This window comes from Bufo bufo, chromosome 4 (assembly GCF_905171765.1).
Source record: "Bufo bufo chromosome 4, aBufBuf1.1, whole genome shotgun sequence".
In the NCBI taxonomy this organism is placed as follows: domain Eukaryota; kingdom Metazoa; phylum Chordata; class Amphibia; order Anura; family Bufonidae; genus Bufo; species Bufo bufo.
Genome location: NC_053392.1, coordinates 179,460,754 through 179,532,842, shown reverse-complemented (window position 1 = coordinate 179,532,842; position 72,089 = coordinate 179,460,754). Strand labels below are relative to the sequence as shown.

Sequence of the window (72,089 nt, the reverse complement as noted above, 5' to 3'; positions counted from 1 at the left end):
GGCCCCAATTTGGTTGAAGAGGTCCGGGATCAGAGGAAGGGGATAGGGATCGCGAATCGTGATACGGTTCAGCTCCCTAAAATCTAGGCAAGGTCTCAGAGAGCCATCTTTTTTTTTAACAAAAAAAAACCCAGCGGCAACAGGTGATTTTGAGGGACGAATATGCCCCTTATCGAGACTCTCGGAGATATACGTTTGCATTGCGATTCTTTCCGGTTGTGAGAGATTGTAGAGGCGAGCTTTTGGCAGCTTGGCGCCGGGAATGAGGTTAATGGGACAGTCAAACTCCCGGTGAGGAGGTAGCTCCTGAACACCGCTCTCGGAAAACACGTCCGAGAAATCAGAGAGAAATGATGGCACAGTTTTAGTAGACACCTCTGCAAAAGTCGCTGTAAGACAATTCTCTCTACAAAAGTCACTCCACTCATTTATTTGTCTTCCTTGCCAATCAATAGTGGGGTTATGTCTAGTGAGCCAGGGTAACCCCAAAACTAGAGGAGAAGGCAATCCGTTAAGGACAAAACAAGATATATCCTCCACATGAGTGTCACCTACAGCTAACCGGATATTGTGAACAATGCCCTTCAGAGATCTCTGTGAGAGTGGAGCAGAGTCAATAGCAAAAACAGGTATATCCTTTTCTAATGTGCAAACCTGAAAACCATGCATGGCTACAAATTGAGTGTCAATAAGATTGACGGCCGCTCCACTATCAACAAAAATCTCACAAGAAATGACTTTGCTCTCTAGCGCCACCCTGGCAGACAGGAGAAAACGGGAACTGCAGGTCAGAGGAAAAGCATCAATTCCTACATCAACTTTGCCCAAAGTAGCAGATGAAGCAGAGTTTGATGATTTACCTTTTGAGGTTTTTCTCTTATTATCGCTCTTAGTACAGTTCAAGAATCTCCTAGACGGACAAACATTTGCCAAATGACCTATGCCCCCACAACAAAAACACACCATACTCTGAGGACTAAATCCTCTTTTATCAGGGGCAAGTCGACCTAGCTGCATGGGCTCCTCCTCAGAGGGGAGCGAGACAGGATGAGGCCCCTGCACACTGAATGAGTCCGCACCACTGCCCCTAGACTGACAATGGCTGGACAGAGAGGTCTCGTCTCTTTCTCTTAGACGCCTGTCAAGGCGTACCGCCAATGACATGGCAGACACTAAGGACGTTGGTCTCTCATGGAAAGCAAACGCATCTTTCAATCTCTCTGAGAGACCATGACAGAACTGACTCCGGAGTGCAGCATCATTCCAAACTGAATCAGCTGCCCATCTTCGAAATTCAGAACAATAAAGCTCCGCAGACAGTTTGCTCTGGCATAAAAAACGTAAGTTAGATTCGGCCAGAGCAACACGATCCGGGTCATCATATATCTGCCCCAGGGCCACAAAAAATCCTTCCACGGATCGAAGGGAGGGATCCCCTGATGGCAGCGAAAAAGCCCAAGTCTGAGCATTACCCCTGAGCAGGGAGATGACAATCCTCACCCTCTGCTCCTGATTACCAGAGGAATGTGGACACAAGCAAAAATGGAGTTTGCATGCCTCTCTGAAGTGAACAAAACTCTCACTGCCCCCGGAGAACGTTTCCGGAAGTGAGACCTTTGGCTCGCAACAGACTCCATGGGCCGGAGCAGAGCCCAATGCTTGAAGCTGAGTCATAGATTGACGGAGATCCGCTACCTCCAAAGAAAGACCCTGCATGCGGTCAACCAGGCCAGAAAGCGGATCCATGTCAAAAAAGACGGTTTTGGTGGATTATAATGTCACGGCTGTATGTGAGCAACAAGAGCATGCACAGAAAATAGAGCAACTGACCGGACCCAAACTAGGGAGGATAAAGGGTGACCCCTGTCAGACCCTCAAAAGCTCTCCCTATGCTGCTAAGCCCATGCCCGAATCCAAATGGTGGAAGGAGGCATGCCCGCGTACCTAAGACTGATGACCACTGTAACCCCTACAATAGTGGAAGGGGCACGGCCACCGGTGCCCTGCTCAGTATATGGAGGGAACCGTGGTCGCCTCGGATCCAGTCAGAAAACACACAGATACACAGCAATGTCTGCACACTTAGCTGAAGGGCTGCAGCCGCAGTGAAGACGGATCCAAAGACAGGCTGGCAATAACCGGAGTACTTGCTGCAGCAGAACACAGGTCTAGTGAAAGGATAGCATACGAGGGAAGATACTCAAGCAAGAGCTACAACCCAAATGAGAAATATAATCCACGCCATACAATAGGAGGAGGGGTGATATAAAGAGAGGGAAATCAAACGCATGAGGAACAGCTGGGAGGAAGGAAACCAAAAGTAAACAGAGCAGTGAGAACTCCTCCCAGCTCTAGTAGTGACATCATCACAGGGGTGGAGAAACAGAGCTGTGAGAACGTCCCAAAGCTCTGGTAGTGACATTTAGGGGTCATTATTTCAGAAGACTTAAAGGTAGGCAGACAATGTCATAGAGCAGCAGGAAATGCTAGCAGAATGCTTGGGTGTATAGGGAGAGGCGCAGCATCCCACTACGTGTGTGTGGGCACTGCTTAAAAGCACTTTTTATCTTGTCAACAGTATTAGGTTGTAATGTTTGATTTTGTATTTATGTATCTGCAAAATCCCTGTTACCAGGCAGATTAGGTGTAATTTATACATCCCGCCACTAGATGGGGATAAAGTTCAGCTCTTATATATACCTAGTGAGGCAGTTGGAAAATGTAGTTAGAGATGTGAGCAGATCTGAGGAAGTCAGATCAGATTAGTTGGAGAAAATGTAGAGTGAAGACTCCATGACACAGATTAGTGAGTGGAGCCAACTTCGCTAGGAGGTGATACTCAGATGTTAGGCGCAGAAGAGCGTTTTCCTTCTGTGGCCGGACTATAGACTTGCATCCCTGACCAGTAGGAGAAGAGTTTGCCTCCCTGGAAAAGAAACAAGCTTTCCTAAAGAATCATCGGTGATAAGAGCCCTTGCTGAGGGCCACAGACACCTTTGCATGGTGGAGGATTTATAGCTTCTGGCAGCCACACCATACTTCTGAGAGACAGTTGAGTTTTCCTGTCTAAATATTCAGCTTGTAGGGAAAGAACAAGGAATAGGATCCAGTACATCAATAGGAACCAGGTACACCCAACCCACTGCTCCCAAAAATAAAAACCTGAACAGCCTAGAAACAGTGGATTTTCAGAATCAACTCTGTACCATCAAGAAACTGCATTTTTGTACTGCTGCAACCAAAAACATCCAAAGTAAAAGTTGTGAGTTGCATCTTACCACTGTCTACCTCATTATTACCATTATTGGTTGTACCACCATTAACGGTACTGGTGTCACGACAAAAAACCATCAAGGGACTCAGCCGCAACAAGCACCCTAAGCACCCCTAACATCAAGGGCACCTCAACCACCATCTTGGCTGATGCTTCCCTACACAGAGCGTGCCCCGGAGGATTTCGTGCTGTCCACCTCAACACTGTGCTGCCAGCCCAGGGAGGCTTTCTGCTAACCGTGAGTAAAACTGATGAACTGTGTGTTATTATTTGGCCCCTCATCGGTCCACCGTGCACCTCACGTGTTGCCCCTGCGCTACTGGCTGGCTGCAGAGGCATTACCAGTAGAAAGAGGGAGGTGCTCATGCCGCTCTACAGAGCACTAGTGAGACCTTATTTGGAGTATTGTGCGCAGTACTGGAGACCAGATCTCCAGAAGGATATTGATACTTTGGAGAGAGTTCAGAGAAGAGCTACTAAACTAGTACATGGATTGCAGGACAAAACTTACCAGGAAAGATTAAAGGACCTTAACATGTATAGCTTGGAAGAAAGACGAGACAGAGGGGATATGATAGAAACTTTTAAATACATAAAGGGAATCAACACGGCAAAAGAGGAGAGAATATTTAAAAGAAGAAAAACTGCTACAAGAGGACATAGTTTTAAATTAGAGGGGCAAAGGTTTAAAAGTAATATCAGGAAGTATTATTTTACTGAGAGAGTAGTGGATGCATGGAATAGCCTTCCTGCAGAAGTGGTAGCTGCAAATATAAGGCCATCCTTCATATAAGATAGGGCCAGGGGCTATTCATAGTATTCAGTATATTGGGCAGTAAATGGTTCTTATCTGCCAACACATTATATGTTTCTAAGCAAGATATTCCAAAAAGCATCCCCATTGTCAACTTGAAACCAATAATTGACGATCACGGCATGCTGGGGGTTGGTGGTCGCCTAAACAAGGCTAAGTTAGAGATTTCAGAAAGGAATCCCCTCATTATTCCTGCCAATCACAATGTTACTACACTGCTGATGTCATTGGCATTATCATGGAAGAATCAAGCACCAAGGCAGACATTTCACTGGGGGTGCTTTAAGATCCGCAGGTCTTTGGATAGTGAGAGCAAAAAGACAGGTTGCTCATATAATTCACCATTGCATTAAATGTTGCATGGCAAGGGGAAAACTGCAGCATCAACAAATGTTTGATTTGCCAGTTGATAGGACAAGCACCGAACCACTGTTTACTTACGTTGGTCTGGATGTCTTTGACCCATGGACAGTCACTGAACAGCAGACAGCAAACGATGGGCAGTGTTGTTTACATGCTTAAGTGTACATGCTATACACATTGAAGTAATAGAATCCATGAACGCTTCTAGTTTCATCAATGCTTTAAGACGATTTCTCGCCATCAGAGGACCAGTAAAGCAAATGATATCTGACTGTGGAACCAACTTCATAGGTGCCTGCCAAGAATTGCAAATCAACTCTAAGCCAGTTCAAGACTACTTGGCCAACAATGGTTGTACATGGATCTTTAACCCCCATCTTGCCTCTCATATGGGCAGTCCATGGGAAAGAATGATAGGCATCACCCTCAAAATATTGGACTGTATGCTAATGGACTCAAACTTCTCAAGGCTAACCCATGAGACTTTGACCACCTTCCTAGCTGAGGTATCTGCTATAGTCAATGCAAGGCCTCTTGTACCTGTATCTATGGACCCAGAATTCCCTGCCATTCTCACTCCAGCAACTCTTCTCACTCAGAAGTTTGGATCTGTTCCTAATCCACCTGAAGATTCTTCTTCTGGTAACCTATATCAGAAACGGTGGAAACACGTTCAACATCTGGCCAACTGTTTCTGGAGCAGGTGGAAAAAGGAGTACTTAACACTTCTTTAAGGACGTAGGAAGTGGCAGCAGGTCAAGCCAAACTTACAAACAGAAGATCTTGTTCTCTTGAAAGACCAAAAGGTGGAAAGAAATTCCTGGCCTATGGGTCTCATCTCAAAAATCTTCGCCAGTGAAGATGGCATGGTTTGTCAGGTGAACAAGGAAAACATAGCAGAGCTGGAGAGGGTTCAGAGGAGAGCAACTAAAGTAATAACTGGAATGGGGCAACTACAGTACCCTGAAAGATTATCAACATTAGGGTTACTATGTAAAAATATATAAGTGGGCAGTACAGAGATCTCTCCCATCTATTTATCCCCAGGACTGTGACGGTGACGAGGGGACATCCTCTGCGTCTGGAGGAAAGAAGGTTTGTACACAAACATAGAAAAGGATTCTTTACGGTAAGAGCAGTGAGACTATGGAACTCTCTGCCTGAATAAAAGAATTCAACAGGGGCCTGGATGAATTTCTGAAGTGTAATAATATTACAGGCTATAGCTACTAGAGAGGGGTCGTTGAACCAGAGAGTTATCTGGTGCCTGATTGGAATCGGGAAGGAATTTTTTCCACCTTAAGTGGGGAAAATTTGCTTGTACCTCACAATTTATTTTTTTGCCTTCCTCTGGATCAACTTGCAGAAGAACAGGCCTTATATACTATGTTACTATGTTACTAACTGCCAGTTCCCTGACTGTGTATCACCATGGAATTTATCAGCATACTGCCTTCTTCCTCTGAATGCACTGTAATCTGAGTGGTGGCTGATCAATTCTCAAAGATGGCACATTTTGTACATCTGCTGGGTCTTTATCTGCCAGTCAACTGGCGAAACAGTTTGTGGAACACATCTTCTGACTACATGGATTGTCCTTGCACATCATTTCTGATCATTTTGTATTAATCAGATCCTGGGCAGTTATCTATGACATTTCGCTTATGCACATAATGATGAATGGGCTGCATTACTCATCTGGGCAGAATATTTTACAATAATCATTCTAGTAAGGGTCCATTCACACGTCCGTGTGTGTTTTGCGGATCCACGTAGCCGTGGATACGCAAAACACGGACGTCGGTGATGTGCGTTCCGCATTTTGCAGACCGCACATCGCCGCCATTCTCATAGAAAATGCCTTTTCTTGTCCGCAATTGCGGACAAGAATAGGACATGTTCTATTTTTTTCAGGATCGGAATTGCGGTCCCGCAATTCCGGATCTGGGCAGCACGTCGTGCTGCCCCATAGAAATGAATGGGTCCGCAATTATTATTGCGGACGTGTGAATGGACCCTAAATCTTACATTAAGACCCTACCCTTTCTTCATTGTATATGGCTGCCAACCAAAGGTTTGGTCTGTGACTATCTCCTCTGGAATCCCAACAGCTGATTCTACTACCACTAGCTTCACTCAGATCTGGCAAGAAACTAAAGGCCGTTGACACTGCCTGATGTTCAGGCAGTAATAATTTGCCTGTGTAAAGGTGCCGCTGATTACCCAGTGAACGAGAAAAACACAGACGCTTAAATCATAGGGGGTTTATGAATCTGAAATATGCTTAAATTAGGTGTATTTTAGGTGCAGATGGCAGCGCAAAGGTTAGTTGCGTAATTATCTGCGACTTTTCACGCTGGTGTTGGATGCGCCGAAGTTATGGAGAGACCTGCACCTCTTTATAACTTTGGCGGATCCACCGCCAACTACGGGGCTTTATTAAGACCAGCAGGAGGACTTTCTTCATGGTGGACTGAAAGGACTATGGTCCAGAGGACAGATCTTGGGCACCGGCTGAGAACATTAATGCCCCTGTTCTGCTAAAGAAATTCCTGCAGCAATCCGGATCAAAGAAGAGAGGGAGTAAGGGGGCGGAATATGTTGCTCCACTCAACTGTCCATGGTCTCAGCCTCCCGGCAGCCCAAGCCTGCCACCTGCTCTCCTCCTCTCCCTTGTGAGCCTGTCCTCCAGCAGAACTCTGGTCTTGCTCGCAGGCTGAGACCTGATAGGCTACACTTGTTGCACCCATAAGGTGCTTGTGCACGCCCTCTTAAAGGACCAGCTTGCATGTATCCCAATCTTCATCAGCCAAACTGTGGATATTTAAGGCACCTTCCCCAGTAATACAATTCCTAGCTTGCAAGTTCCTTGCAAAGTTGTTGTTGCTGTTGTCTGCCTGGGCACCAACCTCTGCCCGTTTTCTGACTCTGCCTGCGAACCACACTGGGACTAGCAACATCCAGATCCCTGTATGGGGTTTAAAGGGTGAATACCAGGGAACCTCCAGCCCTTAGGCCTAGCCTGAGATCAAACCAACTGGTTAGTACAGTGGTTCCACACTCACTACATAGAAACATAGAATGTGTTGGCAGATAAGAACCATTTGGCCCATCTAGTCTGCCCAATATACTAAATACTATGGATAGCCCCTGGCTTTATCTTATATGAAGGATGGCCTTATGCCTATCCCATGCATGCTTAAACTCCTCCACTGTATTTGCAGCTGCCACTTCTGCAGGAAGGCTATTCCATGCATCCACTACTCTCTCAGTAAAGTAATACTTCCTGATATTACTTTTAAACCTTTGCCCCTCTAATTTAAAACCTATGTCCTCTTGTAGCAGTTTTTCTTCTTTTAAATATTCTTTCCTCTTTTACCTTGTTGATTCCCTTTATGTATTTAAAAGTTTCTATCATATCCCCTCTGTCTCGTCTTTCTTCCAAGCTATATATGTTAAGGTCCTTTAATCTTTCCTGGTAAGTTTTATCCTGCAATCCATGTACCAGTTTAGTAGCTCTTCTCTGAACTCTCTCCAAAGTATCAATATCCTTCTGGAGATATGGTCTCCAGTACTGAGCACAATACTCCAAATGAGGTCTCACTAGTGCTCTGTAGAGCGGCATGAGCACCTCCCTCTTTCTACTGGTAATTCCTCTCCCTATACACCCAAGCATTCTGCTAGCATTTCCTGCTGCTCTGTGACATTGTCTGCCTACCTTTAAGTCTTCTGAAATAATGATCCCTAAATCCCTTTCCTCAGATACTGAGGTTAGGACTGTATCACTGATTTTATATTCTGCTCTTGGGTTTTTACGTCCCAGGTGCATTATCTTGCACTTATCAACATTAAATTTTAGTTGCCAGATTTTTGACCATTCCTCTAGTTTTCCTAAGTCCTTTTCCATTTGGTGTATTCCTCCAGGAACATCAACCCTGTTACAAATCTTTGTGTCATCAGCAAAAAGACACACCTTACCATTGAGGCCTTCTGCAATTTCGCTGACAAAGATATTAAACAATATGGGTCCCAGAACAGATCCCTGAGGTACCCCACTGGTAACAAGACCTTGGTCTGAATATACTCCATTGACTACAACCCTCTGTTGCCTGTCCCTCAGCCACTGCCTAATCCATTCAACAATATGGGAATCCAAGCCCAATGACTGCACTTTATTGATAAGCCTTCTATGCGGGACAGTATCAAAAGCCTTACTAAAGTCTAGATAAGCGATGTCTACTGCACCTCCTCCATCTATTATTTTAGTCACCCAATCAAAAAAATCAATAAGATTAGTTTGACATGATTTCCCTGAAGTAAACCCATGCTGTTTTTCATCTTTCAATCCATGGGATTTTAGATGTTTCACAATCCTCTCCTTAAGTATGGTTTCCATTAATTTCCCCACTATTGATGTCAGGCTTACTGACCTATAGTTGCCCGATTCCTCCCTACTACCTTTCTTGTGAATGGGCACAACATTTGCTAATTTCCAATCTTCTGGGACGACTCCTGTTGCCAGTGATTGGTTAAATAAATCTGTTAATGGTTTTGCTAGTTCACCGCTGAGCTCTTTTAATAGCTTTGGGTGTATCCCATCAGGCCCCTGTGACTTATTTTTATTAATTTTAGACAGTTGACTTAGAACCTCTTCCTCTGTAAAGACACATGCGTCAAAAGATTCATTAGTCTTCTTTCCCAACTGAGGTCCTTCTCCTTCATTTTCCTTTGTAAAACTGAACAGAAGTATTCATTGAGGCAGTCAGCTAGTTCTTTATCTTCTTCCATATACTTCCTTCTTTAGTTTTTAATTTGGTAATTCCTTGTTTTAGTTTCCTACCATAGCAATCGGACTAGTATGCAACAAATTAACAACATGGGCAGCATGGTGACTCAGTGGTTGGCACTGGTGCCTTGCAGCGCTGGGGTCCTAGGTTCGAATCCGACCAAGGACAACATCTGCATGGAGTTTGTATGTTTTCCCCGTGTTTGTGTGGGTTTCCTCCGGGTACTTTGGTTTCCTCCCACACTCCAAAGATATACTGATAGGGACCTTAGATTGTGAGCCCCATTGGGGACAGTTGGATGATAATGTCTGTAAAGCGCTGTGGAATATAGTAGCGCTATATAAGTGCATAAAATAAATAAACAATAAACTCACCAATAGATGGCAGCAAACAGGATGAAGATGGCAATAAATAAGGAGTCCTGCAATGGAACAGACAGCATGCAGTTAGAGTGTACAGGTATGTGCAATAAATGTAGGTAGAAGGAATAAACCCAAGCAAAAACTGAACTTAAACTGCTAAATTTAACAAAACAATAGAAGATGAAGACGAAAACAGCAAACACAAAGCTAGGCCCACAAGTACAACAACAATACAGACAAAAATAAGTCTGTGAAACCACAAATCCCAGAATGCACTGAAACAAGGCCAATGGACTATGATGTACAGTCAGGTCCATAAATATTGGGACACCGACACAATGGTGACATTTTTGGCTCTATACACCACCACAATAGATTTGAAATGAAACGAACAAGATGTGCTTTAACTGCAGACTGTCAGCTTTAATTTAAGGGTATTTACATCCAAATCAGATAAACAGTGTAGGTTTTACAACAGCTTGCATATGTGCCTCCCACTATTTAAGGAACCAAAAGTAATGGGACAATTGGCTTCTCAGCTGTTCCATGGCCCTGTGTGTGTTATTCCCTCATTATCCCAATTACAATGAGCAGATAAAAGGTCCAAAGTTTATTTCAAGTGTGCTATTTGCATTTGGAATCTGTTGCTGTCAACTCTCAAGATGAGATCCAAAGAGCTGTCACTATCAGCGAAGCAAGCCATCATTAGGCTTAAACAAAACAAACCCATCAGAGAGATAGCAAAAACATTAGGCGTGTTCAAAACAACTGTTTGGAACATTCCTAAAAAGAAGGAACGCACCGGTGAGCTCAGCAACACCAAGAGACCCGGAAAACCTCGTAAAACAACTGTGGTGGATGACCGAAGAATTATTTCCCTGGTGAAGAAAACACCCTTCACAACAGTTGGCCAGATCAAGAACACTCTCCAGAAGGTAGGTGTATGTGTGTCAAAGTCAACAATCAAGAGAAGACTTCACCAGAGTGAATACAGAGGGTTCACCACAAGATGTAAACCATTGGTGAGCCTCAAAAACAGGAAGGCCAGATTAGAGTTTGCCAAATTACATCTAAAAAAGCCTTCACAGTTCTGGAACAACATCCTATGGACAGATGAGACTAAGATCAACTTGTACCAGAGTAATGGGAAGAGAAGAGTATGGAGAAGGAAAGGAACTGCTCATGATCCTAAGCATACCACCTCATCAGTGAATCATGGTGGTGGTAGTGTCATGGCGTGGGCATGTATGGCTGCCAATGGAACTGGTTCTCTTTTATTTATTGATGATGTGACTGCTGACAAAAGCAGCAGGATGAATTCTGAAGTGTTTCGGGCAATATTATCTGCTCATATTCAGCCAAATGCTTCAGAACTCATTGGACGGCGCTTCACAGTGCAGATGGACAATGACCCAAAGCGTACTGCAAAAGCAACCAAAGAGTTTTTTAAGGGAAAGAAGTGGAATGTTATGCAATGGCCAAGTCAATCACCTGACCTGAATCCGATTGAGCATGCATTTCACTTGCTAAGACAAAACTGAAGGGAGAATGCCCGAAAAACAAGCAGGAACTGAAGACAGTTGCAGTAGAGGCCTGGCAGAGCATCACCAGGGATGAAACCCAGCATCTGGTGATGTCTATGCGTTTCAGACTACAGGCTGTAATTAACTGCAAAGGATTTGCAGCCAAGTATTAAAAAGTGAAAGTTTGATTTATGATTATTATTCTGTCCCATTACTTTTGGTTCCTTAACAAGTGGGAGGCACATATGCAAACTGTTGTAATTCCTACACCGTTCACCTGATTTAGATGTAAATACCCTCAAATTAAAGCTGACAGTCTACAGTTAAAGCACATCTTGTTCGTTTCATTTCAAGTCCAGTGTGGTGGTGTATAGAGCCAAAAATGTTAGAATTGTGTCGATGTCCCAATATTTATGGACCTGACTGTAAGACACTAGCAAAGAGCTTTCACTATTTCCAGGAAAGAGGCACAGAAATTGAATATATTTAAAGGTATACCAATTAAAAACACCTTCCGGCAAGCACCAGAGTAAACAAGCTGATAAAAGATAATTGTTGCTCGTAACAGCAATCTGACTGGTTGATATGGACAACTCCTCTACTTTTGTTTGAATCAGTTTTGAAAAATCTTCACCAATGCCCTCACACAAATATCATCATACTAAAGGGAGACAGACATTAAAAAAAATAAGGTTTAGAAAGGGTTAAAATAGACAGAATCACTTCCCTCCACCAATCCTCCATTTTGACACTGCATTTTCCCCTGCTGCCCACCTCTTGTCCAGGCTAAAAATGCTGGAAATGCCAGCAAAATACCAGTCAGCCAATCACTGGCTGAGGCAGGTCACTGCTAAGGCCAGTGATAACTAGGTGGGCATCTCCTGGCATTTCCAGCATGTGGAGCCAGGTCAGGAAGTGGAGAGAAGCATGGACAGGAACAACATAGAAACTGCATTAGTGAAGGAATGGTGGAGAGGCGTAATGATTTTTTTTTATTATGTCCCTGGATAACCTCTCTAATGACGACCAATGCAGAACATAGTGTCACATATTCTGGACTGGTCACCAAAAGTTCTAGCAGAAACTTTTTTTTAGGTATTTAACTGAAGGAATACGTCTACAGAACCCTACCACTACCAACATAGGATATTAAAGAAATAATCTAATTGTAATAAAACAAAAAATGGTAAGAAATATATTATGGCCATCAAGCATAGCATATGTTTTACTGTCACAGATAGCAAAGCTTTGGCAAATAGTTATGTAGAAAACATTAATTTGGGCTTTGAGAGCTCACATTAAAATACACTGCTCAAAAAAATAAAGGGAACACAAAAATAACACATCCTAGATCTGAATTAATTAAATATTCTTCTGAAATACTTTGTTTTTTACACAGTTGAATGTGCTGACAACAAAATCACACAAAAATAAAAAAATGGAAATCAAATTTTTCAACCCATGGAGGTCTGGATTTGGAGTCACACTCAAAATTAAAGTGGAAAAACACACTACAGGCTGATCCAACTTTGATGTAATGTCCTTAAAACAAGTCAAAATGAGGCTCAGTAGTGTGTGTGTGGCCTCCACGTGCCTGTATGACCTCCCTACAACGCCTGTGCATGCTCCTGATGAGGTGGCGGACGGTCTCCTGAGGGATCTCCTCCCAGACCTGGACTAAAGCATCTGCCAACTCCTGGACAGTCTGTGGTGCAACGTGACGTTGGTGGATAGAGAGAGACATGATGTCCCAGATGTGCTCAATTGGATTCAGGTCTGGGGAACGGGCGGGCCAGTCCATAGCATCAATGCCTTTGTCTTGCAGGAACTGCTGACACACTCCAGCCACATGAGGTCTAGCATTGTCTTGCATTAGGAGGAACCCAGGGCCAACCGCACCAGCTTATGGTCTCACAAGGGGTCTGAGGATCTCATCTCGGTACCTAATGGCAGTCAGGCTACCTCTGGCAAGCACATGGAGGGCTGTGTGGCCCTCCAAAGAAATGCCACCCCACACCATTACTGACCCAATGCCAAACCGGTCATGCTGGAGGATGTTGCAGGCAGCAGAACGTTCTCCACGGCGTCTCCAGACTCTGTCACGTCTGTCACATGTGCTCAGTGTGAACCTGCTTTCATTTGTGAAGAGCCCAGGGTGCCAGTGGCGAATTTGCCAATCTTGGTGTTCTCTGGCAAATGCCAAACGTCCTGCACGGTGTTGGGCTGTACGCACAACCCCCACCTGTGGACGTCAGGCCCTCATATCACCCTCATGGAGTCTGTTTCTGACCGTTTGAGCAGACACATGCACATTTGTGGCCTGCTGGAGGTCATTTTGCAGGGTTCTGGCAGTGCTCCTCCTGTTTCTCCTTGCACAAAGGCAGAGGTAGTGGTCCTGCTGCTGGGTTGTTGCCCTCCTACGGCCTTCTCCACGTCTCCTGATGTACTGGCCTGTCTCCTGGTAGCGCCTCAATGCTCTGGACACTACGCTGACAGACACAGCAAACCTTCTTGCCACAGCTCGCATTGATGTGCCATCCTGGATAAGCTGCACTACCTGAGCCACTTGTGTGGGTTGTAGACTCCGTCTCATGATACCACTAGAGTGAAAGCACCGCCAGCATTCAAAAGTGACCAAAACATCAGCCAGGAAGCATAGGAACTGAGAAGGGGTCTGGGGTCACCACCTGCAGAACCACTCCTTTATTGGGGGTGTCTTGCTAATTGCCTATAATTTCCACCTGTTGTCTATCCCATTTGCACAACAGCATGTGAAATTGATTGTCACTGAGTGTTGCTTCCTAAGTGGACAGTTTGATTTCACAGAAGTGTGATTGACTTGGAGTTACATTGTGTTGTTTAAGTGTTCCCTTTATTTTTTTGAGCAGTGTACTTTTCAACTCCACATACAACCACTGCATTAGGTCCTTGATCTACAATAGAATCTTGTGTAATAGAACATAACATTAGTTTAAACGGGTTTTCCAGGCTCAATGATGACCTATCCTAATACATTAATATCCAATCGTTGAGGGTCCAAAACGCTGCACTCCACCGACCAGCGGTTCCCTGCAACCCCAGTACTGAAACTAACACTGGGAATAGAACAGAAAGCACGGCTCCATTCACAGTGTAGTGGCCATGCTGGGTTACTACAGCTCAGCTCCTGGAAGCTGGACTGCAGTAAGCCAACAAGGTCACTACACTTTGAATGGTGTTGTGCCTTCTGTTCCATTTACAGTGCTAGTTCCAGTGCTGATGGCTGAAGGGAGCAGTTGATCAGTGTGTGTATGTAGTGTCAGAGAATAGGTCATCAATCTCAGGGACCTGGAAACCCCCTTTAAAGCAGATCTGTTCGGGGTAGAATGCTGTTAGTAAACGATATACAGTATAAAGGTATAGCCAAAATGGCTTTTGGGTTAATCTGTCCACAAAAGATTACCTATTGTTTTAGCACAATACTGTAATGTTTCAATCCACCGTGTAACAAAGGAAGGAATGTAAGAATAACAGAAATTAAGTCTAGTGACCTTGAGCAGAGACTTACACATTGAGTGTCAAATGGTGCTGCCCATGACAACCGTAAAACAGGACTAGGCTCAACCTTAATCTGACAGCGTTGGAATGTGGGAAGGCATTCTCAGCTTTGAATGCAGAGACTGTACCTGGTTTCCTCTGAGCTGCACTTGCAAAGCAATTACAACAATGTCTGAGCAAATGGAAATTGCATGGAAACTGCTTGATCTTCATGATTCCATCTCGCTTTCCAAATCTGAAAGACAAGTCAGAAGAACAGGGGGGCTGAAGCAATGGCAGCTGGAGAGATGTCCACACTTAAGCTCATCAGTGACTCACTCTCTGGAAAACAAAAAGATCTTACTGTACGAAGCCGCCTGGAAAGGGGACGCAGATCAAGTCAATACCTTACTCAACTTTGGGATATCTGTAAACTGCCAGTAAGTTCAATGAAATACACGTATAATCAGAATACGTATAAAACATATTGGAGGTCAAGATGCAGATACATGCAATAGATTTATTAAAATGACCAACATTTTAGCAGCACTTCTAGCTATAGCAGACATTTTTTTCTTAAGTGGTACTGCTAATTGTATTAAAAGGTTGAAATTGATTTGTGATTTTAAAAAAAGTAAGGCACAATAGACACTTCCCTCATTTTCAATGAAGCATTTTTGTGAATGTGCATACTTTTTTACTTTTTCTCGAATTTGGCAGATAGGTGGCACATTGCCAGATAATAAAGTAGACACTATTCGTAGTTAATAGACATCAGACAGGAAGCATGCCACCTTCACTGCAGTATGAGAGGATATTTGACTTATTGCCAATGCATGTAAAAGGGGCTTCCTTTGGTATCTGCTTGGCTAGTAAACATTGGAAAATGATACAAGTGAACTATACTTTTTTACACTCATTTATACTTATGCAAATGGTTAAGTATACAATTGTTGTTTTATAAAGTGCGTAATGTCATCTACTATATAAATCAAATATAGTAAGGACTATATAAGGACTGTAGTGGCAGGTACCTTTAACCCCTTAGTGACCACACACATTTTTTTTAAATCTCATTCCAAGAGCTATAACTTTTTAGTTTTTTCATCAATGTACTTGTATGAGATCTTATTTTTTGCAGGACAAGTTCTAGTTTTTAATGCACCATTTTGGGTACATGTAATGATTGATTAAAGCCAGCTGTTTAGCTCAAACCCCCTATGTTTACGTTAGTGGTCACTAAGGGGTTAAACATTTAGTATAATGCTCCATTAAACTGCCTTTCACCCAGTCCCAAAATTCCTTCCAGCAGATCACATCAGGTAAAGATCAGTACGAAAACAAATCCAAATGTGTTTTGATATTGTCCGATTTTGCCTTGCTAATGTCAGCGTATTTGCTCTATAACGACATTAAAACATGCCATTAAGTTCTAGCTATGTAATACACATAATATGTGGGCTCAAGTTACTAAATACCCAGCTGAATAGCAGAGAGAATTGATGAGAATTGAGCACTCACTGTTTTCAATAGTGTGGAGGTTTATTCACCAACTATGCAGCTGAATAGCAGTCACAGACCAGTGCTTTTGGTGTTGCCGTTACTTGCCTCCTAATAGAAGACTGTTTCCAGGTATAAATGTCTTTGTGATTTAATACATGGTAACTTCATTGTACCCGCTGCCTATTTATTACTTGGTAAATACAGATTTGTTTGGATTAATAAAATACACTGTAATGACTACTACAGAAACTACAACGTTGTTACTTTGTGCACATAAATGCACAGACAATAGAACATGACGGGCAAGGTTACAAAGCAAACACAATTTTAAAGGCTATATGATTATTGAGAATCTAACAAGTACAACAAAATATGTTTACTTAAGATTACCCACAGCAATCTAGTATAAATTATTCTACTCATGAAATCACAGCGGTAAGGTAATTGAAAACAGGGAGGTAAGTGAAGCGTAACACCATTATAAACTTAAAATATATAGTGGTTGTGCACACCTCATTAGGAAGAATTCATCCAACACATTCGTGCGTAAGGTTCCTATAGTATTAAATAATTTATTATACACGTAGGTAACCAATATGTAAGGTGGGTATACAATGTATATAAATGGTTGTCCAGAGAATGTCAGATTAATATAAATGGTTGTCCAGATAATTTCAGATACTCAACAATAGGGACCAAGTTGTGATTGGATCCCTATGATGGATATCCCAGATATTCTTCATGGAACACTTGGTCAACAATGTTGGGATATGTACATCAATCCGCATATACTGCAATTCATCCAGCAGTTAATTCATATTACAGTCCCAATAAACAAGTGCAAAAATAAATAAACATATGGTTATTTATTTATTTTTGCACTTGTTTATTGGGACTGTAATATGAATTAACTGCTGGATGAATTGCAGTATATGCGGATTGATGTGCAGGGTGGGCCATTTATATGGATACACCTTAATAAAATGGGAATGGTTGGTGATATTAACTTCCTGTTTGTGGCACATTAGTATATGTGAGGGGGGAAACTTTTCAAGATGGGTGGTGACCATGTCGGCCATTTTTAAGTCGGCCATTTTGAATCCAACTTTTGTTTTTTCAATAGGAAGAGGGTCATGTGACACATCAAACTTATTGGGAATTTCACAAGAAAAACAATGGTGTGCTTGGTTTTAACGTAACTTTATTCTTTCATGAGTTATTTACAAGGTTCTTACCACTTATAAAATGTGTTCAATGTGCTGCCCATTGTGTTGGATTGTCAATGCAACCCTCTTCTCCCACTCTTCACACATGGATAGCAACACCGCAGGAGAAATGTTAGCACAGGCTTCCAGTATCCGTAGTTTCAGGTGCTGCACATCTCGTATCTTCACAGCATAGACGATTGCCTTCAGATGATACGAGATGTGCAGCACCTGAAACTACGGATACTGGAAGCCTGTGCTAGCATTTCTCCTGCGGTGTTGCTATCAGTGTGTGAAGAGTGGGAGAAGAGGGTTGCATTGACAATCCAACACAATGGGCAGCACATTGAACACATTTTGTAAGTGGTCAGAAACTTGTAAATAACTCATGAAAGAATAAAGTTACGTTAAAACCAAGCACACCATTGTTTTTCTTGTGAAATTACCAATAAGTTTGATGTGTCAAATGACCCTCTTCCTATTGAAAAAACAAAAGTTGGATTCAAAATGGCCGACTTCAAAATGGCCGCCATGGTCACCACCCATCTTGAAAAGTTTCCCCCCTCACATATACTAATGTGCCACAAAGAGGAAGTTAATATCACCAACCATTCCCATTTTATTAAGGTGTATCCATATAAATGGCCCACCCTGTACATATCCCAACGTTGTTGACCAAGTGTTCCACGAAGAATATCTGGAATATCCATCATAGGGATCCAATCGCAACTTGGTCCCTATAGTTGAGTATCTGAAATTCTCTGAACAACCATTTAGATACATCTGACATTCTCTGGACAACCATTTATATACATTGAATACCCACCTTACATATTGGTTACCTACGTGTATAATAAATTATTTAATACTATAGGAACCTTACACACGAATGTGTTGGATGAATTCTTCCTAATGAGGTGTGAACAACCACTATATATTTTATATTTATTTTCTGCTTTATAGACTGGGTGTGTCTATATTGGTTGGGGCACCCACTCCATACACAAATACCAGGTGAGCCATCACAAACCATATTTGACCATTATAAACTTATATAAACAATTATAGACATTGAGTGTGACTGCAGTCACGTCACTCTCCAGTCATTTTAATATGGTGTAGTAAAGTGAACAGAAATGTGTATGGTAAAGTCCTGGAAGGGGTGTATATCCCACTCAGGTTCCTCAATTGGGTGAGGTAAATGAAATCCAGAAAGTTAAAATGGTCTCAGCAATGTGTAGGTTGCTGAGACAGTTTTGTTAAGTTTATGGGCTGGATTTTATTGGACTGGGGAAGGTAGGCTTGGTAGAGGGACCTCCCCAGTCCACCCCACCCCATTCTGGGACAGATTTTCCCCCTAGCCTGAGGGATCCCCAGCTGAAGCCAGCTGAGATCGTTATTACGTTAAGGGGAAATAAAGTACAGCCCAGGCTGTTAGTCTAGGGAGAGTGATGCCTGGAGAAAGTCTGGAAAGCTGGCTGCCCTGCGGGCTAGAGAAGCTGAATTCTCTGTGTGACCTGTGTTCAATAAGTGAGCTAGGATCTTCACTGTATTAGCTAGAGCCCAGACGGGCAGGTGTTCATTTTGGTTTGGTTTATGTTTTGTGGTGCTGGACCTTCACCTTACCCAGTGAGCTATAACTGGGGTTTACGAAACATGGCGTCCAAAAATATTGCCCGGTAATTATTTTTCATGTTCTCCCACACGGGGATCCCAAAGAAATTCTCATGGACCAGGGTACCCCCTTTATGTCAAAGGTCATGAAAGAGTTGTGCAAGTTGTTCAAAATCACACAGATACGTACCTCGGTGTATCACCCCCAGACAGACGGGTTGGTATCGAGGTTTAACAAGACTATGAAACAGATGTTAAAAAAAAAGTGGTAGAAAAGTATGGTCGGGACTGGGGGTTCCTCCTACTATACCTTATGTTCTCTATTAAGGAGGTGCCCCAGGCTTCTTTAGGGTTCTCGCCATTTGAGTTACTATATGGCCATCACCCAAGGGGTTTCCTCGATATAGCTAAAGAAACCTGGGATAAGAGCGTTACTGGGCGATGTCTAGGCATATACTGAATAAGCTGCTAGGTTTAGGGCTCTGTGCCATCCCAGGCACATAGTATCTGTGAGGGAGTCAGTGCTAGGGGTAGCAAATAAGAGTATCTAGGGGTGTTATCCAAGTTTAGACAGTGTGAGTTCAAGTTAATAGTACTCAGCTAGAACACTGCATATAGGATCTAGTCCCCCTCCTTGCCCCACTTACAGCTTCTGTCCCCCCAGTGCCCGGTATTTATCTGTAGGTGCATTACATCACGACCACAGCTGTGGTGAATGCCCAACAGTTGATAGGGACTCCTTACCCTGCAAGCTACATTTTGGCAGTTGGTCACAACAGGACCACAGGGTTTATTGATGAGTCAGTGATAATTTCTCCTCACAACCCGCAGCAAGGCATAGAGGGTGTTCCTGAAGGAGGACTCCCTGGCCAACCCGTTGCCAACCCAGCTGTGTGTATAGCTTAGCAAGGGTTTGTCCTTATCGTGATTAATTTGCAATAGTGATTCACTCTCTTCCTATTTTAATGTGAATTAATAAAGTTTATGTTTTAATATACACATATACAAACGTTCTATTCATCAGTGAAAGTGTTTAAGAGGTGAACGTAAACCGACTATATTTCAATCAGTGATTTGTAAATATAACGTCCCCAAAAAATAATTGTGGTAAGCAAATACTGTGCCATGGTGCTGTCACAACTAGACAGCTGAGAAGCTCTGACAGGAGCTTTCCAGATCCTCCTCCTTGAGTTTCTTTGTTTTGGTTAAGTTCCTCATCTCGTTAGTCTATCTCAGCTGTCATGCAGTTGGACTGATTGCTTCCCTTTAAGTTCCTCCCCATGATGCATTAGGTTGCGGCTTATACAACTTCCTGGAGTGTGTGTGCATGCGGTTTCTATTCCTCAGTCCTCTGCAAGATAAGTGCTGTTCCTTTATTTGTGATTTTCTGTCTGCTGGATTTTCAGGTGACCCTGACTCCCTCCGTGTCTTGTGTAGGGAGCCGGTGGTCGTGTCCCCTCACTATTGTAGGGTCTTCAGGTATTAGATAGCCGAGGTACGTGGATATGCGCCCATCCACCTTTGGGGTGTTCGCATAGGCTGAGCAATTAGGGAGAGTGGCAGGTCTCATGTAGGGGTCTCCCTTTTGTTCCTTAGTTGTGGATCCAGTGAGTCATTAATTGTATTGCATTGTCTTGTTTCCTGTACACCATCCGTGACAGGTGCCCCCACAGTAATAGTGCTCCCAAAAGTCCCACCAATAGGAATAATTCTCTGCTAGAGCACACATGGTAGTAATAGTGCTCCTACAGTGCCCCAGAAGTAATAATGCTCCCATACTAGTAATCATGTTCCCCATAGACCCCCAGTAGTAATAAAGCCCATCATAATGCCTCGCAGTAGTAATAATTATCCTTATAATGTGCCAGTGCAAAAAATACCCCCTTTTAATGCCCAAGTTGAGCTAATGTCCCATAGTGCCCCCATAATGTGCCAGTAAAAAATATCCCTATATAGTGCTCCCAGTAAATGTCCCATAGTGCTCCTCTCTCCCCTTCTTCCTAGTGGCCCCCCATAATATACCAGTATAAAATGCCCCATATATAGTGCCCCAGTAGATGCCCCCCATAATTTGCAAGTCTAAAATACCCCTTCTTAGTGCCCCCCATAGATGAACCCATAGTACTCCTCTCTCCCCTTCCCCATAGTGCCCACAATAATGTGCCCCAGTATAAAATGCCCCTATACAGAGCTCCCATATAAAATACCCCTTCTTTGTGGCCTCAGTAGAAGCCCCCATAGTGTTCCTCTCCCCCCGTCCCCCATACAAAATACCCATTGTTTGTGGCCTCAGTAGATGCCACCAATAATGTGCCAGTAAGAAGTGCCCCCATAGTGCCACCCAATAATGTGCCAGAAAAAAGTGCCACCAATAATGTACCAGTAAGAAGTGCCCCCATAGATGCCCCCACAGTGTCCCCCCAATAATGTGCTAGTAAGATGTGCCCCCATAGATGCCCCCCAATAATGTGCCAGTAAAAAATGCCCCTATAGTGCCACCCAACAATGTGCCAGTAAAAAATGCCATCAATAATGTGCCAGTAAGAAGTTCCCCCATAGATGCCCCCACAGTGCCCCCCAATAATGTGCCAGTAAGATGTTCCCCCATAGATGCTCCCCAATAATGTGCCAGTAACAAGTGCCCCCATAGATGCAGCGCAATCATGTGTCAGTAACAAGTGTCTCCATAGATGCCCCCCAATCATGTGCCAGTAACAAGTAGCCCCATAGATGCCCCCCAATCATGTGCCAATAACAAGTGCCCCCATAGATGCCCCCAATCATGTGCCAGTAGTAGTACCATATAAAAAAAAATAAACACTTATACTTACCTCCATCAGGCTGGCAGTGATGCAATGAAGGCCTCTTCCGGCCTGTGTCCCAAGCTGTACGGCTCAGGCGGCGCGATGACGTCATCGCGCCCCCTGCACCAACCTCTGATAGGCTGCAGGCACTAGCCCTACAGCCTATCAGAGGAACGGTGAAGGGAGACGCTTCTCCCTCCCCTGCCCCGCCGCAGCACTTCCATCTGTATCGCTGTCCTGAGGATGGCGATACAGATGACTATGGAGATGAGAGCTTCCACAATGTAAGCACTCATCTCCCTGTGCCATGCTGCTGCCCCCCACGTCACCAGTGGCCAGCGGGGCTCAAGAGGCAGCAGCTTTTAGGCCCCCCAGGAGCAACTGGGCCCGGGACAGCTGCTCCTTTTGCCCCACATTAAAGATGGCCCTGCCTGGGCGAGGTAAATGAAATCCAGAAAGTTAAAAGGGTCTCAGCAATGTGTAGGTTGTTGAGACAGTTTTGTTAAGTTTATGGGCTGGATTTTATTGGACTGGGGAAGGTTGACTTGGTAGAGGGACCTCCCCAGTCCACCCCATTCCGGGGCAGGTTTTTTCCCCTAGCCTGAGGGATCCCCAGCTGAAGCATCAGACGGACCCGCTCCGAACGTTAATGTGAAAGTAGCCTTACCCAGTGAGCTATAACTGGGGTTTGCCTGTATTGCCGGAGTGTCATAAAAATAAAGCATCATTTGGACTTTAACCCTGTGGTCTGCAAGAGAATCTGTCACCGCCGCCCTGCTTGAGAGAGCAATCCCTTACAATGGGTTATAGCACATGGCAGAGCCCAGGCACAGAACCTGTACTGCGTCATAGCCTTGCATCCGATGTGCATTGCAGGAACGGCCTTGATCAGGCACAATATTTATGGAGATATTCTCCCCTAAAATCAGAGGCATATGGAGGTACAATAGATGTCAATGCGCCTCTATGGCAGCTGTGTTACAGATTTGTACAAAACAGAGCTGTATTACATCCATTTGCATGAGCCCAATTTGAATCTGCTGTTTCATTGGTGACTTTAAATGCTAATGACCTATGACAGGCAGACACAAGGACAGATAATGCAACTCAGCAATGTGAGCACCTTGCAAAACAACTTCATGTATTTCACCATTGATCTTGTTAATTATACAATGCAGATATTGAGCGAAGCATAAAGCGTGAGTAAAAGCTAAAAGGGTCTAGGCCAAGGGTGAACTGTGCGGCCTCCAGCCATCCCTGGCACACCTATTTGGGACTCCTCTATGTTCCGTATTTTACTCCACTTCTTCTCCCAGTCTCTGGTTGAACTTGATGGACAAACATCTTATTTTAACTCTATTATGAACCTATAACTGTATTAAAAAAGATAAAGTGGAGAGACGGCTGAACATTATTGTGGCTCTTATATTTGGGACTCCTCTCTGTTCAATATTCCACTCCACATCTTCCAGTCCCGAGTTGATAGAGTCTTTTTCAACTCTAGTAAGAACACACATATATATATACACTGCTCAAAAAAATAAAGGGAACACAAAAATAACACATCCTAGATCTGAGTTAATTAAATATTCTTCTGAAATACTTTGTTCTTTACATAGTTGAATGTGCTGACAACAAAATCACACAAAAATTAAAAAATGGAAATCAAATTTTTCAACCCATGGAGGTCTGGATTTGGAGTGACACTCAAAATTAAAGTGGAAAAACACACTACAGGCTGATCCAACTTTGATGTAATGTCCTTAAAACAAGTCAAAATGAGGCTCAGTAGTGTGTGTGGCCTCCACGTTCCTGTATGACCTCCCCACAACACCTGTGCATGCTCCTGATGAGGTGGCGGATGGTCTCCTGAGGGATCTCCTCCCAGACCTGGACTAAAGCATCTGCCAACTCCTGGACAGTCTGTGGTGCAACGTGACGTTGGTGGATAGAGCGAGACATGATGTCCCAGATGTGCTCAATTGGATTCAGGTCTGGGGAACGAGCGGGCCAGTCCATAGCATCAATGCCTTCGTCTTGCAGGAACTGCTGACACACTCCAGCCACATGAGGCCTAGCATTGTCTTGCATTAGGAGGAACCCAGAGCCAACTGCACCAGCATATGGTCTCACAAGGGGTCTGAGGATCTCATCTTGGTACCTAATGGCAGTCAGGCTACCTCTGGCGAGCACATGGAGGGCTGTGCGGCCCTCCAAAGAAATGCCACCCCACACCATTACTGACCCAATGCCAAATTGGTCATGCTGGAGGATGTTGCAGGCAGCAGAACGTTCTCCACGGCGTCTCCAGACTCTGTCACGTCTGTCACATGTGCTCAGTGTGAACCTGCTTTCATCTGTGAAGAGCACAGGGCGCCAGTGGCGAATTTGCCAATCTTGGTGTTCTCTGGCAAATGCCAAACGTCCTGCATGGTGTTGGGCTGTAAGCACAACCCCCACCTGTGGACGTCGGACCCTCATATCACCCTCATGGAGTCTGTTTCTGACCGTTTGAGCAGACACATGCACATTTGTGGCCTGCTGGAGGTCATTTTGCAGGGCTCTGGCAGTGCTCCTCCTGTTCCTCCTTGCACAAAGGCGGAGGTAGCGGTCCTGCTGCTGGGTTGTTGCCCTCCTGCGGCCTCCTCCACGTCTCCTGATGTACTGGCCTGTCTCCTGGTAGCGCCTCCATGCTCTGGACACTACGCTGACAGACACAGCAAACCTTCTTGCCACAGATCGCATTGATGTGCCATCCTGGATAAGCTGCACTACCTGAGCCACTTGTGTGGGTTGTAGACTCCGTCTCATGCTACCACTAGAGTGAAAGCACGCCAGCATTCAAAAGTGACCAAAACATCAGCCAGGAAGCATAGGAACTGAGAAGAGGTCTGTGGTCACCACCTGCAGAACCACTCCTTTATTGGGGGTGTCTTGCTAACTGCCTATAATTTCCACCTGTTTTCGATCCCATTTGCACAACAGCATGTGAAATTGATTGTCACTCAGTGTTGATTCCTAAGTGGGCAGTTTGATTTCACAGAAGTGTGACTTGGAGTTACATTGTGTTGTTTAAGTGTTCCCTTTATTTTTTTGAGCAGTGTATATTCAAAAACATGAGATGGAGAGGTGGCTGCATATTAATGTGGTGTTTTGTATTGTACTTTATGGAGGTTTGTGGAACACATTGACTCTTCTATAACTCCAATAAACTACAATGGAGCTAGCTGTGCTTATGCAAGGCCACCTCAACAACTACCTGCAGTGCAAAATGAGTAAGCAGAGGGCCACCATTCTCCTGCTAAATGGAAGTGGGACTGCCATATTTTAGATATTTATGTCATATATTATCAATATGTCTTAGATGAGAATTCTGCTTTAAGTTTTATTGAGGTTCTTGGGAGTGATACAATCTAACAATGTAGCCCTTAGATCAAAATTATGCACCCCTGATCTAGATATTAGATAAGCCATACAAGTACACTAGTGTTGCACAGGTAGCATGACACATCCATGCCAAACCTTGTCTGCAATCAAAATTTACTACAAATGGCATAAAATACCACACAACTTCTAACCTCCAGGTACCCTATGTACAGAGAAGACAAGGAATAATCATCGTGTGTTATCAAGCACACAGGGCAATTATTAGAAACAAGAACTCAGAATGACTGTCCCAATAATCTCCCTATGTAAATGGGCCCTTACTATAATGCTAAATACTGTATATTGGCCCACATTTACTAATGTTATTGCCCCTAGAATTTGGCTCAAATTGAGTTAAAATCCGGTGCAATTTGTCACATCTAGGGTTAGAGAAATTTTCAGTTCCTAGCCCAAAAAAGGGGTGGTTCTTAGTGGAAAGGGATATTAGTGTCATGGAAAAAAGGGCAAGGCCTAAGATGCACTGTTTTTCACCAGAATTGTGCCGCAATTCTAGTGTAAAATTCTGTCTCCAAGTAAGCAAACCAGCAAACCAATAGTTGGTAAAGAGACAAAAAAGTCTATTAAAGGAGTTATGCCATGACTGATGTAAGAATTAAAATCAAACATCATATAGTACATGACAATCTATTTTCGACAAAGCTAGAACCAGTCCTGTACCTCACATGGCTCCAGAGCTCCCCCCCCCCCTTCATTGTTCCAATTCCTCTGCTCTCTGCTAGATTTATTTCAAGCTGGCAGCTCAGGGTGTGTGTCCTTTCTCAGGGGACATGTCCTTTCTGCTATAGCTCTTTGAAGTAACTGCTTTGTAACTGCCACAAATTCTAACAGAAGATATGGTTGGTGACAGTTGAATATTGAAATAGAGCGCATGCAACATCCTCAATGAGGTGGACAAAAAAATAAGGAAAAGAATAAGCAGCAGGTGGCACTATACAGATACATTTTATTGAATAACTCAGAGGCTATAATACATTTTTAATTTATGCAAATACAAAAGTATTTAGATACAGGTGCTGGTTTAAAAAATGTAGAATATTTTTTTGTAGCACTATCAGTGTATTATTTTGGTTTTGTGCAATAGAGTGAAAAAAGGAAAGGAGTACCTTTGAAAACTTATGGGAACCCAGGGAGATTTGAGCACCTGGGATCTCAGACCTTAAATAGTCTGTCAGGGTTAAAGGGGTTTGCCAGGATTTTAATATTGATCATCAATATCAGATTGTCGGGGGTCCCACACCTGGCACCCCCACTGATCAGCTATATTTTTCTGCTTGCCATAGACATAGCAGCAGCTAGCAGGAAGAGAGCACGCATGCACATGCTTTCTCTTCATAGAGCCGACAGCCGGGAGTGCCATGGGTCGGATTTGATATTGATGACCTATCATGAGAATGCCTGGAAAACCCCTTTAAGCCTGGTTCACAATCATCATTAGGACAGGCCAGGTGATGCAAATTTTAAAGATTTTATAAATACCCAGACTCCCTCTAACCTTGTCCCAAAATACAGCAGCCATGGGTTCTTCTAAGCAGCTGCCTAACACTCTCAAAATGAAAATGGTTGAGGCCCACAAAGCAGGAGAAGGCTATTAGAAGACAGCAAAGCCTTTTTAGGTTGTCATTTCCTTAGTTGAAAATTAAGAAATAGCAGTTAACAGGAACAGTGGAGGTCAAGAGGAGGTCTGGAAGATGAAGAAAATTTTCTGAAACTGGTGCTCTTAGGATTTCTAGAAAGGCAAATCAGAACCCCCGCTTGACTGCAAAAGACCTTCAGGAAGATTTAGCAGACTCTCAAGTTGTGGCACATTGTTCTACTGTTCAGCAATATGGGCAAAACTAGCTGAGGGCCCCAAGTGAGGGCCCAAAATATACCAAGGGTAAATCACAGGTGCTAAAAACCAAAGACTCCTATGTGGGAAAACCCAAGCACACTCTATACAAAAATCTACACAGAAATATACCAAAACATATCTTTATTCAAATTGTTAAAAGGGCAAATAAAAAACATATAAGTTGGCAGACAGACACAAACACCAAGAAGGTGCCAAAAAGGAAGGGTCAGATGTAATTGTACCTAGAAAATCCATAGGGTACATACAGGAGTAGGTGTAGATAAAAAGTCAAGCCATATGGTTCACCCTGCTGAAGCATAGAAGTAACCAACCTAAACAGTAAAATACATACCAGGAAGATGGCAACATTAGAAGTTTGCAAAAAAAATAAACATCTAAACAAGTGATGCATTTTGTCCTGTGCACTGATGAGGTTAAAATCTTTTGCCACAATGAGCAAAGGTATGTTTGGAGAGCACAGAATTTCATGAAAAGAACACCTCTCCAACCATAAAGCATGGGGTGGATCAGTCATGCTTTGGGGTTGTGTTGCAGCCAATCGCACGGGGAACATTTCACAGGTAGAGAGAAAAATGGAGTCAATGAACTTCCACAAAATTCTGTATAATTATCCCACCCCTTATACAGCTTCATAGTCATAACTATAAAAAAGTTATGGGGGGTCAGAATATGAAATAAAAAAAATACATTGCATTGAATGGCTAATGCAATTCATTTCAGATTTGCTGTGTTTTTATGGAGCCCTGACACCCGCAGGTCTCCATAAGAACTACAGCTCTAAAAGCCCTGGCTTCTTCAGAGAGACCATAGCTTTCAGAGACAACCAATGGCACTCCGAATAGCCACGTGGGGGAGCCTTTCAGGACTTGGGCGCACACTACTCCTGCGCTTCACTCCTCCAGGTTTAGCAATGTGGAGGAGTGAAGCCAAAAGGCCACTGAAAGTGAAGAACTCCTTTTAAAGAGGTTTTCCCACCATAAGAACTTATTACTTATCCAAAGCTGAGGTAGTTAGTATCTTATTGGGGGAGGTATGACTGCTGGAACCCCCATCGATTCTGTAGATAGGTGATGAGTTCTAATGGTGGGTCAACCTCTTTAAGTTATTGTATCGGTTTCTGAGACGGCTAGGTGAAAAGTACTTTCACCACTATCACAACATTCACGGGGGTTGTTACTCAGCTTTCTTTGAATGCTCAGCAACAAATTTAGTTCTGGCGCAATATAAAATAGCAGGGATGAGGGCTCAGGGTTAATGTATACACAAGTCCATGGGAAAGATATGTATGATAGTTACATGAAGATCTCACTGCCACAGCAGTACAAATTCCTAGACTGAATTTTAATAGAGTAGAACTTGAGCAGCACTCTTTCAGTTTACCCCTGTTCACTAGAAGTACAGAATCAGCAAGTTAGTACTTGAATGTAAATGATCCTTATTACAGCTTTGCTGTTTCCTTATTTCACCATCACCTCTCCATAGAATAAGCATATAGTGCATCAGTCAGTATGCATCAATACACACACAAACTCTTGGGCAGAGAGTTAATTACAGAGGGGAACACAACCGACGCATCCACATAATTACTGTGGAGAACACTGTGCAACCTGATCACTCCGAGGAGAACAGGAAGAGCGCAAGCAAAACATCACATCACTTTTTTTCTAGCTAAATCTGAATAGTTCATTACATTCAAAGCACATAGATCTCCCTGAGCGACACCCAGAGGAGCCAACGTGGAATAGTTGAGGAGGTAACCAAAGTATTCCGTTTTATTTTGCAAAATCCGTTGCCAGGGAATATTGAAGAAGCTGGTTTAAGTTAATAGGAGTAAAACACAAGTGGCTCCTATGAAAAAACCCCACAAAGATGATAGTGTTCCTATAATTATTTATGGAAAAGCTGGATGCTATATGAAGCCAATGAGTCACAGGCACAGGTCTGCGGAATAATGTGGGAAACACCGCCTGTTCACCTGGGACCCCTTTACTTTCCATTGAGCCATGCCAGGAAAATTTACAAGTAGTGGTAAATAATATTAGCGGTATCAGAGGGAACTTTTTAGTTTTTTTGTTTCCCAAGGCCAGCACAGAGTGGGTATGGGTATCCATTGAACCAAGGCCATGCTTTTATGGCTACAGATACGTAGCTTTTATACTGCTATGAATATGGACACAGTGGCCTCTTTTTGCAACAGGCGTTTGCAGTGGCGTAGCGTGGGTTGCCAGCACCCGGGACAAGCCAAGTATTACGCCCCCCCCCCTACCCCAACGCCCCTTTTTACAAATATAGCAGCAGATGTCACCTGCAGTCCTATGTAACACTACAGATAACACAGGGACAGTGTGTGCCTGAAACGCGTGTGCTGTTTGGACTCCATTTTGGGCTACTTGTACAGTTATGGATTTATGTCTGAAGAAAGCACTCATTTTAGGTTCCTCAAGATGCTGAACACTTCTTTATGTATGTATAGCTCTAGTTTTATAACCCTTTTATTACCATCCAATTTGTTATAATATACAGGGTTGTTCAGTAATTATAGGCTACTTTTACTGTCTATACATAACTCTTACCTCCCCAGGTCAGCAGTTGCTTCCACTCCCAAAGGAGCAACATTCAAGGATATGACTTGAAACTATTTTAACCAGGCTAAGTAGTAATAGGGAAGAGCATAATTACCTGTACAGCCTCCCTTTCTTGACTTTTTAACAGTGGGGGATGTTCGTCATCATAAATCTTCTTGTCTCCGCTACTCCAGTGTCTCAGATTTACGATACTTTGTTTGTCAAAGGAAAGTAAAAAGGAGATGAAGCAAATATCTGGTGTCGTTAGGCCAACCTGGCTTGTGGGTTCATTCACAACTGTGACTGCTGCGAACCCAATAGCTACATCACTGTAAGCCCATGTGGGTCATTTATTAAGAAATATATGCTACTTTTTGGTGTATTTAAGGACCAGATTTTGTCGCAAAAAGGTTTTGCAGCAAAATCTGAGACTTTTCCCTGCTCACGCCACTTTTCCCAAGCTGGTGGACAAAGGGGGCATGGTGTGGAAGAGGGCTGGCCAATCTCATTTACCATTTTCTACGCCGGTTTATGGTGTTGAAAATAGTGTTAAACTATGCCAGTAAGAGAGCTGGCGTAGTTTAAACTATGACGCACACCCGGTGGAAGCAAACACCAAAGTTATGTAGAGGCCTGCGTCTCTGCATAACTTTGGCACATCCACCACCAGCGCATGGGGATTAAGACTGGCATATAAATCACCGGTCTTAGTTATATTATGCTGAATACATGCAATTTTTAAAACACAACTGCCAGTAGAGATGACAGTTTCTCCTAAATGGTATCACAGTACAGTGTGTAATAAGGACTATAAAAGGCACAAGTGTGAATAGTTTCTTAAGACACTGCTCAGTCAATAGATCTAAAATGTCTCTAAAATAAATTTTAATTTATTAGATGTTTTATGCGCCATCTAACAATGGCTCAGCCAAGGTGTCAAGGATCTCCTTTTATATATAATTGCATATTCTACACTTTCACCATGATATCACCATGGGATCAGTTTATTTTTATTGTCCTGCTATTACATTTCAGTCTGTGAACCTTTTACATGTGTTCAGTCTATAGATTTCTTTTAAGATAGCTAATGCTCCTTCCCTCATGTCATGGGCGAACTGAAATTTAAAGTGACCCTGGAAAAAAAAACTAAACGTGGCCTTGTGCTTTAGGCGGGTCCAAATTGCCAGAAGGTTGGGTTACTATAAGTAGGTGGGACAAACATAAGTAGGCAGGGCCAGCAATACCAGAGTGCAGCACAAAATACTGCCTCAGCAGAACCAAATACCATAGCACAAAATACTGTCCCAGCAGAACCAAATACCATAGCACAAAATACTGCCTCAGCAGAACCAAATACCATAGCACAAAATACTGTCCCAGCAGCAAAAAAAACAGATGTAGCTAATTTTATCTCGGCTGGATTGTTAAAAGAGCAAAATCACACTACAGTACTACAATAAATTGTGTTAAAGTGACCATCCTGGTGCTCCTGGAGTGAAGATAACACTGACTACATCTGTACCTCCTCAGAAGCTGCTTTTCTGTGGTGGCCAGCACCAGCTGCTACATTCTATCCTCCAGTTGTCTCTATAAAATATGGAGCAGGGCGCTTAGGAGGTGAGACCCAGGCACAGCACCAAGCCGGCTCTTCCTTCATCATGCTGCCTGGACTTTTGCGCTACCAAACATACAGGAGAATACAGTATTACACTCACCTAAAGAATTATTAGGAACACCATACTAATACGGTGTTGGACCCCCTTTTGCCTTCAGAACTGCCTTAATTCTACGTGGCATTGATTCAACAAGGTGCTGATAGCATTCTTTAGAAATGTTGGCCCATATTGATACGATAGCATCTTGCAGTTGATGGAGATTTGAGGGATGCACATCCAGGGCACGAAGCTCCCGTTCCACCACATCCCAAAGATGCTCTATTGGGTTGAGATCTGGTGACTGTGGGGGCCATTTTAGTACAGTGAACTCATTGTCATGTTCAAGAAACCAATTTGAAATGATTCGAGCTTTGTGACATGGTGCATTATCCTGCTGGAAGTAGCCATCAGAGGATGGATACATGTTCTCATTCTGTTTACGCCAAATTCGGACTCTACCATTTGAATGTCTCAACAGAAATCGAGACTCATCAGACCAGGCAACATTTTTCCCGTCTTCAACAGTCCAATTTTGGTGAGCTCGTGCAAATTATAGCCTCTTTTTCCTATTTGTAGTGGAGATGAGTGGTACCCGGTGGGGTCTTCTGCTGTTGTAGCCCATCTGCCTCAAGGTTGTGCGTGTTGTGGCTTCACAATGCTTTGCTGCATACCTCGGTTGTAACGAGTGGTTATTTCAGTCAACGTTGCTCTTCTATCAGCTTGAATCAGTCTGCCCATTCTCCTCTGACCTCAAGCATCCACAAGGCATTTTTGCCCACAGGACTGCCGCATACTGGATGTTTTTCCCTTTTCACACCATTCTTTGTAAACCCTAGAAATGGTTGTGCGTGAAAATCCCAGTAACTGAGCAGATTGTGAAATACTCAGACCGGCCCGTCTGGCACCAACAACCATGCCTTTCTTTCCCATTCTGACATTCAGTTTGGAGTTCAGGAGATTGTCTTGACCAGGACCACCCCCCTAAATGCATTGAAGCAACTGCCATGTGATTGGTTGACTAGATAATTGCATTAATGAGAAATAGAACAGGTGTTCCTAATAATTCTTTAGTTGAGTGTATATACCTATTACATCCAGTGATTTTTCCTCTAATGTAGACATTCTCTTTCCTCATCTTCTCTATTTAGCCTTCATGACGACTTGATATCTTAGATTCCTCACTTTTCCTTCATCCTTCCCACCTTCTCAATACAAACTCCCTACTGTGCTTGCTGTACCCACAATCCGGTCACAGTTAATTAAAGGGAAATTAAAATAAAATAACAAACAAACTTTATTATACTAATTGATTAAAATCTGGGAGGACCATCACATTGCTACTCAATACCTATACAATACCATATACCAGAGCAGTCAGAGAGGCACCCTAATTCTCTGGTTCGATGCCTAAGTGATTAAACACACACTGCTGCTCTTATATATTAGTGAGGGTTCAGGTTTTTTTTTCACTGCCACATTGGTTATCACCACTCTTCTGAATTGGTGTGCCGCAGATATAACCCTCTACCAATCCTTCACAACCTATGTGTCCCTCACTACAATACATAATAAAACAATCTTATCACTGCCTATTCAATCTTCATGTCATCTGTTGCAACTAGCTGAATAAACGGTTAACCCTGGCTCTACGCGTTTCTGGCTACAACTTTGCCCTCATCAGGAGCCTTGTACATAAACCAGCTACCATACTTTGCAACATAACAGACAGTCAAACACATAGAAGCGCACACCACCTCTGCATGTGGCAGCATAACTGGTACTAGTGCGGCCGTAAGGCAGCCGCCGAAACCCACTAATTTGTATCGCTACACTTCGTCCATTTGCGCAGGCCTGACTATAATCAAAAATGCGTCCCTCCTTAAAATCGGTGGTGTCCCTGACATATTGAAAACGCTTGCACTCTTTAATTTGAGCTGTAAACCGTTTGTTGGAGAGTTTGCTCCTTACGTGGAAACTCAGGGTTGTTTGCAAATTGTTTAACTCCCTCAATCTGATCCCTCAGAGCTGTGGTGGTTCTCTTATATATAACACGCTCCTCCTCTAATAGAAGGGACATAAGGTGCAGATATGAATCAATCAGCTCTTTTTCCCATCGCTTGAAGAATTCTGGGGAGCGTATGCGTACCACCGGTACTAATAGAATTCTGAGACCACGGGGTACAATACCAAGTTTCAAATTCCCACCACCCTCTGATGTTATCCTTGTAAGTGTTGGTCAAGGATTTGAAGGAACGATTTATGCTAGGCGTGCGTGACTCAACTGGTAGCTGTGCATCTAAAAAGACTAATCTGGCTTCATTATCCCAACCTGTGGTATTTATTCCACCTGACAAAAATCCTGCTATCCCTCAATAGTTCATGTTTTAGGGTTTAAACAACAACTCAGCTCACAGTTAATTAAAGGGACGCTAAAATAAAATAACAAACAAACTTTATTATACTAATTTATGTACAAGGCTCCTGATGAGGGCAAAGTTGTAGCCAGAAACGCGTAGAGCCAGGGTTAACCGTTTATTCAGCTAGTTGCAACAGATGACATTAAGATTGAATTGGCAGCGATAAGCTTGTTTTATTATGTATTGCAGTGAGGGACATATAGGTGATTAGGACACAGATGGATGTGAGGATTGGTGGAGGGTTATATCTGCGGCACACCAATTCAGAAACAGTGGTGATAACCAGTGTGGCAGTGAAAATAATAATAATATACAAGAGTATAATATATAAGAGCAGCAGTGTGTGTTTAATCACTTGGGCATCAAACCAGAGAATTAGGGTGCCTCTCTGACTGCTCTGGTATATGGTATTGTATAGGTATTGAGTAGCAATGTGATGGTCCTCCCAGATTTTAATCAATTAGTATAATAAAGTTTGTTTGTTATTTTATTTTAGCGTCCCTTTAATTAACTGTGAGCTGAATTTGTTAGGAACGCAGTTGAGCATAGAAATATGTTGTGCCCACAATCACCCAAATACTATACTCCAGAAAAAATATTGCCCCTAGTAGAAATAAGGCCCCCTGTAATAATGCTCGCTCTACAGTAGACCCAGTAATAATAGTGGCCAAATTACTAATAATGCACCCTGTAGTGTCCCCAGTAATAATGTTTCCTATAATGCCTCCAGCAATAATTATTATCCTTCTTGTGGCCCAGTAGTAATACCCCCAATGTGCCCCAGTATTAAAAAGCCACCAGTAACATTTTCTCCAAGTGGTCAAGGAAAGAAACAAATGGAATAACTGAGTCTTTCCCATGCCACTGTCTGCGGTGTAGGCCATAGGCCTCTACCAGCCTGTGGCCTGTGATGTCTGCATCCCTGCACCATTTGTATATACACTACCTTACATAATGCCCTGTAGCCTATTAGGGTGAATGGTGGGGCAGAGAGGCATAGTTTCCCATGCCCATGCTGAGGTCACTATATGGATAGAGGATGACTCCAGAGAAGATGTAACTGCAGTCACTGTTTGCTAATGCAGTATGCAACTGTATCACTGTCCTAAGGACTCCAACACAGTTGAACTAAAGAGGTAATCTACGGTCCCAGGCCAGGTGCTTGAGTGCCCAGCATTAATTAATGCTCAGATCATTATGTACAAGGCTGGCTGCCGTGAGGAGGGTCCTGATGATCATAAGCCCACCAGGAAATTTCCCTGTAGGGTCTATGGCCAGTCCGCCACTGCGTCATGTAAATTATTGAGGACCTGAACCTTGAAGACATTTGGTATCAACCTAAGACCTCTCAACCTGTAAAATGTGTACTCCAGGGATACATGCAGTTTCTCAAGATGTACTCGCTCTGTCCTCATGCAGTATTTTTACTGTGAAGAACTGTACTGTATGAACATTGCTTTGGAGGTGCATTACTTTTTGATGCCATTTATTTGAGTAACAAACACTTGGCTGATCTGTTACTGTACTGTTCCTTTTCCTGGAGACAGTCTTCCTCCTGGTGGAGTGTAATTATGGCATGGAATGAAAACATATTTCTAGTTTGAGAAGTCATGTGAGGTAATCTCCCATCTCTACCACTTTTTGAGGTAAACTTGTTCTCTGTTATTTATTTCCAGAGCGCACAAAATTATGCTCATGTGGTATAGCCTGCTCTTGACAATTTCTTTATCAATTGAACAGTTTTAACCCCTTAGTGACCACGCACATTTTTTTAAAAATCACATTCCAAGAGCTATAACTTTTTTGTTTTCTCATCAATGTACTTGTATGAAGTCTTATTTTTTTTTAATGTTCTTATTAGGTTTTTCCAAAACAAAGTGTCTGTGGATCACTACAGCTGGGTAATTTGGATTTAAGGTGCTCTTGGTCTGTGTGACCCACCCAGTCACAAAATAAAATTGTAAAGAAACCAGTAGAACCGGGCACTCAAATATGGGGTAAAATGAGAAGACTATTTAATAGGGAATTCACTCCCAAAGTGGCAGTAAATACAATAAAAAACAACACAATATGTCAATACAATAAAATCACATATACTCAACAGCACATTGGTAACAGCAGCAATCAGTGCAATGTCTCAGACCGAGATAATGTTCATCAGCAGTGTAAATCGCAAATATACTGTGCGAATCTGAAAAAAACGCAATTCCTGTTTTTGCAATGGATGTTATTCTTTCAAATAATCGCAAGATCGCATATAACTCCAATGGGATAATATGTCTTATATATCGCTTTTATCAACGGAGCGTGGGCAAGTGTTGCCAGTCCTTTATAAATAGTCACAAAGACACAGTGCAATATTACACCAGGGTGGCGTCCCACCTATTCATGCAGCTGCGTCGATTTTACCTGGCCAGTGTACTCTCGTCCTTACATGAACTTAAAAGATTTGCTGTAAACACGACGTCACCTGGATATCTGCTCACGTGGCTCCTTTATACCTCGTATTATTGTAGCTGCTTACGCGGGGATTCCTCCGGTATTCGTCTGTCAGACACAGCTGTTTGGTTCCAAAATCCAAGGGAACTACTGTCCCAGCATGCCGGTACAAGGTATAGACCATACGCGTTTCGGGGTTACTTAGATGACCCCTTCCTTAGTGGTAACCTTGAAGTGTTTCCCCATATCCTTTTATATGAGATCATGGTAAAAGTCAAAGTCCAGACAGGAATCTCGTCATCCCAGGGAGACATAGAAAACCCGGATTTACCAATATAATTCTGCGGTTTTTTCATATGCGGTTTTTTCATATGCAATTTTTTTTTTTAGAAAATGCGTTTTTTGCACCATTGCTGCTTAAATGTAAAATAAGTAACATTCAATGTAAAATTTTGTTTAAAATGAATTTAAAAAAGGGTTAAAAAACAAAATTACATAATAAAGCCCAGCAATCTCCATAGCATTAAATGTCATTGTCAATCCACATCGGCATCGATTCACTGATGTTATTCATATCCTACAACCTGTACCATGCAACACCATACTCAACATATAAATATAACTTTTTAGTAAAGAGAGGGATCAGAAGTCAAAGGGTTACAGGAAGCCAAAAAGTTCCCAATCTGCATTTAACCCATTTGGAACTAAGGAACCAAAGTCGAATATAAACTTAGATTCCATTCTTGACATCTTTTTTATTAGATCGCCACCTCTCCACTCTGGTGTCACAATTGTCAGGGCTGTATACATTAAACCTGTTGGATCTTTATTGTGGCATAACTTAAAGTGTTTTGAGACAGTATGATTCTCATAACCTTTACGTATGTTTGCCACGTGTTCTGATATCCTCTTCTTTAGGCATGTCTTAGTGCGACCAATATACTGTTTTTTACAGGGGCACATTAGCAAATAGATAACATTCTTACTGTTACATGTCAAGAGGGTTTTAATTTCATGTGAATAGCCATTGCTAGTTGAAACAACTTTCGTTGTCTTCCTGGGGAAGTTTGTTATTTTACAATTCGGGCAGGATCTACACCTGAAGAAACCCTCAAAGCACAGCCAGTGGTTATCCCTTTTTTTATTGTTAGATGTTTTTACCGTAGGTGCTATTTTTAAACCCAAATTGTTTGCACGTGTGTATACTATTTTTGGGTTTGCTGGTATTAATGGTCCTATGGTTTTATCCTTCTGCAGAAAGGACCAGTGTCTTGCAATGATGTTCTCGATTTTTTTATATTGAGTGTTAAAGGGTAAAGCTTCTTTCACACTTGCGTTGTCCGGATCCGTCGTGTACTCCATTTGCCGGAGGTGCCCGCCGGATCCGTAACAACGCAAGTGAACTGAAAGCATTTGAAGACGGATCCGTCTTCAAAATGCGTTCAGTGTTACTATGGCAGCCAGGACGCTATTAAAGTCCTGGTTGCCATAGTAGTAGTGGGGAGCGGGGGAGCAGTATACTTACCATCCGTGCGGCTCCCGGGGCGCTCCAGAATGACGTCAGAGCGCCCCATGCGCATGGATGACGTGATCCATGCGATCACGTCATCCATGCGCGTGGGGCGCTCTGACGTCACTCTGAAGCGCCCGGGAGCCGCACGGACGGTAAGTATACTGCTCCCCCGCTCCCCACTACACTTTACCATGGCAAACAGCGTCCCGGCAGCCATGGTAACCATTCAGAAAAAGCTAAACGTCGGATCCGGTAATGCGCCGAAACGACGTTTAGCTTAAGGCCGGATCCGGATTAATGCCTTTCAATGGGCATTAATTCCGGATCCGGCCTTGCGGCAAGTGTTCAGGATTTTTGGCCGGAGCAAAAAGTGCAGCAAAAAGCGCAGCATGCTGCGGTATTTTCTCCGGCCAAAAAACGTTCCGGTCCGGAACTGAAGACATCCTGATGCATCCTGATGCATCCTGATGTATCCTGAACGGATTTCTCTCCATTCAGAATGCATGGGGATAATCCTGATCAGGATTCTTCCGGCATAGAGCCCCGACAACGGAACTCTATGCCGGAACAAAACAACGCATGTGTGAAAGAGCACTTAGATAGCCTGTAACTCCTCACTCGACATCGCATCACTGCAAGATTCTACTGGTCCTCCTACAAAAAATTCCCTCCGGTCCAGGTCTCTCACCTTATTCAAGGCTTTTTCAATGCAATCGTTTGGATAATTTTTCTCCACAAACTGCTGCTTCAAGGCCTCAGCTTCTTTCTCAAATGTATCATTTATTGTACAATTTCTTTTAAGACGCCTAAATTGGCTCATTGGTACATTCAGCAGCCACCTTGGGAGGTGGCAGCTTGAATGTAAAATGAAATTTTTACTCGCTGTGGGCTTATGATAGGTGCTGCAGCTGATCTTATCCATATCGATATTAATTTTTAAATCTAAATAAATCGATCCCGATTTTGCTGGTGTTTGCTGTAAAATGGAGGTTCAGATTATTGGAGTTTATATTGGATAGAAACGAACTCAATGCTAAATCTGATCCCCTCCAAATAAAAATAACGTCATCTATGTACCGCTTCCAGAGCACCAGATTGGCAAAATAAATTCATCTTCCCAATTTGCCATAAAAAGGTTTGCATAACTGGGGGCGAATCTGGTGCCCATCGTGGTACCAGATTTCTGTAAAAAAAAACTCAGAATTAAAAACAAAATAATTATGTTTCAGTATAAAATTCACTGCCTCTAAAATAAAATCTATCTGTCGATTTAAAACGTCTGCTCTTATCTAGTTGGGATCTCAAAGCTTCCAATCCCTGTTCATGTCTGATGGACGTATACAGGGATTGGACATCAAGGGTGCCCAGTGTCCAACCTTCCTTCAATGTTAGATCTTCCAAAGTCTTTACTATCTGTGTGGTGTCTTTCAGATAAAATAGCTTTCACTACCGGTTGCAACTGACGGTCGACATATTGGGAAAGGTTGGCCGTAAGGGAATTTATCCCCGAAATTATAGGACGGCCTGGGGGATTTATGAGGCACTTGTGTATCTTCGGTAGATAATAAAAAAATGGGAGTCTACACTGTGTACTCAATATAAAATTTGCCTCGCTTTCTAATAAAATATTCTCCCGCATACCTTTCTCACATAGTTGTTCCAATTGTGGGTGAAAATCATTGATAGGATCCACACTCAATCTAGTATATACATCTGTGTCAGACAATTGTCTCTGACATTCTTTGTTGTAGTCATCAGTATTTAGAATCACTATTGCCCCGCCTTTATCCGCGGGGCGAATGGTGATTCCATCATTTTTCTGCAGCTGTTTAATTGCTGCAATCTCCTGGTTGGAAAGATTAGACTTTCTCTTATTTACACCACCTATAGCTCTAATATCTCTTTCTATGTTTTTTCTAAAGGCTTCTATCTCTGGGGTAATTTCATTTCTGGGATATTTAGTCGATCTGGGCTTTAACTCAGTATGGGTAAATCCAGATTCATCCTGGGGTTTAGGGGCAATGGGATTCTTTTCTTATAAATTTCTTATACATTTTTCAATGCCCACATAGGTGTCGAACTTATTCAAATGTGAGCTATTAGGTTTTTAATGCACCATTTTGGGTACATGTAATAATTGATTAAAGTCAGCTGTTTAGCTAAAACCCCCTTTGTTTACGTAAGTAAGAAAAACATATTAGTGATCACTAAGGGGTTAAGATTTCTGCTTGTTGGCATTGAAGCCACCAGAAACATGACAAACTAAACTTGCTGACCCTGGACATTGAGCACAAAGGTAAATGATCCACCCAAATCGGTCAATTATGCCATACACATGCAGTTTCAGCCAATAACACCTGAAATTTTCCAACTTCATTGATCACATAGTGATCATAGTGATATCATTTTCAACAATGGTCAGAAAAAATGGCTGAAATCTCGAGTGTATAGCCAGTGTAAGACTTGTGTTGGTCATCCGTCCATCCAAATCTGGATTTTTAAATGCTTTGTGAATTTTTTTGACTGCTCTGTAAGGTTCTTGTAACTTCTCATCTTGTATTTGCCAGAGATTACAGAGGATGGTCTCCAATGCACATAGCTGCATGTTGTGGACATCTAGCCCTAGCAAAATATCTATTACAAAAAGGCGCTTCTGCTAATGTCAGGGATTCTTGGAATTATACTCCACTTCATCGTGCTGCATGGAATGGACACGCAGAATTAGCTGAACATCTATTAGAGTGTGGCGCATCTCCTGATTTGTTGTCATCTTCTGGGGAGACACCAATGCATCTAGCTGCAGGAAATGGCCACCTTCCTTGTATTAAAACGCTACTAAAATACAAGTCTTCGCTCAGCATCAGAGACAACAACAAATGGACTCCACTGCATTGGTGCTCTGTTAATGACCACATGGATGTGTTGGATTATCTAATGTCCCTTGGCATTTCTTTAGAAAAAGACACCAACACAGGCATGACAATGCTTCATTTGGCTGTACTGGCTGGAAATATACAAGTCACCAACTATATATTAAAGAATAAGGTGGACGTCAATGTTAAGGACACCCGGGGGACAACTGCTCTACATTTGGCAGCAGAAAATGGTTATAATGAGGTAAGCAAATTTTGATAAAAACATTCTGGAAGCATAACTATTCTTTAAAAAAAAATGAAAAAAATTATATTTAATAAGAAGTTAATTAAAGGGGTTGAGTCACTTCAGCAAATAGCATTTATTGTGTAGAGAAAGTTAATACAAGGCACTTACTAATATATTGTGATTATCCATATTGTCTCCTTTGCTGGCTGGATTAATTTTTCAATCACATTATACACTGCTTGTAACCATGGTTACGACCACCCTGCAATCCATAAGTGCTTGTGCTTGTACACTATAAAAAAAACACCAGTCTTTGTGAGCGTCAATGGTCCCAGTCACCAGAGAGGATGTTTTTTTTTTAATATAGTGTGCAAGCCCGGCCACCGCTGATGGATTACAGGGTGGTCGTAACCATGGAAATGAGCAGTGTATAATGTGATGGAAAAATAAATCCAACCAGCAAAGGAGACAATATGGACAATCACAATACATTACTAAGTGGCTTGTATTAACTTTATTATTATTATTTATTCAAATACAGTATTCATTATATATTACTTTTTTTTTTTTTTTTTTTTTTTTTTTTTACACATGTCCTTTCTTAGGGCAGTCCCGAAAGATAAATCGTGATCACATGAGTAGTAGCATGGCCTGCCATTGAAAACAATAGAAGGTGGTTACAACGCAGGTTCCCCATGGTTTTTGGTGCAGAATCTCTGCCATATTCCATGGACAAAATCCTCTGTGTGAACTAGCCCTAAGAAAAGGTGTTCCAGGATTGTTCTTTCAGGTATACAATTATTTACAACAGATATGTGAGGAGAGCGGACAGATCCCCTTTTAAGGAGTTGTACGAGTGTTTAATATTAATACTGAAGACCTATCCTCAGCACAGGTCATAATTATGTGTTCGATGGGGGTCCAACACACGGCAGCACCGCCGATCAGCACAGCAGCCTCTAGCGCAGCTTACTGAGCACAGCATTGTATATTGTATAGTGGCTAAACGTGTACAGTGGCTGAACCTGATGAACGTGACATCACTTGCCTAAGAAGAGGCCGTAGCCTCTTCAAACAGCTGATCAGCGAAGGTGCCGGGAGTCAGCCCCCCCTAATGATCACATACTGATTACCTATCCTAAGGATAAGTCATCAGTATTAAACACTTGAAAAAACCCTTTAATAAGGCATGTCTTACTTTTCCATGTTGATAATATAGTAGTCCATTGAGCTTTAGTTAACCCCTTCCTGACATGGCGATTTTTCATTTTGTTTTTGTACTCCCTACCTTCCCAATTTATTTTTGCACTTTCTAATGGCATTTAGTATTGCATATGATGTAGTGGGAAGCTGGAAACTAATTCCAAATGTAGTGGAATTGAAAAAAAATGCTATTCTTTTACGGTGTTCACTATGCGATAAAACATGGGATAAAAGGTCATACCTATGCCTACAATGTCATTAAAATATATATAAAAATAAAGCACTGGAAACCCTTTCGTTTGGAATAAAAAAAATAATTCCATTATGCCGTTCACTAAATAGGATACATTTTAATAATATGGGTGCTTGTGGACACAATACTACTATGTTTATTTTTTTTATTGTTTATTTTTATTTTGGAGCTATTTTATATATATATATATATATATATATATATATATAATATTTTTTATTTTTTTATTTATTTATTTTTTCCTTTTTTTGGGCCCCAACATACAATCATTAGATTGCAATTTGTATAAAGTAATGGAATTTTATCCATTAGAATATACAAAGATCGGTATATTCCAATACAGCGCTGCCACCTGCAGGTTTGAATTGAAATATACCAGTAACAGGCCTAGAAGCCTTGCTTATTACTGCAATGTGATGTCTTCCTTGATCTTAGCAGGGGAAGGGGTTCCTGTCCGTAAAGCATGCTTCCAGGTTTTTTTACCTTTCAGATGCCATGGTCACATTTGACCACAACATCTGAGAGATTAAAGGTTGGCATTACTGCAGACATTAGCTGCGAGTGTCTGCTGCGTACAACGGCGCTCGCTGTGCTCCAGAGTGGGCACCATCTTTAAAGATTCGGGAAGGGGTTAAACTAAGTGTCTGAAAATCCCTTTCACCTCAGGTACAGGTTTTTCAGGATTAAACAATCTTCAGTGCTGGGTTCCTGTATACACAAACAATTATTTTTACGCTTGGAACGCAGATCAACAGTGGCACCCATCCATCTTACTAGATGCCATAAAGTAGGCTGTATTCAATCTGCTTACCTAAGTTAGGGGAAAAGCAAAGATTTCACCATCCTGAAAATCTGGGACTCACTACGTCTGCATTGAAACAGCTTGACATAGCTTAAAAGGCTTATATTGATGGAGTATCCTAAGATAGGTAACCAATATCAGATTGGTGGGAGTTAGACTCTTGACACCCCGCCAATCAACTGTTCTGCAGTAGCCCCAGCAGTAGAAATAGGACAGGAACTACAGTCGTGGCCAAAAGTTTTGAGAATTACATAAATATTGGAAATTGGAAAAGTTGCTGCTTAGGTTTTTATAATAGCAATTTGCATATACTCCAGAATGTTATGAAGAGTGATCAGATGAATTGCATAGTCCTGCTTTGCCATGAAAATTAACTTAATCCCAAAAAAAACTTTCCACTGCATTTCATTGCTGTCATTAAAGGACCTGCTGAGATCATTTCAGTAATCGTCTTGTTAACTCAGGTGAGAATGTTGACGAGCACAAGGCTGGAGATCATTATGTCAGGCTGATTGGGTTAAAATGGCAGACTTGACATGTTAAAAGGAGGGTGATGCTTGAAATCATTGTTCTTCCATTGTTAACCATGGTGACCTGCAAAGAAACGCGTGCAGCCATCATTGCGTTGCATAAAAATGGCTTCACAGGCAAGGATATTGTGGCTACTAAGATTGCACCTCAATCAACAATTTATAGGATCATCAAGAACTTCAAGGAAAGAGGTTCAATTCTTGTTAAGAAGGCTTCAGGGCGTCCAAGAAAGTCCATCAAGCACCAGGATCGTCTCCTAAAGAGGATTCAGCTGCGGGATCGGAGTGCCCCCAGTGCAGAGCTTGCTCAGGAATGGCAGCAGGCAGGTGTGAGCACATCTGCACGCACAGTGAGGTGAAGATTTTTGGAAGATGGCCTGGTGTCAAGAAGGGCAGCAAAGGAGCCACTTCTCTCCAAAAAAAACACCAGGGACAGATTGATCTTCTGCAGAAAGTTTGGTGAATGGACTGCTGAGGACTGGGGCAAAGTCATATTCTCCGATGAAGACTCTTTACGATTGTTTGGGGCATCTGGAAAAAGGCTTGTCCGGAGAAGAAAAGGTGAGCGCTACCATCAGTCCTGTGTCATGCCAACAGTAAAGCATCCTGAGACCATTCATGTGTGGGGTTGCTTCTCATCCAAGGGAGTGGGCTCACTCACAATTTTGCCCAAAAACACAGCCATGAATAAAGAATGGTACCAAAACACCCTCCAACAGCAACTTCTTCCAACAATCCAACAACAGTTTGGTGAAGAACAATGCATTTTCCAGCACGATGGAGCACCGTGCCATAAGGCAAAAGTGATAACTAAGTGGCTCGGGGACCAAAACGTTGACATTTTGGGTCCATGGCCTGGAAACTCCCCAAATCTTAATCCCATTGAGAACTTGTGGTCAATCCTCAAGAGGCGGGTGGACAAACAAAAACCCACTAATTCTGACAAACTCCAAGAAGTGATTATGAAAGAATGGGTTGCTATCAGTCAGGAATTGGCCCAGAAGTTGATTGAGAGCATGCCCAGTTGAATTGCAGAGGTCCTGAAAAAGAAGGGCCAACACTGCAAATACTGACTCTTTGCATAAATGTCATGTAATTGTCGATAAAAGCCTTTGAAACGTATGAAGTGGGTGTAATTATATTTCACTACATCACAGAAACAACTGAAACAAAGATCTAAAAGCAGTTTAGCAGCAAACTTTGTGAAAACTAATATTTGGGTCATTCTCAAAACTTTTGGCCACGACTGTACATAGCTCAATTCACTGTGTAGGGGGTGAAGCTGGGTACTGCAGCATTGCTGATGGAGTACCCCTTTAAAAGACTATAATATCTGACATTATAGAACGCACACAAACAAGAGGTTTACTTTAACCACAACATAACAGGAATTAACAAGCTTTTTGCAGTGACCCAATGTGATGGGGGCAAAGGAGTGGTAAAAGTATGAAAATGTAAATGCAGCGCAGTGGCGTAGCTAGAAATGACTGGGCCCCACAGCAAATTTTTTAATGGGGTTCCATCCCACAGTCATTTTCTAGAGACCCCTTCCTTTCATGCCGCCCCCATTCATGTGGCTAGTAAAGATCGCTCTCTCAGATCAGGGCCGGCAACTGTTCTATCCGTTTTATACACTGTCTATACTGTCACTGTATATAATTTCATTGTGTAATACTGTTGAGGGGGCCCTGACCAAATCCTTTAGTCCTCCCCCTCCTGGATAGGCCCCTTCTGGTTCAGGGCCCCAAAGCTGCAGCTTCCCCTGCTTCCCTATGGCTACGCCCCTGATGCAGCGGTCTCCTCCACCAGCGAGCAGATCTTTGACGGGAAGGAACACTTCCTGTCACGGCTGTTATGGTCTGGTGGTAGTGGTCAAACAACCATGCTGGACTACAAACATCAAATAGACCAGACATGGAACACCAAATGACATACAACAAACACCCTGTACATAAACCCACACCAAACATCATAAACAGGTGAGGAAGGGTAAGGGGACACGGGAAAACATCAGGATGACATTGCAAAAGACCTTGATGTTCCACAAGGAGGCCTTCACGGACAGGTGACACATGCAGAGAGGAGCAAAGCTCCTACTCTCACAAAGGCAGACATACAACTAACCTTAGTCTCACAACTCCAGTATAAGAAGAGCCATGAGGCCTCACCCAGCTCCACCTTGCACACTCCTTTAACCCTAAACAAACCAAAATGGGAAGGAACACCAGCCTTAAAGGGGAAGTGTAAAATCATGCTAATAACACGTTGCCACCAGCAACAAGCACGTACAGCAAAAGTGTCCACTACCACCAGACCATGACTGCCGTAACACTTCCTTCCCGATAATCTTCTGCTCTGTCGTCCCATGTAAGCGGACCTTACAACTGTGTAAAATATTAGAAAACAATGCAAAACCTTAGGAATATACCACATCACCTAACTTATCATAGGATATTCCACTTTTACCACTAGCTGTGGCCTAGTAGGTCACTGCATTTTTACCAAGGAACCCCTTTCCATTCCAGGAGAACTCCAATACCTACCATATCATTACTGTAAAAATGACAAATGTTACCGTCTAATTGGGAACCCCTAACCAGATTTTATGGAACCATGGCTGGGAAACAGTGATATACAAAGTGCATAATTACATGAAGCATACAATCCGTGAGACAATAGCATTTTGTCTACTACAAAGACACAGATAAATATACAGAACTTCCCACTATCACTTGTTTTGGGGAAACAGTTGCTATTATTGACACGAGTGTGAAATATGTTTGAATCTATTCTCCTACAGGGAAATTACAATTGTGTCAGTGGACGTGTCAGCAATGAAGTTCTTACAGGATGAGAACACTTCGTAACGTACCTGACAATGAAGGGCACATTGTGCTAGTCTTTTGAGTAATAATGGTACACATTGTGTTTGTTTAATGCGCAATGTTTTATTGTCTCATTACTGAGATCACAACAAACATGATAAATTCATTGCCCACTGATTTTCAGACCATGTATATGGCCACCAGGTGGCAGCACAGTGTCAGAAACCATGAACCAGATTTTTCATAACATTAACCAGTTCAAAACCGGGCCATTTACCCCTTTTCTGAGCACACACATTTTCATTTTTATTTTATTATTTAGAACATTTGACTTCAAAAGCCGTACATTTTTTTTTCTATTCTATTATTTAAATATTTTTTAAGGGGTTCTCTGGAAATTAAGAAAATTTAAATACTTAAATATTACTTTATTATAAATATATTCCCAAATACTTTTCATTAGTTATAATTGTTTGTTTTGTCTGGGGAGCAGTCATTAAGAGAAACAAAATGGCCACCATCCTATTAGTACACACAAAACCTGTCCTAATCACACAGAGGAACAAGTAACTTCACAACACTGAGGTAAAGAGCTGCCTCATCCCTCTCTCTGCTCTACTAGTCAAGGATTATGATCCTGAATATTGCTGATAAGATCTTCAGCTGAATCTCTGTAGGAATGGAGCTCACGAGGAGACATGAAGTACAGAGGAGGGTGGGGATGTGACAAATGAGCAGCAGCATTTGTATGCAGCCTCCCAGGGGCGTAGCTATAGGGGGTGCACAGGTAGCAGTCGCTACCGGGCCCAGGAGCCTGAGAGGGCCCAAAGACCCCTGTGCCGCATAAGAAGACAATGGCATTATAGAAAATGCCTGCCGATCAAGTTACATTTCTGGCTGGAGGGAAGGGGTTAGGTCAAGAATTTGGCTATGTGCTTCCCTGCCCCTGACCACAATGCACTGAGGGAATGGGGGCCCAAGCTGAACTCTTGCACCAGGGCCCATGAGCCTTTAGCTACGCCCCTGCAGCCTCCATTACCACAGTCTGTCCTGTCCGTCCTCTTTGTAGTTCATGTCTCCTCATGAACTCCATTCAGCTGAAGATCTTATCAACAATATTCAGGATCATAATCCCTGACAAGTAAAGAAGAGAGGAGGGTGAGGCAGCTCTTTACCTCAGTGTTGTGAAGTTACTTGTCCTCCTGTGTGATTAGGACAGGTTTTGTGTGTGCTAATAGGATGGCGGCCATTTTATTTCTCCTAAAGATTTATCCCCAGACAAAGCACGCCATTATAAATAATGAAAGGTATTTGGGAATATATATAGTAAATAATAATTAAATATTTTCAGTTTCTTAATTCCCGGAGAACCCCTATAATTAGAATAGTTTTTGTTTTTATTTTCTGACCAGGGAAAATAAAAATAAAAAGATATTTTTCAACTGTTTTCTAATAGCACAAGGTGCAACTAAAATACATTTCTAAATTGCATTCCCTTTAGCTGACGGTCATATTGTCATAGGGTGTATATAGTTTACGGTGGACAGGGGCAAGGCTGAAAGATGTGGTTTGGACTAGTGGAGGCATTCTTTTTTTCTTATATTATTTTCATTATTGTTTTTTTGTTTGTTTTTTTACACTTTGTGCCCCCATAAGGTCATACAAGACCTTTGGGGGAACTTTTAACACTACATTTCTTTTTATTGCTGATTCTTTTCTATGTTTAATGTTCATCAATAGCCTGTTCATAAGGGATTTTAATATATGAGATAAGTACATAGACATCTATGCAACCCCATTTCCCATCGGTGCTCAAGGCATGTAGGGCCAGAGTTAAAGGGGTTGTGCAAAGTTTAGAAATGTTACCCTATACACAGGATAGGGGATAACTATGTGATTGCTGGGGGTCTGGCTGCTGGGACCCCCATGATCTCAAGAATGGGTGTCCCATTTCCCCGATCTGATGGAACGACGGGTTGGGCATGCACCGTGTTGCTCCATTCATTCTCTATGGGACTGCTGGAGATAGACGAGTACAGTCCAACCTGCAACTCCATCAGATCGGGGGGAATGGTACCCCCATTGTTGGGATTGCTGGGGTCCACAGCAATTGCATCAGCAGTCTTAAAACATATATTATAGTAAATTAGAGTATTAAAATGTATAGAAACTCTGTGATTCTGTGATACAAAAAGATGAATAATATTTAATTACTGTTTCAGATGGTGGAGTTCCTGCTGAGAAAAGGTGCTTCTGTGCATACACAGGATGACAACCAGCTCACTCCATTACACCGCACTGCCGGGCGAGGTCATGCTCTTATGGTAAAACTATTACTGCAAAAAGGAGCTGATGTTAACTGCAATGACTCAGTAAACCTAACAGCTTTACACCATGCTGCCTATAGGGGGCACAGTGGGGTATGTTCCAGGTTACTTCAGCATGGAGCAGACATACATGCCAGGGACTGGCTTGGAAAAACAGCGCTTCACCTGGCAGTAGAAAGAGGGCACGCTCATGTGGTGAAAACTCTGAAGGAGTGCGGTGCTGATCCTTGTATTAAAACCAAGTGGAATGAATCTGCTACAGACATGGCGGTACAAGGCAGCTACAAGGATATTCTTAAGATTTTAAACATGGGCGGAATGAATTTATGCTAAAAACAACTGTAATATCAAAGATCATAGAGTCCATTCAATATATTTTATGTGTGTATGTTAATAATATGCTTTTAATATTTGGTAGATTCATTTAATGCCTTAAGGAGCACTGCCACTCAAGCATGCCTGGAACATGAAGACTATGTTTGTCATCCCCACTTACTTCAGATCTCATATTGGATCCATACACAACACCATATGGAAACATACAGTAGAAAATATATTATCATACAGTACCGCAGATGCGGATCGATACTGAGGCTTTAGGCAGAGTTTATACATAAGCAGTTTTTGACATGTTGTTAATAGTTATCATAAATGACAAGTTATAGAAGGACCAGCAAACATTTGTAATTTGCTGTTCTCTCAAGGGAATCAAAGCGCAGTTCCAGAGTAAACTGATCAGCGTGTTCTAATGCCCTGTGTAGACCATGTGAAACCTGCCACCAAACTGAACTGGTGCGTTTTGAGTCTTGATGAAAATATGTCCTAGGATGATGTCTGTTCGGTCCAGGTAATGAGATCCAGAGAGTGGCGGCTTTGTGGCTCCAAATGTCTTAATGTGTTCTGTTAGTTCCTGGGTAAGGACGGTGTAGTCATGGCGACGGCGAGGGTTGTGGGGTATCAGTAGTTCTTTCAAGTAACTAAGACCTAAGTTGCAATAATGTGCACACCAAACAACATTTTAAACCCAACCACCATAGTAATCATAACCCGTCCGAGTGAAGAAAAATCTTTACATACAGATTTTACCCCATACATTTCAAAAGATGAAATCTGCAGTGAAAATCCAAACAATACCGCACAAGAATGAGCATGCTGTAGGCCCTTGGCTATTTCTGCTACATGTGAATTTGGTTTTGAAAACTCCATCCGCTTGAAATGTGCTGTAAATTGCTGTAGATTTGCAATGCAGGATCCACATCACAATTTGAGACAATTAGGCTGTGTCTGAACATGGCCTTTAAGGGAATGGCAACAATGTATGTTTCTACAACTGGAAATCACTGTCGTAACTATCGTATTTCAGCTATGTCCAGCACAAGGAGTCGTCCCCTAGTAGATTGTTGTTGGAGCAGCACTCTGCTTGAATCAGTGCCTAGCCATAGCTGGAGATCTAAATTGACCATGTTATTTTTTTCAATGGGCTGTTTAATGGCAGTGCTACCAAATATAAATGAAATGTATGTAAACTTTTGACTTTGCAGAAAGTAATAAAAATGCCTTGAAAAATGCCATTCGCTCTTCTCACTCATTATTGGCATTTGGCAAATAATAATAATTCTGGAAATTCTAATTGACCAAAAACAGGAAAGGTTTATTCTGATTTCATGTCAGATATTGAGAAAAACATGCATATGTGTCTTTTTATATAGTGTATGTAAACTTCTGGTTTCAACTGTACATACACAGAGGCACTTGTACATACTGTAAGGGATCGCCTCTTATTCGGGGGTTATTCTCACAATGATCTTCATCGACCACAGGGTTAGGGGCCAAACATTGCTTTTATTTGGCACCTCAGCAAAACCAAAACAAACAATACAAATAAAACACCTGCCCGGCTGGGCTCTAACTAAACATGAGGACTCCATACCTCACTGAAAGCCCCGTTCACACACGGGAAGAACATGCGGCTTTTCCCAGCCAAACAATCCAGCACTTCCAGGCTGTAACAAAGTCCAGTACCTTTTGGGGGATTGTGGCCCAGAAGTCCTCCTGACTCTGGCCTAGCGACCGTCGATTCCAAGACCAAGAGTCCCCTAAAGTCCCCTAAAGTTCAGGCTAACACCTAGCCCCGTTGCCCCTCAGCCAGCTCGGCTGAGCCCATTTGTACAGAGCCTTCCCAGGCCTCTGCTGCACACAGACTCTTCCTCCTCCTAACAGTCTGGAATGGGCTCTTATCCCAGACTGATTGTTCCACCTGGTGCGGCCTTTGACCTGCTGATTGACAGCGAAGAAATGGAAACTCCTGCCATATTTCTCCCCTAGCAGCCTTGAGGCCTGTCACTGCCTCACAATACATACATACATAGGGGTATACACAATGTCACACAAGAGCACACACAAATAAAGATGTTTACATACCTACACCAGCCCAGCCTCAGTGGAATGCTGAGGAGAGATGGCTCCTGTGCTACTTGTTTAGTTGGAGAGCCACTGCTACAACTGGAAACGCACCACACATGAACCCCCTCCTTCCCAAGTTAATGCACCCTACAGAGCACATATGGTGGCTGTCTACCACTCAAAACAAACTTCACATGCCTCCTCAGAATTTGCATGGCTACTGCAGGCCGCCAAGAACATTCTTCAAAGTGCAATAGTTAGTACCCAGATGAAAGTAGCTTCTAAGTTAGTTGATCTAATTAAGTTAATCCTTTGATTAGTAGTTTGGGCTGCCATAGCCCCCTGGGAGCCTTGGGTCCTGGGCAGCCACCCAAACCTCTTATATTATAATCTGCCAATGGAAGCAAAGTATGGAGCATGATGAACAAGGCAGAACATGTGAAGTTGTGTAGGGGTAGTAGTAGCGGCTTCAGGAGTAGTAGCAGCAACAGCTCAGTATGGAACCCCATGGACAAGACAGAAGATGTGTGGCTGTGTAGATGTAGTAGAAGCAGCAGCAGCAGCACAGTATGGAACATGACAGACAAGGCAGGAGATGAGTGGTTCTGTAGGGGTAATAGTTTGGGCAGTAGGGGTTCAACAGCAGTACAGTATGGAACATGATGGACAGGCAGACAGCACCATTAGCATCATTGAACTGGTGATTAATAGCCATTCTGCATTGTCACTAGCGGTAGATCTCTTAAGTGGCACCATCTGGAGGTGTGTGAAAATCCTCAGAGATCCATGCCTGATTCATTTTCACAAATATAATGTTTTTCAACGCTTGTGGAGAACAATCTTGCATGTTTCAAAATGACAATACCACTGTACAGTTTACTGTGTTACACTAGCAGCCTGTGTCTGCCACTGTCATGCCTTCCCAAGCAGGCATGGTTGCCGCTCCACTCATCCTGTGTCTGTCGTAGTTCCAGCACTCTGGCACCAAGCCAGGGCATTGGTGTCCTGTCTGTATTAGGGCTTGTATTTTTTGAACCTCAGTCTTCAGCACTAAAATGATTAGGGTAGGTTCACACTGTTTAATATTCAGCAGGCTGTCCCAACAGAGTTCACTGGATCCACATACTGGAGTTCACCACCAGACCCCCATTAACTATAATGGGATCCAGAGGGGATCCGACCTCTTTCCAGTAAACATGTTGGTTATTGGCAGGTCAAACACCGTTGCATGCAATGTTTCTTGGCTGAAAGCCTGCATTTTGGCGGAAAACTTACAGATCCCATTATAGTCAGTGGGGTCCAGCGGTGAACGGCAAAATCTGGCTAGGCCGGAACTGGTGAATTCCAGAAGGCTGTTTTCTGCTGGAACAGCCTGCTGTGAACCTACCCTAAATCTTCTACTGCTCTGTGAGCTGCTGCATGTTTGTGTCCAATTGCTAATCAGCTGCTTCTTTATAGATGTGTTTCCTTCAGTCTTTGCCTGTGCAGTAGGACTCTAAAGAGGGCTTACAGTCCATATACAACTAAACTTGGAATTTTAGGTGTAGCAGATGTTGCGGAGAGCCGTAAGCTGGAAACAGAGCATATTTTGGTAAGATGCCAATTTTGCCTCCCTTTTGGAAATGGGTACAAATCCCTCCCCAAAGCATGGCTATACAATAGTCCTCTCTTTATGCTAATGATTGACTTGTCAGCAAGTAAGCAATAAGGCATGCAGCTTGCCATGCTCATTAGAGTGCCCAAAGATATTTAATTCTTGAACCACTGCCGTGGTTGGTCTTGGTCAGAGCCAGCATCATCATCATGATCATTGGCTGTGCCTGTGAAAACTCCATGTCTCCTTCACCACCAACTCCTCCTCATCCTCCTCCACTTGTTCCTGCACATGTGGGTCCCAAACAACCACATGGCAGCGAGTAGGATGTGAAAGTGTTCTTCTTCCACCATCCCTTGTTGCATTAATGTGAGCATTTGCTGTAATACAGTATAAATATCTGGTGGATGATGTAGTTGAAGTCGCTGCTGTCCCTGCTCACAAATCAGGTGGTCTCGTTGAAGGGCCTGATGAGCTGTCACTGCTTGAGGTCAAAATAACACATGCTCCCTGGTGTGGTCAATGATATAATCAGTGACCACTTTACACTGCTTGTAGGGACGGGTCCAGCAGATGCAAGGTTGCAGATCAAGCATTTCAAAGTTTGCCAGTTCTGTTGCTGCTAGTTCAGGAGGGTGTTCTTAGCTACATAAGAATGGCTGAAATGCACACACGCTTTCCTGAACATGATCAGCACTTTCGGCAAGCTGCAGTCCATTTTAAAAAAAGAGTTGCACCACCAAATTTATGACGTACATGGCATATAAGGAGCATGTGTTATATTCACCAAATGCCGCACACCCACTGATTGTCATTGATTATAGTTGGTCTTGGTAGGGAGATTATCCAGCAGAAAATTTGCTGCTTGATGAACAGCTACTGATTTGCTGTGTGGCCTCTCTCACCCAGCCTTATCAGTTGAAAGACAACATTGCAATGCTTCAGCTTCCACATATGAAAGGAGGGAGGAGGAGTGGAAAAAACATTCTGTCCTGTTTCTGTTTGGGATCGGAAAATGTCCATTGAGGAGGAGGTGGATAAGCGTCTTCTGGTGTCAAAATCAGACCTGCACTTGGTGTCAGTAGCCCCTGGCCTTGTTGCGGTGGTGCACTGTTGCTACTATTGTGCAAAAAACATTGACCCAGTGGTCTATGAAAGACATGTCCCTGGTGATAATTACTGCTCTACAATGTCAATGGTGGCGTGCACCCTGCCGCACAACGACAATTCCAAGGAGCAATTCTCGTTCTCCATCATGTGAGAGTAAGAGGCAGAGATGGCTTTTTAGAACTGCTTGAGAAATAATAGCAACAAGGCATGCTCCATCAAGGATGAGAACATGCCATCAATTGCCAAAAGGCAGTAGAATCAACTGGTAAGTGGTATGGCAGCAACTGCACGGGCAGCTTGGCCAGGTGCGAGTTCAGTTGGCACACAAGCAGATTACTGGGCCTGTATTGTTGTTTTCTGATCAAACATTCTGTTATGGATGACTGATGATGGAGTGGAGGCGGAGTAGTTGGAGCATAAAAAGGAGTAGCTAATGATGACAACAAGGACTATGTGGATGTCCCTTGAATAGGCTGTTCTTTCTCTGGCTGTATTGATCTTTCATTTTGTTCTGCTTGTCTATTGCAGGATAAAAATATACACTCAAAGCTAATATGAAAACAGACTAAAGTAAAATCACATCGAACTAGTATGCATTTGAAGAGTGCTACAACTTCTTGAACACAAGTGGAACAGTGACACTAGTCCGCTGTACGAGGCTCCCCGATGTAAATGCTGATTGACACCCACAGCTGCCTGAAAGCATTGTAATTGGGGGCTGCACTCATGATGCCCCCTAAGAGATTATTGTACGTTCAGTTCATTGCATATTGAGACCATCATAAGTTAGGGTATTGTTGGACTGTACATAACTCATTCATATTTACAGCCTATGTACAAACTTGCTAGCCGGAGCTAGATTCCTCAGTTTTCACAAAGATGACCAGTGTAAAATGCTGTGGTTTTCTTCTCCTTTAAAACCTAGAACCTAGTGAAAACATGACACCAAGTTTTTTTTTTTATAGGTTATACCACTATAGGATGTACATTTATATATCTTTGCACACATTACATTTGTTCCAAATTTATGTGTATAAAATGGAAATACCAAAATCATGGAAATCACTTTTTCAGCAATCCTATATGAGGACCTTCATTATAATGTTTGTAAAAAGTAAACACCTAAATTAATACCAATAGGCCAAGGTTTGGTATGTACATAGTTTTAATGTTCACGATGCAATCCAGCTTCCTATCAACCCAGTCATCTGTATACTGAGCACTAATTTACTGCGAAATAGCCCAACAGGCAGAACATTTTGTAATCAAGTTGTGAGTCAGAACCTAATTACAAAATGTTCTCAATGTTACAAGGTGTGACGCTTACAGAGTGTCAATTGCTTTCTTGATCCCTCGCACTCTTCATATAAAAAACAAGAATCACAAAAACATAGTAGATACCGGTCATAGTAGAAACAAATGGTATTACAAATATTTGTAATGTTTTTCTCATGCAAGATTCAACACTGTTAAGATTTATGCATATGGTCTTCAGTTCTGAGTGGTATGGGGCAAGAATACACATTAAAGGGGTTGTCCGTCTCTCTTCCTGTTCACTGCTGCTGTCCCATAGACATACAGCAGAGAGAAGGGAGACGGCATGTGCGCACTGCAAGCACCGTCTCCTCAAACAGCTCATCGGCGGGTGTGTCAGGTTTCGGGCCCCCACCGATCTGATATTGATGACCTATCCTGAGGATAGGTCATCAATATTAAAAGCTTGGACAACCCCTTTAAAGTAGTTATACGGGAATATTATATTGATGGCCTGTCCTCTGGATAGGTCATCAATATCAGATTGGTTGGGGTCCGACACCTAGCACCCTGTCTGATCAGCTGCTTCAGGAGGCCACTGCACTCACTGGAGATCCAGTGAGAACTGCAGCCTCCTCATGCTTACCAAGCACAACACTGATCACTTGATAGGGACTGAGCTGCACCTAGGCCACATGACCAATGTATAATGATTTCACTGGCCTAGGAAGCGGCCGCAGCTCACAGAGCGCTGCAACCTCTTCGAACAGCTGATCAGTGTGGGAGCCACGTGGCCTGGGCACAGCTGAGCCCCATTGAAGTATGCCCAGGCCACATGACGTAGTCATGAAGTCACTAGCCTGCAAGAAGCAGGGAGAAGTCTGCGATGCTACTGCGAGCTCCATTGCCTTCTAAAATAGCTGATTGATGGAGGTCCTGGGTGTCAAACCCCTGCCGATCAGATGCTGATGACCTATCCAAAGGATAGATGATCAGTAAGAAAAAAGTAAATAACCCCTTTAAACTGTATGACTTGGGTCAAACGTTTTAAATATCCTTCCACAAGCTTATCACCATAATTGGTCGGAATTTGAGCCCATTCCTCCTGACAAAACTGGTGTAACTGAGCCATGTTTGTTGGTCGCCTTGCTCGCACCTGCCTTTTCAGCTTTGCCCATAAATGTTCAATAGGCTTAAGATCAGGGCTTTGTGATGGCCACTCTAAAACATTGACTTTGTTATCCTTAAGCCACTTTGTAACCCGGTTTGGCAGTATGCTTCGGGTCATTGTCCATTTGGAAGACCCATTTCCGAGATGTTGCTTCAGTATTTCCACATAATATTCTTTCCTCATGATGCCATCTATTTTGTGAAGTGCACCAGTCTCTCCTGCAGCAAAACAACCCCACAACATGATGCTGCCATCCCCATGTTTCACAGTTGGGATGGTGTTCTTAGGCTTCCAAGCTTCTCCCTTTTTCCTCCAAACGTAGCAATGGTCATTATGGCCAAAAAGTTAAATTTTAGTTTTGTCAGACCACAGGACATGTCTCTAAAATTGTAGGTCTTTGTTCCTTTGTGCATTTGCAAACATTAATCTATATTTTTTATGTTTCTTTTGGAGTAATGGTTTCTTCCTGGCAGAGTGGTCTTTCAGCCCATGTTGATACAGTACTCGTTTCACTGTGGATATTTACACAATATTACCAACTTCCGCCATCATCTTCAAAAGGTCTTTTGCCTTTGTTCTTGGGTTGATATGCACATGACGGAACAAAGCACATTCATCTCTGGGACACAGAACCTGTCTCCTTCCTGAGCGGTATGATGACTGGACAGTCCCATCTTGTTTGTACTTGCACATAATTGTTTGTAGGGTGCACCTTCAGGTATCTTGAAATTGCACCCAAAGTTGAGCCAGACTTGTTCAAGTCCACAATTCTCTTCCTGAGGATGTGGTGTGCTTTGGATCATGAGCCGTTCCAAGCCTTCGCCATACTTTCTTCTTCCCATCATTCTGGTACAGGTTGATCTTCGTTTCATCTGTCTAAAGAATGATATTCCAGAATTGGGGTGGCTTCTTTAGATGTTTTGGCAAAGTCTAATCTGGCCTTTATATTTTTGAGGCTGATTAAAAGGGTTCTCGAGGCTTTTAATTTTGATAAGCTATCCTCAGGATAGGTCATCAATATCAGATCGGCGGGGGTTCGACACCAGGCACCCTCGCGGATCAGCTGTAAGAAGGGAAGGCACGCTCAGTTTGCGCATGCCATCTCCTTTCTCTCTACCTGCTCACTGCTGCTACGTCTATGGTGAGCAAGAAGAGAAAAGGGATATGACACATGGGCATCGCACATGCCTTCCCTTCATACAGCTGATCTACGGGAATGCCGGGTGTCAGACCCTCGCCGATCTGTTATTGAGGACTTATCCCAAGGATAGGTCAGCAATATTCAAAGCCCGGAGAACCAATTTGATGATTTACACCTTGTGGTGAACCCTCTGCATTTGCTCTCATGAAGTCTTCTCTTTATGTCAGACTTTGATAGTGATATACCTACTTCCTGGAGAGTGTTCTTCATTTGGGGGGTGGATGTTTTGAAGTGGGTTTTCATCACCATGGAAAGGATTCTGCAATCATTCACTACTGTTGTCTTCCATGGACGTCCAGGCCTTTTTGAGTTCCTGAGCTCACTAGTGTGCTCTTTTTTTTACTAGAATGTACCAAGCAGTTGATTTGGCCACTCCTAACATTTCTGCTTTCTCTCTGATGTATTTCCTCTTTTTTTTCAGTCTAATGATGGTCTGTTTCACTCCCATTGAGAGCTCCTTTGACCGCATGTTATTGACCACATAAAGCAGCAGCTTCTAAATGCAAATGCCACATCTAGAATCAACTCCAGACCTTTTACCTGCTTAATTGATTATAGATTAATGAGGGAATAGCCCATTAAATAGCTTTTGAGATAATTGTCCAATTACCTTTGGTCCCTTGAAAGAGGCAGCTACATATTAAAGAGCTGTAATTCCGAAACTTCTTCCAATTAGGATGTGAATTCCCTCATATTACAGCACAGTCTGCACGTTATGCCTATATTGATTATATAACTGTATCTTGAATATGTTTTGGTAAATAAATAAAATGAGCAACAATAATAGAGATAATGGTGGCTCAACCTGACCTAGATCTACGGTATACAGTCGTGGCCAAAAGTTTTGAGAATTACATAAATATTGGAAATTGGAAAAGTTGCTGCTTAAGTTTTTATAATAGCAATTTGCATATACTCCAGAATGTTATGAAGAGTGATCAGATGAATTGCATAGTCCTTCTTTGCCATGAAAATTAACTTAATCCCAAAAAAACCTTTCCACTGCATTTCATTGCTGTCATTAAAGGACCTGCTGAGATCATTTCCGTAATCGTCTTGTTAACTCAGGTGAGAATGTTGACGAGCACAAGGCTGGAGATCATTATGTCAGGCTGATTGGGTTAAAATGGCAGACTTGACATGTTAAAAGGAGGGTGATGCTTGAAATCATTGTTCTTCCATTGTTAACCATGGTGACCTGCAAAGAAACGCGTGCAGCCATCATTGCGTTGCATAAAAATGGCTTCACAGGCAAGAATATTGTGGCTACTAAGATTGCACCTCAATCAACAATTTATAGGATCATCAAGAACTTCAAGGAAAGAGGTTCAATTCTTGTTAAGAAGGCTTCAGGGCGTCCAAGAAAGTTCAGCAAGCGCCAGGATCGTCTCCTAAAGAGGATTCAGCTGCGGGATCGGAGTGCCACCAGTGCAGAGCTTGTTCAGGAATGGCAGCAGGCAGGTGTGAGCGCATCTGCACGCACAGTGAGGCGAAGACTTTTGGAAGATGGCCTGGTGTCAAGAAGGGCAGCAAAGAAGCCACTTCTCTCCAAAAAAAACATCAGGGACAGATTGATCTTCAGCAGAAAGTTTGGTGAATGGACTGCTGAGGACTGGGGCAAAGTCATATTCTCCAATGAAGCCTCTTTCCGATTGTTTGGGGCATCTGGAAAAAGGCTTGTCCGGAGAAGAAAAGGTGAGCGCTACCATCAGTCCTGTGTCATGCCAACAGTAAAGCATCCTGAGACCATTCATGTGTGGGGTTGCTTCTCATCCAAGGGAGTGGGCTCACTCACAATTTTGCCCAAAAACACAGTCATGAATAAAGAATGGTACCAAAACACCCTCCAACAGCAACTTCTTCCAACAATCCAACAACAGTTTGGTGAAGAACAATGCATTTTCCAGCACGATGGAGCATCGTGCCATAAGGCAAAAGTGATGACTAAGTGGCTCGGCGACCAAAACGTTGACATTTTGGGTCCATGGCCTGGAAACTCCCCAGATCTTAATCCCATTGAGAACTTGTGGTCAATCCTCAAGAGGCGGGTGGACAAACAAAAACCCACTAATTCTGACAAACTCCAAGAAGTGATTATGAAAGAATGGGTTGCTATCAGTCAGGAATTGGCCCAGAAGTTGATTGAGAGCATGCCCAGTCGAATTGCAGAGGTCCTGAAAAAGAAGGGCCAACACTGCAAATACTGACTCTTTGCATAAATGTCATGTAATTGTCGATAAAAGCCTTTGAAACGTATGAAGTGCGTGTATTTATATTTCACTACATCACAGAAACAACTGAAACAAAGATCTAAAAGCAGTTTAGCAGCAAACTTTGTGAAAACTAATATTTGTGTCATTCTCAAAACTTTTGGCCACGACTGTAGGTGCACACTCAGTGACTTTCCCACGATCAGAAAAACAGCAGTATAACAAAATCGATATGGTAGAGGGCACTCACTTATCTGGTGTTGTATAGAAGTACAAGATTATTTATTAACAAAAAGAAGACATACATGGGCCTAGGTCCACCAATCAGTTAATTTACAAAATTCAGTCATATGGTATGTGACTGCATCCAAATTGTCCATATCGCTGTGAATTACCATTAAACCTATAGATCAACGCGCATTACATTCTAAATCACACAAATTTATCAAAATAAATGATATATAAGATAAAAAAAGTAAAAAAAAACTGTAAATAAATCTGAATGGGTTCTGATGAAATATCCAGGGCATTTGATTGTTGGGGTACTAAAGTTGGACCGATAATATATCAGCCATTGCCCCTGTATTTCATCAGAGAACTCCCGACCTATATAAAACACTGCATATAAAGGGGAGACACTCAAAAGAGGAGACACTTATGTTCACCATAAAAACATAGTAATAAATCAATTTGATTATAACTCTCATATATAACTCTCATACTCTTATATATCATTTATTTATAACTTGCGTGATTTGGATGCAGTCACATACCATATGACTGTGAATTTTGTAAATTAACTGATTGGTGGACCTAGGTCCATGTATGTCTTCTTTTTGTTAATAAATAACTTTTTTTGAACCAACAATCTTGTACTTCTATACAACAGCGGATAAGTGAGTGCCCTCCACCATATCTATTTTGTTATACTGCTGTTTTACTGACCGTGGGTAAGTCACGGAGTGTGCACCTATACCGTAGATCTAGGTCAGGTTGAGCCACCATTATCTCTATTATTGTTGCTTGCTTGCTCACTTTTGTAACTCTAAGTTGTGCTCCCTACCAAGATACTATGGATATCTGGAGTTGTATGAAGAGTAAATGCAAACAAATAGAATCCTATTCTTTTGATCAAGGTGAAAGAAGTAATGTTATTAATGGATCCTCTAGGTCTACTACAGAAATATTCAAAGACCTAGAGAAACTATTAAACAAACAGACAGTTAAGACAATGGTGGGAGATTAAATCAATAAACGGTCTTCTAGAAAGTGGGATAATACCTAAGGGTTTATTAATTAGCAAAGACACAGCACAAGATTTGTGGGATGAAGATTTTAATAAAGAATGGGAATTGTTTTTAAGGATCCAATCATGTGCACTAATACAGATGGTGATTAAACGACGTACACAAATATTAGATGAGGTTATGAATCAGATTTTAAAAGAAACTATTGATACCTTGCCAAAAGATGAGACATTTAATAAATGGCAAGAGAAAATATGCAAAGGTCTTGACACACTTGAAAGAGAAATTATTAATAAGAAATCGAAAAAGTTGAAACAGAACAGATCAGGTGAAAACCAACCAATGAAAGGAGAGAATACTACCAAAATAGTTCCATCCAGGACATAAGAGGAGCATAGTAATATAACATATAGAGATCAGAATCAATATAATATCTCCACATTTAATAGATATGAAACCTTAGCTACTCCTTATTTTTTAGATCAGACTCTACCACACCACAGGACGAGGAACAAACACACATATTTCACAATCTCCGGTGAAGAGACACATGAGGACTCAACTCTATACTCACGAGTACAATTTGAGACACTGACATCACAATCAGGGAGATGAGACGATGAGAAGGAAACCACAAATAAATATGCACAATCACTGACACCAAGTGGAGAACCACAATGTATGGACTCCAAACCGAACACCCTATATCAGGGGTAGGCAACCTCCGGCACTCCAGCTGTTGGGAAACTACAGCTCCCATCATGCATACTTGCTCTGCTCTTCTAAGAACTCTCATCAAAATGAATGGAGCATGCTGGGAATTGTAGTTTCACAACAGCTGGAGTGCCGGAGGTTTCTGATCCCTGCCCTATATATATCACAAAGAAAGACAACACGAAAAAGTAAGCGAAAGAAGAGACACATTGAGGCAGCATAGGATGAGACAATAAAAGAAAACATAATAGTGAATCTGAGTCAAACACAATTAACAGAATCACAAATCACTCTACTAAACAAAGGTTTTAAATTTTCACCCACTAACACTCTAGACAAATTTAACACTTATATAGGTAAAGAATAATTCATCCGCAAATTGGAGTTTAAAAAAGTATTTTATTAAAAACCCAATAACACAAGTCTATACTGATTCCACCACGTATGTACACACAGATCTAAAAGAGAAAAAGAAAAAATGTATCCTAAACAGGTAATCGGTAACGAAATAGCCGCATTCCGGAAAAACATAGAAGTAGACATTAGAAAACTGAAAAAGAATTATATCAACAAAAATCGAACGAAAAAGGAGGAGGAAGCGTTGAGAGAATTACACAGTCTTTACATGATATCACAATTAGATTGTGGAGGGTGCAATTGTTAACTTGGAAACCGACCGATACAACTTAGAATATAAAAGGCAATTATTGGACCAATCCACCTATAGTAAATTGAAATGTGACCCGACTAATGAATACTATAAGGAATTGGAGAATTACTGCAATATAGGCCTAAACAAGGGAATCCTTTTAGCTCGAGAGTTTAAATATATAATGGGAACCCAGAGGAGACTTCCCATCTTTTACTGTATTCCCAAAATACACAAGGATTATAATAATCCACCAGGGAGACCTATAGTCTCTGGAATTGGTTCTATCACCTCCAATCTGTCACAATACATAAATAAAATCCTACAACCTATCGTTAAGAAGATACCCTCTTATGTAAAAGACACACTAGAATGTCAGAGAATGGATTATGGGGACAATGGATGCCAACTCCCTATACACCATTTTTGAACATGAAAAGGGATTAGAAGCTTTGGAAAAACAAACTAGAAAATGCTGGCTCATTGCAGAAAGACTAAATAGAATTTATATTGAAGGGAGTTCAGTAAATACTGTCACACAACTATTTTGTATATGAGTCGTAGTTCTATGTTCAGAGGAAGGGCACCGCCATGGGTACCAGATTTGCCCCCAGCTATTCCAACCTCTTCATGGCTAGAGATGGCCTTGCGGTTCGCCCGACGGTCATTTTGCGGCGAACTTTGCTCGTTTGCGGTTTGCCGAACATATTGCGAAGTCCGCCAGTGCCATATTCTTTTACATTGTGAAGAACTTTGACCCATGACACATCCATCAGGTGGTATAGGACAGCCAATTAATGTCAGCACATGGACATACCCCCTACCTTATAAATAAATCCGATCTGGCCGCCATTTTACATTCAGTCTTTTGCCAGTGTAGGGAGAGGTTGCTGTGTGAAGCAGGGACAGACTGTTAGGGACACAAAACGCTAGGTAATAGGGCCACAAAATTCCTTTTAAGGACTGGTATACTGTAGGTGGGATATCGATAGGTGTGACTTAGTGAGGGGTGTAATATACTTATAATATACTTTCTAACATAGAAAGTATATTATAGTGCATTTGTATTGTGCAGCAGTTGTGTGCGGTTCTGCTGCGATACTGCAGCTACAGAGTGCCAAACGCTATTGGAACACATAATTTCAACTGGTATCAGGGCAAAAGGACACACGTGCCGTTCATGGCACATGTCCTAAACTTAGTCGTGCAGCGATTCGTTGCCAAATACCCCGAGTCTAGGACGTCTTGCGGCAGGCCAGGAAAATCTCTTGCCATTTTAGATCTTACACGGTCATGGCTCACCTTGCTGATGTTCAGCGGTGACTGGCCGACGCGCTGGAACTCAACCTTGTATATGCTTGATAGGCTGCTCCAGGAGAAACGTGCAGTTAACAACTACCTGTACGAACTCTGCGGCAGGACAGGTTCTGGGGAGCTTGTTTTTTTTTTCACCGCATCAGTGGCTGCTCATGCGCGACGCATGCAGACTTCTGCAGCCATTTGATGAGATCACCAAACTGGTCAGTCGCAGGCAGGGCGCCATCAGTGACATCGTACCTTACGCCTTCTTTCTGGAGCGTGCATTGCGTCGTGTCATTGATCAAGCCGTCGAGGAGCAGGAGCAGGAAGATGATTAAGTCGCAATGCTTGATGAATTCCCGGGGGGGCTACTCCATCTGAGACAAGTCAACAGGAGTCTAAAGAGGAGTCAGAGGAGGATGGTGCCGGGGCGGAGGAGGAGCAAGAAGAGCATGCTTTAAACTTTTCTGGGATACCTGGTGTTGTCCATGGCTGGGGGGAGGAGACCGAGGATGACATTATCCTGAACGATAAGCAGGAGCCAGGCCACTCCACTGCTTCCAGTTTAGTGCAAATGGGGACCTTCATGCTCCAGTGTTTGAAGAGGGACCCCCGTATAAAAAGCATAAAGGGCAAGGACCAGTACTGGGTGGCAACGTACTTAGACCCCCGCTACAAACACAAAATGGCGGACATGTTAACAGCATCAGAGGGCTGTCAGAATGCAGCACTTCCAGGCATTATTTTGAGAAATGCTGCATTCTGCTTTTGTGGGCGCTGGCAGAGGAAATTCCACTCACAGAGAAACAGTTGCGGGTACCAATCCAATAGCGCATGCAAGAAGAGAGTGGTTTGAAGATGTGTTGGTCACTTCGGATATGAGATCATTCTTGCAGTCAACCCATCGAAAGCCTCAGGGAATACCTACACCGACAGGTGTCCGACTACATTGGGTTAACGGCCGACGTGGACGCTCTGAGAAGCGAGGAACCCCTGGACTACTGGGTGTGCAGGCATGACCTGTGGCCAAAGCTGGCACAATTTGCCATGGAACTCTTGGCTTGCCCCTCGTCCAGTGTCCTGTCCGAAAGGACGTTCAGCGCAGCAGGGGGGGGATCGTGACCGATAAGTGCACTCGCCTAGATCACGACAGTGTGGTCTACCTCACATTTCTAAAAATGAATGAGGCATGGATCTCTGAGGAATTCAACTCATGTGACAACCACATTTAATTGAATTTTCTCATGAAAGCCCACAAATATCCGCCACCACCCAGAACAAATAATGGTCCCTGTCTTAGGTAAATACAGCGGTACAAAAGGCCTTTTCTGTCCGGTAAATAATATACTGTATAATATAATGTATAATTTACCTTCAGCCACATACTTACTTGTTATTTTCTGTCCGCTGAATGCATACATTTTGGGCCCTGTAGTCCACTGGCCTGCTGTAAAATTGATATCCAATGACTGTGTAATCTATCTCCAGCCACATACTTACTTGTTCTTTTCTGTACAGTAAATGAATAATTGTTGGGGCCTTGGAGGAATTCAACACCATTCAACTATTATCATTAGGGTTTTTTTTTTAAAGAGGACCTTTCACAACTGTACAAAATAAAAACGAACTATATCAGTGGGCAGAGCGGCGCCCAGGGGTCCCCCTGCACTTACTAGTATGTCTGGGCGCCTCTCCGTTCGCCCGGTATAGGCTCCGGTGTCTGCGCTCCCTCTGACTGATTTCTTGTATGAGGCGTGTCTTGCTGCAGCGCTGGCCAATCGCAGCGCAAAGCTCATAGCCTGGCTGCGATTGGCCAGCGCTGCAGCAAGTAATGGGACAATTGGCTTCTCAGCTGTTCCATGGCCAGGTGTGTGTTATTACCTCATTATCCCAATTACAATGAGCAGATAAAAGGTCCAGAGTTCATTTCAAGTGTGCTATTTGCATTTGGAATCTGTTGCTGTCAACTCTCAAGATGAGTTCCAAAGAGCTGTCACGATCAGTGAATCAAGCCATTATTAGGCTGAAAAAAATAAACAAACCCATCAGAGAGATAGCAAAAACATTAGGCGTGGCCAAAACAACCGTTTGGAACATTCTTAAAAAGAAGGAACGCAACGGTGAGCTCAGCAACACCAAAAGACCTGGAAGACCACGAAAAACAACTGTGGTGGATAAACAAAGAATTCTTTCCCTGGTGAAGAAAACACCCTTCACAACAGTTGGCCAGATCAAGAACACTCTCCAGGAGGTAGGTGTATGTGTGTCAAAGTCAACAATCAAGAGAAGACTTCACCAGAGTGAATACAGAGGGTTCACCACAAGATGTAAACCATTGGTGAGCCTCAAAAACAAGAAGGCCAGATTAGAGTTTGCCGACATCTAAAATAGCCTTCATAGTTCTGGAACAACATCCTATGGGCAGATGAGACCAAGATCAACTTGTACCAGAGTGATGGGAAGAGAAGAGTATGGAGAAGGAAAGGAACTGCTCATGATCCTAAGCACATTACCTCATCAGTGAAGCATGGTGGTGGTAGTGTCATGGCGTGGACATGTATGGCTGCCAATGGAACTGGTTCTCTTGTATTTATTAATGATGTGACTGCTGACAAAAGCAGCAGGATGAATTCTGAAGTGTTTCGGGCATGGTGGTGGTAGTGTCATGGCGTGGACATGTATGGCTGCCAATGGAACTGGTTCTCTTGTATTTATTAATGATGTGACTGCTGACAAAAGCAGCAGGATGAATTCTGAAGTGTTTCGGGCAATATTATCTGCTCATATTCAGCCAAATGCTTCAGAACTCATTGGACGGTGCTTCACAGTGCAGATGGACAATGACCCAAAGCATACTGCAAAAGCAACCAAAGAGTTTTTTAAGGGAAAGAAGTGGAATGTTATGCAATCGCCAAGTCAATCACCTGACCTGAATCCGATTGAGCATGCATTTCACTTGCTGAAGACAAAACTGAAGGGAAAATGCCCCAAGAACAAGCAGGAACTGAAGACAGTTGCAGTAGAGGCCTGGCAGAGCATCACCAGGGATGAAACCCAGCGTCTGGTGATGTCTATGCGTTCCAGACTTCAGGCTTTAATTGACTGCAAAGGATTTGCAACCAAGTATTAAAAAGTGAGTTTGATTTATGATTATTATTATGTCCCTTTACTTTTGGTCCCTTAACAAGTGGGAGGCATATATGCAAACTGTTGTAATTCCTACACCATTCACCTGATTTGGATGTAAATACCCTCAAATTAAAGCTGACAGTCTGCAGTTAAAGCACATCTTGTTCGTTTAATTTCAAATCCATTGTGGTGGTGTATAGAGCCAAAAAAAATTGAATTGTGTCGGTGTCCCAATATTTATGGACCTGTCTGTACCTCCGGCCACATAATCACTTGATCTTTTCTGTCCGGTGAATGCCTAATGTTTGGGGCCTGTAGTCCAGTGACCTACAGTAAACATTTTATCCATTTACCGCATAATGTACCTCGAGCCACAATCAGAACTTCTTTTATGTCAGGTGAATTTGTAAGGCCCGTACTCCCGTGGTCTAAAATAAAAAATTTCTAGGCTCCGACAGGGCACATTTCAGAGAATTTCTCTTTAAGACACATAAAAATGTCTCCTGATTAAGACACATTTTTTGTTGGAATTTTTGTCATTGATCCCCTTCTATTATGTCACTGTCCATGTTGTGGGACTATTTGTGCACTTCTAGTAGGTATTTGGTGGCTGCAAATATGAGCTGAAGGTTTTTCAGGTTCGCCTGCCATTAAACTGAATGGGGCCCGCCGCGAACTTGCGGTTCGCGAACATTTGATCGCGTTCGTGTACCGTCGTGGCCGATGTTTGCCCATCACTATTCATGGCCCAGTGGGAGGAGGACATTATCCAATCCAAGCTGGAGACGAGTCTGGTACTCTGGCGACGCTCTATAGACGATATTTTCTTTGTCTGGCGAGGGACTGAACAAGATTTAATTGTTTTCCTTCAAGAGATCAATACTAAAGACAGGAATTTGAGCTTCTCCACTAATATAAGTAGAACATGTGTTGAGTTTTTAGATCTAACCATCACAGTTGAAAGACAAAAACTAATATGTAACACCCATCACAAACCAGTGATGAAAAACAGCTACATTTTATATTCAAGCTGCGACCTCCTAAGGTGGCTCATGAATGTACCCACTAGCCAATTCAGAAGGATAAAGCGAAATTGCACGAAAAATGAACAATTTAAAAAAGAAGCGGCAAAACTGAAATTACAATTTAAAGAGAAAGATTACCCAAATGAGATAGTTGACTTATCCCTTGAAAAGTTAAAAGCCATGGACAGAGCAACCTTTGTTTTGAGACTGTTAAAAAGAAACAACGCAGGATGAGAATTTTCGCATGGTTTTACCTTTTCATGCACAGTATAAAAGTATAGAACGCATAATTAAGAGGCACTGCACCACCTCTTGAGGGATAAGACCATTGGCTCTCTAAAATCCAATATTCCTCGTATTACATACTCAAAGGCCCCAAATTTGGGTTTAAAAGTTGCACCCACTATAAAATGTATAAATATTGGAATAAAATATAATTGGATGCCTTTTAAAAGTTTTTTTAGGTGTGGTAGGTGCAGCAGTTGCAGAACAACAAATTTTCCTAGAAAAACAGTGGAAGTAAGGTCCACTCATAACACTGACCATCTGAAAATTAGGGATCATCTTACATGTGATTCCACTGATGTACTGTATATACTACAGTGTCCGTGCCATAAACAATACATAGGTAGGACTAAACGACCTCTAAAGAAAAGAGTGGCAGAACACATGAATAATATTAGGAAAGGGTACGAACAGCACTCATTATCTAAACATTTTGGGGACTACCATAATAGAGATTCAACACAAATTACCTTTGTGGCTTTTGAAAAAAATAAAAGACAATGGAGGGGTGGGGACCATAAAACATGTCCAGAGCAGAATCAAGAATGATTTTTGAGTTTGACACCTTGATCCCCAGCAGCCTTAATGCTGAGATGGAGCTTTCTGGGTTTCTGCAACATGGGGTGGGTGCCGATCGGGGACAGTACATCGAGGTCCGACTGTTTTTACCAGCACCTCAATCTCCCCTCCCGGACAGGCCCTCAACCCCCCTATTTTTTGCCTGATGATTCCACCTGTTTGGCAACTGAATAGCCAGTAATTGAAGAGTAATATAGAAGAAAGTAAAAATAATCTTTCAATACTTTTAACAGATATTAGAGGATAGCCATAATATAATAATATAGTAAATAACTAATATGAAGTCACGTTAAGATGTGTTGAAGCACATGAAAAAAAACACATAAAAAACGCAGTATCAACATATAGTTATATTCCCACATAAGATTAACCATTCAGACATTGGACGGTTGAGAGGTAGTAACAACTGAAGAAAAGAATAAAGTCTCACAAAATGTGCCAGGATATATTTTTTATGTATATCAGCAGACTACTATAATACAATATACATGTCTTGATATATGGAATAATAATATGGAGCCATTCAAGTTATTATGTATGCAGCTATTCAAGTATACTTAAAAAAAACTAAAAAACACACGTTTAAAATGCATTATTAACGCACATGCGATCTTATATTGTCTTTTGCATTATTCATTTTGTTATATATGTTTTTAAATTTGAGAAAAGAGGAGTCACAGAGGTGCTCAACATGATATTTGATGCATAAGGAACAATTATGGCCAATTTCCTGACAGGGGTCATCCAATCCAAATTTTGGGATGAAAGTTAGACATGACCAATACCGCTCCCTCATTAAAGGAAACGCCCTTTAAAAACAGGGAAGAGATATCCATTATTCACCACTTAGGAAGGAAATTGACTCTCCGAAACGCGTCTGGTAACAATACATGGTGATGACAGAGGGGCGCTTTAAAGATTGACTGCAGTCAACTCAGGATTATATACCCATTTATATTGAGTCTTCAGCGAATCAATTCACACCAATTCGGCCATCAGTTTTTTTCAGCTGTGTACCTGCACTGTGGGATCCAAGAGCTCGATATACCTTGGCACAACGCGGCTAGATCAAAGCAGCTGTTCCCCGATCACGTGGGATGCTGCGATAACAAGCCAGCTGAACCAAGCGGCCGCTGCCACTCCGCTACAATATGACACAATGAGATCTCTGCTGTTCCAAGAGTGGTAAAGTAACCAATATTTTTATTATCATATACGAATACTCTGCATATGCCTTATTAATATCGGCATTAAAACATGACTACAGATGAGATACAGCAGGAGCTGGATTATAATCAAAAAACTCTAGTCTTTGTATACCAAGAGGATATATTTAATACTGAACAGTTTGGCCAATGTTATTCTAAGAGAGAGTTTGAACATTATATGAATTTCACTTGACAAACGAGCCGTGTCCACGCATCAACTATATATGAGAGTTATAATCAAATTGATTTATTACAATGTTTTTATGGTGAACATGATGCTCGTTTAACTGTCTCCTCCTTATATGCAGTATTATCGGTCCAATTGTAGTACCACAACAATCAAATGCCCTGGATATTTCATCAGAACCCATTCCGATTTATTTAAATTTTTTTTTACTTTTTCTATCTTATATATCATTTATTTTTAACTTGTGTGATTTAGAATGTAATGCGCGTTGATCTATAGGTTTAATGGTAATTCACAGTGATATGGACAATTTGGATGCAGTCACATACTATATGTAAATTAAATGATTGGTGGACCTAGGTCCATGTACGTCTTCTTTTTGTTAATAAATACAAAAATTTTAGCTAACAATCTTGTACTTCTATACAACACCGGATAAGTGAGTGCCCTCCACCATATCTATTTTTTTTAAAGGGAACCTGTCAGCGGCAAAAGCCATCCCAAACAGCCAGCAGTACCTTCAAGTAGCCGGCAGTGAGTTTCTAATGATGATTTTCTTACTGCATTCAGATGAGGCAGAAGTATGAAAAACGTTCTTTTATCCTCCATCCGCGCTATATTCCAGTCAGGCTTGAAGTCAAGGAGGCAGTGGCCTCCTTGCTTCAAGTCAGGGTAACCGTGCCCCCTTCCCTGTGACTGCCAGCCGGCTGTTCGGCAAAGCCTGCCGGGCATAAGCGCGGTCAGTCACAGAGAAGGGGCAGGGAAGGGGGCGCGGTAACCTTGACTTGAAGCAAGGAGAAAGTTTTTCATACTTCTGCCTCATCTGAATGCAGTAAGAAAATCATCATTAGAAACTTACTGCCGGCTACTTGAAAGTACTGCTGTCGGCTTGGGATGGCTTTTGCCGCTGACAGGTTCCCTTTAAATAACTAAAATGCCAAAACTTATGTCACTGTCCAAATATTTCTGGACCTAACTGTATTTGTAAAAGTGTATTTATGGTCAGTTTAAGACAAGCTTATTGAGGGCACATTTATGCACTAGTATTAAGGTAATGGCTAAATCCCATGAACAGTAAGGATCTTCTGACGTCAAGAAGGCACATGACATACTGAAATCACGTGACCGCAAAGTGGACGCATCCTCATTCAGAGTGATGGCGTCTGAAGTGAGAGAAGAGCAGGATGCTCTTGACTTCTGGCGGCGGGGGAAGGGGAAGAACTTGGTGGTTGTGAACATGGCGGGGAAAATGTGTGTGTGGGTGAACATGTGGGGTGGGGGTGAACATGGGAGGAGGGGAGTGTGTGTATGGGTGTGTGTGGGGGTGAACATGGGAGTGTATGTGTGTGTGTGGGGGGGTGAAAATAGGGGAGAGTGTGTGTGTGTGTGTGTGTGTGTGTGTGTGTGTGTGTGTGTGTGCGCAGGGGTGGGGGGGAGTGTGTGTGTGTGTGGGGGGGTGAACACGGGGGGTAGAGTGTGTGTGTATGGGGGTGAACATGGGGGGGGGTGTATGTGTGTGTGTGGGGGGGGGTGAACACAGGGGGGGATGTGTGTGTGGGGGTGAACATATGGCTGTGGGCTGAGTACATCATATGGCTGGGGGCTGCTCACATATGGCTAGGGGCTGAGTATACAGTTGTGTTCAAAATAATAGCATGTGTGTTTACAAAAGCTCAAAATCCTTCTAATAGTTTAGATTTCCATACACACAAATGCATTGGGAACACTACACATTCTATTCCAAATCAAAACATGAAGAAAAATATATCAAATTTGTGTTGTTCCTCAAAAAAATATGGAAGAAAAGTGATTATTATTGTTAAAAAAAAAAGCAGTGTTTGTATTCTTCTTTACAAACTCAAACATTCACTATATAAACTGAAAAATGTTTGAAGATTTTGCTTTCCTTTGAATCACTTAACTAATATTTAGTTGTATAACCGCTGTTTCTGAGAACTGCTGTACATCTGAGTTGCATGGAGTCAACCAACCTCTGGCACCTGTGAACAGGTATTCCAGCCCAGGATGATTGGACTACATTCCATAGTTCTTCTCTATTTCTTGGTTTTGCCTCAGAAACTGCATTTTTGATGTCACCCCACAAGTTTTCTATTGGATTAAGATCCGGGG

At 42.4% G+C, this 72,089-nt stretch overlaps 1 protein-coding gene across 1 annotated transcript; it reads left to right on the top strand.

Moving 5' to 3' along the window:
• The first annotated feature begins 14,792 nt into the window (after positions 1-14,792).
• LOC121000027 (ankyrin repeat domain-containing protein 65-like) lies at positions 14,793-49,124 on the top strand. Its single transcript, XM_040431056.1, has 3 exons — positions 14,793-15,079; positions 40,220-40,769; positions 48,590-49,124. The coding sequence occupies exons 1-3, from the start codon at positions 14,829-14,831 to the stop codon at positions 49,025-49,027; spliced, it is 1,239 nt and encodes a 412-aa protein (XP_040286990.1). The 5' UTR covers positions 14,793-14,828; the 3' UTR covers positions 49,028-49,124.
• The last annotated feature ends 22,965 nt before the right edge of the window (positions 49,125-72,089 follow it).

Bases quoted from the DNA above. Each gene is read 5' to 3' on its own strand.
- LOC121000027 (XM_040431056.1), top strand. From the start codon at position 14,829: ATGTCTGAGCAAATGGAAATTGCATGGAAACTGCTTGATCTTCATGAT. The intron at 15,080-40,219 runs GTAAGTTCAATG...TGTATTTGCCAG, and splicing joins GGGATATCTGTAAACTGCCA to AGATTACAGAGGATGGTCTC. The intron at 40,770-48,589 runs GTAAGCAAATTT...TTACTGTTTCAG, and splicing joins CAGAAAATGGTTATAATGAG to ATGGTGGAGTTCCTGCTGAG.